Source organism: Apis mellifera, linkage group LG13 (genome assembly GCF_003254395.2).
Source record: "Apis mellifera strain DH4 linkage group LG13, Amel_HAv3.1, whole genome shotgun sequence".
NCBI classification, from domain to species: domain Eukaryota; kingdom Metazoa; phylum Arthropoda; class Insecta; order Hymenoptera; family Apidae; genus Apis; species Apis mellifera.
The window spans coordinates 3,137,951-3,210,039 of NC_037650.1; the positions used below are offsets into that span (position 1 = coordinate 3,137,951).

The window sequence follows — 72,089 nt, forward strand, 5'->3', positions numbered from 1 at the left end:
AACGTTTATATAACGACTCTTAAGTATCTAAAAAAGATTAATTTCTACGTCTAATGGGGAATAATTGAATTCATTGAATAATTAATGAAAATATTCTCATAGAATCTGTTCTCTTCTCGAGAGACGGATACGTTTCCTGCGGGTTTCCGAGGAAAAGCGGCGAACAGGTTCGTATTTTCCCGCGGTAAGGCATCTGAACCGGGTTCGGTTAGGTTAGGTTTCGGTTGGAAGCGGGCAGGCGAATCGTTCACGACATCCGAAGCATTGCAGCGCAACGTGTCATTCCGTAATGCGGCGCAAAGTATCAGCGTAACAATGCCGCGCATATAGACGTTTAATTATCATAGAGTAATGCGTCTAATGACATACATTAGGCCGCGAGTCGCCATATGGGGATCCTTTTGTTCGTCCGTTGTATACGGTATGTAATAATAGTCACGGAAAGAGTTGTGTGCACGCGCATGCGTGGCGAGGAGGAGGAGGAGGAGGAGGAGGTGGAGGCCAGCCTTCTCTTCCCTTCGCGGTTCTTTCGTCCTCCTTCGCTCTCTCTCTCTCTCTTTCTTCCATTCGTCCCCTCCTTTTCTCGCTTGGCCACTCGAGGGATCAAGTCTCTCGGTTTCTCGCTCGCAGCCATCGTCCTTATGCCACTGTGAATGTGAATCATTTCGCGTGCGACTGCGTGCCACTGATTACCGTAATCAGCCCGTTCCTGTTCCGGTATATCGGCCAACTAATTATAATCATCGATTCGAACGACGTCACTTCCTCGTTTTCGAGCTGATTCGAGAGGATGCCTCGCTTCTTCCACGCGGATCTACGGGTAAACGGATTCGAACGGAAAACCTGTCATTTCCATCGCCCGTTGCGAACCCAACTTTGCGAATCGTGGGGACACTTCGTCGACAGGCCGATCGTGGCATGCGAAACGATACCCGCGACGGAACAAGGACGGAATCGTATCGGGGCCGACGTTTTCTGTTACGTGAGACACGGAGAGTGACTCGTGGAGAGAAAAATCGAATGGTACGGCTGGAATAGATTAATAACGGAAGGGAATCCTTATGTTAAACACGCTTACTATTCATTAACAAGTAACTTACTTACTAATGCTTCACGAATATCGTAAAATTTCGATGAAAATTTGAGCTCAATCGAGCAATTATTTCAATAATCACGATTCTAAAATTCTTTTTAGACTATTTTTTTTAATCTTCGTTCTTTTTTTTCAAACTCTTATTATACTTGCATACGTGTTTTCCTAAACACGGAACACCGTGACGTACGATTTCACGGGGACGACAAATTACAAAGGATTGTCAAATGTTTCCCGAGGGGTGACGAATCGAGAGCAAACACATGTCCTCGACGAGATCCCGCCCCCCGTTCATAGGACGATCGTAGGAAAATCATTGGGATTTGGCAGGAGGGGCGATCGTTTTCGGGGGTGACGATTATTATTTTCCTATTGGCGCACACGTTACACCACGTTTCCATTGCGAAAGCGGAGGGAAAGAGAGAACCCTCGAAGAACGATTACGTGGGATAGAGGTAAACGGATATTGTACAACGCAAAAGTTATACCGTATCCCTTGTACCGCCTCTGCAACAAACAAACGAGCGATTCATTCGCTCGTTGAAATTGCGCGGGCAAGGGAAAATCGAAGCACATTTTCCACGAAAGCGGGCATTTGGAAAATTACAGTCTTGCAGGCTGTAACTGTTAGCCGTTCAATTTGCCGACTCTCGTTTTGCCTACGCGCAATAGGAATTTCATCAGCCTTCGTTTAAGCGTCGATCGAGTTTTGCACCGATTTATCTCTCTCTCTCTCTCTTTTAAATTTAAACTTTTTAAACTTTTTCCCAAGCAAGTTGATATATTAAAAAGAATCGAAAAGATAAAATTTAAGTATTATTCTGATACCTTTAAAATAGACAAAGTTGATTTTAATTTTAATGGAAAGACACAAAAATAAAAGAAGAAGGAAAGATGAAATGGCTGCGCTCCTTTACGTAATCGGCGGCGTTAGCGTATGCATAATCCGATATCCGACGTCCAATAGGAGATTGCGAGACCGTTTCTCCCTTTCACGATCCGGCTGTCGCGTCGAATACTTGGGAATCGGATCGAAACACCTCCTGACGTGGGCAACGGGCCGCGAAATGCGCGGTGGCGCGGCTCACAATCGGGACGGGGAAAAACAAACAAACAAAAGTGGCAGGTGGGGTGGCACAAAGGGGAAGAAAAAATGCCTTTTAATTGCCGAACAATGGATCCGCTGCGTGCCACACCTTCACACGCATTTACCGGATTACTCACGGCTTGACGATCTTGGCGAGTCAACGTCTTACCTCGGAAATAGCAAAAAGGTAAAGAGTTTCCACGATTTTTCGAAAGTTAACTCCTCTTTTTTCTCTTCCTTTTTCTCTTCCTTTTCGAAACATTTAAGAAGATATATATATATCTTCTCTTCTGTTCAAGATATCGGGCTCGCGGCGTTAAACGGGGCGATAAAGTACGATGCGAGCGCACGCACGCACGAGTGAGCGCATTGATTTCTAATTAACGGTTAAGATCGAGGAACAATCGCGGTATAATTTGTCGTGTCCGGCGGGATAAAAGCGCGGGTTATGGATCGACAATACAAATTCCCCCGGGGTCTCGGCGTGTGTCTCCCCGGAGAAGCATGACAGGGGGGCGTACACCGTTTCAGAAATTCGTCTTTGGGCCTCTCTCTCTCTCTCGCTCTTTCACGTGAAAAATGCCAGATGTTTCGCATGTGGCGGACGTAACGTGCAATGCCGTTGTTCCGCCTCTGTCACGGCAATGCCTTATTCATACGAGCGATCGTCGCCGAGCCGCCGCGAATTCGGATCGAACCGCGAGCCACGCACTCGCGATATAACTCGTTTTTTACGTCTCCCTTTTTTCGAAGCAAAGAAACAGGTATTCGAACGAAACATAATTTTGAAGATTAAAAGAACACGATAAAGAGATTTATTCGCGAACGAAGAATTATAAAAATTGAGGAATGGAAGAATAATATGAAATTAATTTTGCATTTCTTTTTTCTTTACAGATATCAACAGTGCAATATCGATTTGCCAACTATTTAAGAGATTAAACATACGCATATAATTTACTCGTCGAATATCACGTGTATTAGATGGAATAATGGATTTCTCGGAACAGGAGATATTTTCCAGCAATATCGATTGATTGCGAAGACCGCGATCGAATCGGCCGCCATCGCTGAAACGGCCGCCTCCGCGGCAGTCGTCGTCTCTTTTTACGCAGCAGTTTCCTCGAGGCTGCCGCTTCTCCTCCGTCTTCTTCTTCCTCTCTTGGACGACGGCGCGCTGAGAGACGGACGGTTCATTATAACGAGAGGAGGCCTCTCGTATCGGAATCGATCACCCGGCTCGGTGGGCGTACGCTCGACGAAGGAGGTCCTCTCTGCGGGTCGGTTGACGCGCAACGTTTCGACCGGCTCGACGATATAACGCCTTGGATTTTATTCAATAACGATGATCGTTAAGGTCGAGGCCCCGAGGGGGGCGGGTCGCGGCCCTTCCGACATTCGACGCCAGACACGTGCTCTCTCTCTCTCCGCTTTCAACGCCAAACTTCACCGCCAACTTCCTCCTCCAGCTTATTAACGATGGATCGTCTCCCGATATCCGCCTTTCCATTTCTCCTTTTTGTTTCTTCGTTCCTCGTTAGAACGCATCCTCCAACGCTCTTTTAATTGGCGGACATCTTGTAACTTGCTGTAATATTTGTTGAAACGTGTCGAAAGAAATTCGGGATGGAATCATATTCGATTAATAATTACGTCTTCTCTTGGCCAATCATCTTGTAATAATAATAATAATAATATAAGACTATTTCTCTCGTCGAGGAATCGTTTATTCCTTTTTCCTTTCTTTATTTTCATTCGCGATGCGAAACCATCCTCGTTTCGAACGCATCCGTTCGTAATTTCCTCCTTTCTTTTTTTTCACGTAACACAGGAGGGACAGCTCGGATAAAAATACGAAAGGGTATTAGTCACTTCGCCCAAGAGGATTTCGCCCCTCCTCTTCTTTTTCGCGTACGTGTGTTAACTCGTTAGATCGGCTAGGAGTGCGCTAAATCACGCGTGATACGAACAAACTCGGGGCCCTCGATACGCGAGACCAATTCGCGCGTTCCAACTACCGTATATATCTCTCTCTCTCTCTCTCTTTCCAACTCGTTTCTCTTGCTCGCCCGCCAGTTTGTGTGTAGTATATCCCGCGCAGCCGCTCCGGGGCGCAGACGTATCAATTAACTCCGGAACTCGACGGCCATCTCGACTAATTTCCATCCATTCTCGACATACCTACTCGATGTGCCATGAAATTATCGGCCGATACTCGAGCCGTGCCGTTTCTTTTTCGACGTCCCCTGTACTTTTTTGCCTCTCCAAAAACTCTCTTGATTGACGAATCGAAAATATCGAACGAGTGAACAAGAGAGGTGACAGTTTTGAAGGAGTAAGATCTTATAATCGATCAGGAAATTTACGATAGAAAGATTGGAAAGATATTCGTTTCCAATTTTCTTGCATCGTAACTCAAGAAAATTTCTCAACGGTATACAAGTTGAAATATATTCTCGATAGTCAATGAGCGGAGGGTGTGACGAAATCTTTGTGAAAGAAAAAAAAAGAAAGAGAGAAAAAGAGACAAGCCTCTCTGTCACGGTTTATCGCGGCGGCGGCAGAAGCGGATCCGTTTCGGGCAAAGACAAATGGCTGGGAATGGATCGAAATCGGTCGCGAGCGGAGGGCGACACGGTCGCGTACGAGGTGTTAATCGACTCGGCTCGAAACGATCGTTTGTCAGATTGGTGAGCGGCCGCGTCCGAGCCTGCTCGTTTCGTTTCCTCGGAACGATTTATGAGCGGCGAGTCGACCATGCGAGTCAACCGGAAGTCGCGGTGCCCTTTGTTCCCCCGCCTTCTTTCTTACGAAAGAGAAGAAGAAGAAGAAGAAGAAGAAGAAGAAAGGCACCGTTTATCGCGTTCTTTCCTCCTCGCCCACGACCCGCTTTATTGAATAGGACGGGGAAAAGGGAACGAATTGAATCCCCATTTCTGACAGTCATCGACGCCAACTTGCTCCTCTCGCAATTTACATTCTGTCTTTTGATTAAATCTCGTCTTTGAAAAATCGATCTTAAGAATATCTTTGTATTCGCTTCTATTACGAATATTAGAAGAGGAGAGGAATTATCTTGGTCGACTTTTTTTAATCTTAGAAATTCTACACTTTTTCCAAATTTCCAACCAGAATTGGACGAATAATTAACGAGTTATTCGATCGGGATTTTCGTATACAAAATTATCGAAGTAGCTGTTTAATTAAATTTCGATATCTTGGCACATGGATCCGAGAGGATTCGAAGCGATTCAAGCTCCATCAACGCGTGGCGCGTCGGAACACGTTTGATGTGAAATTTCTGACAGACGGAACGATGCCAGCTAAAGAAACGTCCACCCAGAGACAGTGTTACAGAAATATGATGTAGCGATTCGAACGAAGTGTCACGCTGCATAAGACCGTGTTATTCGGTTGTTCTAAACATAGTGTTTCGACCGAGAGAAAAACCTTTTCCTCCATCTAATCTACGTTGGATAAAAATGGAAGAACTATTCAATAATCCCTCTAGAAATTTTCAAATTTTTCAAAAATTAAATTTGGGAAGATCGTGTAACGAGATTCTTTCTCTATGGAGAGATTTTTTTGGAAGACGAGATCGACGAAATATCGTAATCGAAACGATGTTGACGAATATAATTCTGGTGGAATGCGATCGGTGAAAGACGAACGCGGCTATTGGCGATAATTCGACCGTGAATCGGCGGACTGGCGACTCGCCGTAATTAGTTTAGGCGGCCAGTTCCAATTAGCGTAAATTTCCATTAACCAAGTTATTATGTCGGACGATGTCGGATTCGATGGCCGGCCAGGAAGAGGAGCCCGTTGCAGCGTAAATGGCTCCCTAAGCGAGTGTCGTATGGACCAACCAGATACTTTAATGACCCTTAACGATCAACAATTAGCCCGAATCGGACCGGTAACGCTATCAGTTTTGCGTTACAGCTTCGGCCAAATGTGTTTTTCGTGGTTCGTTAGAACGGATCGATCGATCGTCCCTCCTCTCCTCTCCTGAATTTTCTTTTCCTTGAAATATAAGAGGATTGAAAGATAATATTTTGGAAACGGAAATTAGAGTTTAGTTTAAGGATGGAAATAATTTTCGATTGTTTAAGGATCGTTTCGTTTATTTTAATCGAGCAATGATAAGCTGTTCCATATTTTTGATGAAATTTGAAAAATTTTCTTTTAAAATATAAGAGGATTGAAAGATAATATTTTGGAAACGGAAATTAGATGTTTAAGGATGGAAATAATTTTCGATTGTTTAAGGATCGTTTCGTTTATTTTAATCGAGCAACGATAAGCTGTTCCATATTTTTGATGAAATTTGAATAACTTTCTTTTAAAATATAAGAGGATTGAAAGATATTTTGGAAATTAGATGCTTAAAGAAATAATTTTCGTGTCGTAATTTTCGATTGTTTAAAGATCGTTTTGTTTATTTTATCTGAGCAATGATAAGCTGTTCCATATTTTTGATTAAATTTGAAAAACTTTCTTTTAAAATAAGAGGATTGAAAGATAATATTTTGAAAATTAGTTTAAGGATGATAAACGACGCTGTTCCATATTTTTGATTAAAAGGAATCATTGTTCCAATAAGTGTAAACTATTTTTTCTAATGGAACATGTATCGAAAATAATTTTCACTCTCAAATATATATTTGCATCTTAAAGATGATCATAGAATTGTGAATCATCGATGATGATTTAAGACTTAGTAAAAAAGATTTTTTCGAAAACTTGTCCCCAATCCGTAATAAATTGACTTTTGGAGAGATTCGGTGTGGCCGTCGTGGAGATTTTTCCACTCGAAAAATCGAAGCTGGAACCGCGCGTGATAATCTGCTCGCTCGTCATGGTCGTCGGAAAGTTGAAAAGATACCGATGCCTTTCGAAGGTCTGCGCGCGCCTCTTTGGTAACAAGACTCGTGCCGCACTTTCGTGTAGCATAGAACAAGGCGCGCGCCTTGTATCTCGAGTTCGTGTCGAGTGTATATATATATATATATCTCTCTCTCTCCGTCGAAAACGCGTGTACAGTTTGACGGCTCACGCATGTGTCTCGTTCGGTGGCCTGGATATAGCGGATCGTCGTTAACCACATGCCCCCAGGTCTCGTTAGCCTCGTTTATTAGGTCGAGCCTCGTATCGGGATCCTACGATAGGCCTAATCTGTTCGCTCGTTTACTACGCGCCATCGAGATTAGAATTTCCGTTTCCCTACGTAGACAGATTCGCAGATATTAATGCCGCCGTTCCATCGATCGAATTTGGGACGAAAATTATTCGACCGAAGAGAAGAGGCTTCCTTTTTTTCGTATAATTTCGGCCGTTTGGCATTGTAATTATTCGCGATTATTATTGTTTCGAACGATATTATTGAAATAATTTTTGGAAGCAATTTTATTAAGCAAGTGTAATTATTACATTTCGTCATTGTCCAGCAAATGGAAAAACCGAGTGGAATATCACGAGTGGTAATCGATGAATAAGAAGATGAATGAGAGATCGATAGCAGTTAGATGATCGAGAATATATATTTTTATCGGTACGAGGAGTTTTATAATATTTAGAATTCGGGATTTGGAAAATAATTCAGGACTTTTCTCAAGAGGAGGGAGAAGAAGGGTCGGAGTAATAGGAGAAAATGTAGCTTAATTAATTTTGGTTTGTCGCAATAGAACACGTTGCATCCCTGTTTTATCCGCAAAAGAAACGAAAAAAAAAAAAAAAAAAAAGAAGGAAAAAGGGGGGAAAGAAAGGCGGGCCGGCTTTTGTAAATATGAAACCATGGTATTCTCGAGAACCAGGTCGAGTCGTTAGTTTCATAAGGTTTGTTAGTGGATCTCGTAGGGTGGCCAAAGATACTTGTTGCCGAGACTTTTCGGCCTCTCTGACTCGATTCTGTTCTTCTGGCTTTAGCCGATATTAGAAACCGTGTAAAATTTCAAAGCGTATTGTAAATTTATATTGTAAAATATATAATTTGTACGCGAATTTGTATTTGTAATTATATAGTATGCATAATTTATATATTGTACGTGTGCATTTATTAAATTGTATGTATGTGTGCATTTATTGTATTGTATGTATATGAATATATATTGTATTGTATGTATGCGTGCATTTATTATACTGTATGTATGCGTGCATTTATTGTATTGTATATATGCGTGCATTTATTGTATTGTATGTATGCGTGCATTTATGATATTATATGTATGCGTGTATTTATTATACTGTATGTATGCGTGCATTTATTGTATTATATATATGCGTGCATTTATTGTATTGTATGTATGCGAGCATTTATGATATTATATGTATGCGTGCATTTATTATACTGTATATATGCGTGCATTTATTAAATTGTATGTATGCGTGCATTTATTGTATTGTATGTATGCGTGCATTTATTGTATTGTATGTATGCGTGCATTTACTGTATTGTATGTATGCGTTCATTTACTGTATTGTATGTATGCGTGCATTTATTGTATTGTATGTATGCGTGCATTTATTATATTGTATGTATGCGTGCATTTATGATATTATATGTATGCGTGCATTTATTATACTGTATGTATGCGTGCATTTATTGTATTGTATATATGTATGCATTTATTGTATTCTATGTATAAATATATATTAAGTATATGTGTAACTTGTATTGTAACAAAATTATATTTATAATAGGAAATTTTTGTATTTCTTATTAATTACACGATATTTTTATTATATTATATATATTACTATATAATTTATGTTATATTGCATATATTATATAAAAATAATAAGATTATTGTAATTCATTGTATTACATTGCAATCAATAAAAATATTTGCAATAAATAATTAAGCTTTTTCATTTTAAAAAACCTCAAATCCCAAACATAAAAAAAAAACCACATATCCTTATCTCCTATAGATTTAAGAAAAATGTTAAAAAATGCTAAAAAGAAATCAATAGATTTAAAAGATAAATAAGGAGAAAGGTAAGTAAAAAAAAAGTAAGTATTCAAATAAATTAATTACAAAAAATCAATGTTGAAGAAAATACAGTAAAAATATTGAATACGTATTAGGAGAACATAACTTGATAGGAGATCTTTGGCGGAATTTTTGAAATCCTGAACTCGAGAAAAATTTTTGGCCAAAAATTCGACTTTGTATTAAGAGAACATGATATGACAGGAGGTCGACCTCCTACAAATTTTTAATTTTTGCTATATCTTTTAAACTATTGGTTTTTCGCTATAAGTGGGTTAATACTTTTTTATGGGAAATTTTATGCTCTATCGATTGGCGCAATAAAAAATACATGTTATCAGTAAAAAAAACAAAGTTGGTAAAAAAGCTCCTTATTGGTCAACGTACTAAAAAACTAAGAGCGTCATGATATAGCCCTTTCGAAACCAATCAACTTTTATTTGAAACATTTTTTAATATTCTGAATAATAAGCGAGATATTAAAAAAAAGGTAGAAAGGAAATTTCGGCGACCGAAGAAAAATTTTTGGCCAAAAATTCGATTTTGTATTAGGAGAACATGATATGACAGGAGGTCGACCTCCTACAAATTTTTAATTTTTGCTATATCTTTTAAACTATTGGTTTTTCGCTATAAGTGGGTTAATACTTTTTTATGGGAAATTTTATGCTCTATCGATTGGCGCAATAAAAAATACATGTTATCAGTAAAAAAAACAAAGTTGTGGTAAAAAAGCTCCTTATTGGTCAACGCACTAAAAAACTAAGAGCGTCATGATATAGTCCTTTCGAAACCAATCAACTTTTATTTGAAACATTTTTTAATATTCTGAATAATAAGCGAGATATTAAAAAAAAGGTAGAAAGGAAATTTCGGCGACCGAAGAAAAATTTTTGGCCAAAAATTCGACTTTGTATTAGGAGAACATGATATGACAGGAGGTCGACCTCCTACAAATTTTTAATTTTTGCTATATCTTTTAAACTATTGGTTTTTCGCTATAAGTGGGTTAATACTTTTTTATGGGAAATTTTATGCTCTATCGATTGGCGCAATAAAAATACATGTTATCAGTAAAAAAAACAAAGTTGTGGTAAAAAAGCTCCTTATTGGTCAACGTACTAAAAAACTAAGAGCGTCATGATATAGCCCTTTCGAAACCAATCAACTTTTATTTGAAACATTTTTTAATATTCTGAATAATAAGCGAGATATTAAAAAAAAGGTAGAAAGGAAATTTCGGCGACCGAAGAAAAATTTTTGGCCAAAAATTCGACTTTGTATTAGGAGAACATGATATGACAGGAGGTCGACCTCCTACAAATTTTTAATTTTTGCTATATCTTTTAAACTATTGGTTTTTCGCTATAAGTGGGTTAATACTTTTTTATGGGAAATTTTATGCTCTATCGATTGGCGCAATAAAAAATACATGTTATCAGTAAAAAAAACAAAGTTGTGGTAAAAAAGCTCCTTATTGGTCAACGTACTAAAAAACTAAGAGCGTCATGATATAGCCCTTTCGAAACCAATCAACTTTTATTTGAAACATTTTTTAATATTCTGAATAATAAGCGAGATATTAAAAAAAAGGTAGAAAGGAAATTTCGGCGACCGAAGAAAAATTTTTGGCCAAAAATTCGACTTTGTATTAGGAGAACATGATATGACAGGAGGTCGACCTCCTACAAATTTTTAATTTTTGCTATATCTTTTAAACTATTGGTTTTTCGCTATAAGTGGGTTAATACTTTTTTATGGGAAATTTTATGCTCTATCGATTGGCGCAATAAAAAATACATGTTATCAGTAAAAAAAACAAAGTTGTGGTAAAAAAGCTCCTTATTGGTCAACGTACTAAAAAACTAAGAGCGTCATAATATAGCCCTTTCGAAACCAATCAACTTTTATTTGAAACATTTTTTAATATTCCACGTTGTATTAGGAGAATATAAGTTTAAATGTGGTATTTGATGGAATTTTTGATGTCCTGAATTCGTTCAAAATTTTTAGCCGAAAGTACCACTTTGTATTAGGAGAATATAACTTGGTAGGAGGTATTTGCGGAATTTTTGAAATCCTGGACTCAAGCAAAATTTTTGGCCGAAATTGCCACTTTGTATTAGGAGAATATAACTTGGTAGGAGGTCTTTGGCGCAACTTTTGAAATCTTGAACTCGTGCAAAATTTTTGGCCAAAAATGTCCCTTTATATTAGGAGAATATAATTTGGTAGGAGGTATTTGGCACTATTTTTCCTGGTATTTTGGTAATTCTTGGATTTTCTTTAAATTTTTATATTTTTTAAATTTTTTGAACTAGATTGAAATTTTTTGTGACAAATTTATCTATAATTATTTAATTTACTTACCTTTTGATACTTATCCTTATGTTTTTCTTTTTTTCTGGGCTTTCTGCTATCAGAAGTGTATTTTTTAACAGTTTACTTCAGTTTAATTCTAAGAGACTGTATCAATATATATAAAATGGATGAGGATAAGGAGGTAAGAGATACAGGATTTAAAAAAGTAGATGATTAGTAATGCTGAAGCTGAGAAATAAGAATGTAGGAGTAAATGGACTAGATGGAAAGTGTATCGAATAGGGGAAATATGGGATATAAGGAATGTGGAAGAAGAAGGTTTAAATAACAAACACATTTAATTATTAGAAAATAGTTTTTATTGAACTATATATGATACAATTGTTTTTACAAATTTGTACATTTTTTTTCTACATTTTTTCGAAGTGATTGGACAAGGGAAAGGAATATTGGAAAGGGATGTAAGGGAAAAAATAAGGGATGTGGTAGGAGGAGGTTTAAATAACGAACGCATTTATTAATGAAAAAATAGTTTTTATTGAAGTATATATGATACAATTTTTTTTACAAATTTGTACATTCTTTCTACATTTTTTTGAAGTAATTGGACTTAGGAAAAGGAATATTGCGGAAGGATATTAATAAAATCAATTTGTTTTTAATGCTACATTTTTTCAAATAACATAAAATTTACTCCGTAAATGATTTCACGTGATAAAATAATATAATGATATAAATGTTCGTTTCGTTTCTAAGATCTTATCTTTCACTAATTCGCGATAAATATATTGCCAATATTTACCTTTCCAATTCGATCGAAATTTCCTCGAATTCTTCTTATCCGAGATGTATTCCTTATTAGAGTTTCTTCTTTATTTTTTCCCTGGATGCGATCCAAACACGAATAAATCTCGCACACACACACACATATATATATTCTTAACGACGCAATCCGGGAGCGGCGAGAGACGAAGGAAGCGCGGAGTGAATGGGTGCGCGCGTACAGATGACGGTGGAATGGCGTTCCGCTGTTATCCGAAGGGTGGGACGGCGCGGCGGAGTTGGCGTAGTAAAGACGCGATGATCCGTCCTCCGCGGCGGAGGAGAAGGAGGAGGAGAACAGGAGGGTGGCTGGTACCGTGGGGGGTCGCAAATTGAATAACAAACGTTCACCCTCGTTGGTTAAATCACCGAAAAAGCCATCCCCCGTCCTCGTGTAGACAGCTCCACGTTAACCGCACCCCCCGTGGAATGTGGCGTCTCGAGCACCCCCTCCTCCTCCTCGTCCTTCATCCGTCCAACGCTTTGCATAACGATCTTGTTCCGTAATCTCTGCCATATTGATTCGATTTAGAGCGTGCACCGTGGTAAAAAAAGGACGGGGATCGTTTCTCCTCGCTTTTTCTCCTCGAATCCCCCACCTTGTCCTCCTCTCTGAAAAGGAAGAGAACGAGAAGTACGTACCCGTGTGCCACGCGGTTCTTTTTCCTTTTTCATCCGTCCAACGCTCTCCCCATCGAAAAAAACGGGGAAAAAAAAAAAAAAAAAATTAGAAAAAGAAATCGGATTCGTGTACCTTCTTTTCAACGGGCCGCGCGATTAAAAGGGAATTACCTTACGCACGTTGCACGCATGGAGGCCGAGGGTAATTAAATTTATCGAAGCCTATATGCCGCCGCACGTCGCGTACACGCGTCATTATTTAGGCATTAGGCGGAGGAAAGGGTCCGGCCGGGAGTCTCGTTGCCGCCGAGTCATCCTCGGTAATAACGAAGCCGAGCGCTCGGCCGATACCGCGGCCTTTGGACTGCTTTCGAAAGAAAATAGGCCAACAGGAGCGCGTTATATGTGGTATAGTCGTCGGGGAGGTGGATGGATAAAAAGCCTTTTCGGGTTAATCACGTCGAGGAGAGGCGCGGCAACGCCGATCTCGTTCGCGAACCGACAAAGGAGGCGGTTAATAAATAATTTTGATGCAAAGTGCACGCGTACGCTTGACGATTGATTTCTCCCGTCTCGTCCCGTATGTCTCTCGACCGAGCACGCGAGCGAATCGAGATGAACTAACTTCGTCCCGTTATTATTATCGAGTGGATCCGATCCAATGTTATGTCCCGTCACCGAGGAAGCGAAAGAATTCAAGCGGGATTCAATAGAGGGATGGGCCGAAAGAAGTTGAAAGAAATCGAGGGATGACAGACGGTTTAGTATTGAGAGCACGAAAGAACGGTTAGAGAGAGAAAGAGAGAGAGAGAGAGAATCACACGATTACTCACAAAAGCATCGTTTATTTTCCTTTTTATCTCTCTTAAAATGAATTTATAATTTTTTATAATAATACATCAATAATAATTATTAATAATAATTAATGATAATAATTGATTAATTATCCAATTAATTAATTAATTAATTAATCCATAATAATTAATCCATAATATAGCGATATCCAAGATCCAGAAAAAAGGGGAGCAGATCGACGGCGTGCGATGAATCTGGTTTTCGTCAACGAGAAACAATTTTTCATTCGTTTCAAAGTATGCGACGGAAAGCGAATAATATTTGAATCCAAGTTTCTCGAATCGTATCCGAAATCCAGATTTTCCACGTTTTCGAACCTGCTGCGGAGGGAAATCCGGATGCTGTATATATATGTATATATATACACGCGATTTCTGCGTCTACACGCGGCCGCGTTCGGCCGAGTCGGGGGAGGGGGATTTCCTCGTCGCACGCATTTCTCTCCGAAATATCGGGAGAGGGAGTGGGAGAGAGTGAGAGAGAAAGAGAGAGAGAGAGAGAAAGAGAAAAAGAGACGAAACGCGAGAGAACGACACGACAACCCGACGACGACGACCGCGTCCCGTTCGTTTTTCATCGATCTTCTCTTCTCTTCTCTTCTCTTTTCTTTTCTTCTCGCGCGCGTATGTATATGTGTGTGTATGTATGTATGTATGTATAGGTGTATGTGTGTGTAACAACTACTTAGGTGTCATCGGTGTATGGTACAGCGCGACAGTGCGTTTGTATATCTAACTTCTTTTTTTTTCTTCTTCTTCTTCCTCTTCTTCTTTACACCGCTTAACAAATTAAACCGCATAATTAATGCAATAATAATAATAATAATAATAATAATTATAATAATAATTATAATAATTATAATAATAATAATTAAAATAATAATAATAATAATAATAATAATAATTATATCTTTTTCTCACGCGCTATGTATAAGTATTTACAAGTATCGACGGTAAGTGGATTCGAGTGCGTGGGACGGGCTCGAATCTTTCCGAGAGAGGAGGGAAAGGGAGAGGGAGGGAAAGAGGGCAGGACGAGAGAAAGAGAAAGAGAGAAAGAGATCGACTGTACAGCGCGTTACACTGTACTACGCTCGACGAGGAGAGAGAGAATCGGCATCGATCGAAAGTCGAAATACATTTGCGTGCAAGATTCGCACCCGATTCGATTCGATTCGATTCGATTCGATTCGATTCGATTCGACGGGAGAGGTGGGTGGGCGGAAGAGGAATCGCTGCCGCGAAAGAAAACAAGAGAGAAAGAAAGAGAGAGAGAGATGGTGGACGAGACGCGACGCGTCAACCTAGAGACTATGTACAGGCGCGGGGGACGAGGGTGAGGGAGTCTGCGCGGTCCCCGGCGTGCCAGGATTCTGTTGCACGGAATAGGAATTGGTCTGACGCGAGTGGTGCTGGTGTTGATGGTGTTGCTGGTGTTGGTGTTGGTGGTGGTGATGGTGGTGATGGTGGTGCTGGTGGTGGTGGTGGTGTTGTTGCTGTTGGTGGTGCTGGTGGTGGGAGGCGGAGGGGGGTGCGGAGGTGGCGTTGAGGTGAGCCTGGCTGATGGCCTGGTGATGGTGATTCTGGACGAGGTTCAGGTTGAGGGGGTAGGATAGGGGGGAGCCCAGGGCCGTTGCGGCGGCAGAGGAAGCGCAGCCGGCTCCGGGCCCCACCGGGCTCAGTGCATGCTCATCCCCGCGTGCGGGTGGTGGGCCGCCGCCGGGACGGAGGTTGCGTGATGATGCGGATGGTGCATTAGCGGGGGGAGATGCGGGTGGTGGGGATGGTGTGGGGTCAGAGGTGGCGGGGTCATCTGTATTGGGGTCATGGGGGTTGTCGGTTGATGGCCGAGGGGGGTGGTGGTGGTGGTGGTCTGGGACGTGGTGTTGTTGGTGGTGTCCTGGCCCGCCGCCACCGCCGCTGCCGCTGCCGCCGCCGCCGCCGCCGCCGCCGCTGCCACCAGAGCCTGCTGCTGTTGCTGCTGCTGCTGCTGCTGCTGGGCCTGTTGCTGAGCCGGTTGTTGGCCCTGTTGTTGTTGCTGCCCCGTTGGCTGCTGTTGCTGCTGCTGCTGCTGCTGCGGCTGCGGCGGCGGCGGCGGCTGCGGCTGCGGCGGAACCGAGCTGGAAGTGGGACTCTGCTGACTCCCGTTGTCCTCGCTGTCGGAGCAGGACTCGGCCGACGAGCTCCCCGCTCCCCCCTTGCCCTTGCTGCCGCTGCTGCTGCTGCTGCTGCTGTGGGTCTTGACGTGCTTCGCGAGATGGTCGCTGCGCATGAACCGCTTGTTGCAGACCGGGCAGGCGAATCTCTTTTCGCCGGTGTGGGTTCGAAGGTGCCGCTGCAACTCATCCGAACGTGTGAACCGCTTGCCACAGAAAAGCCAGTTGCAAACAAACGGTCGCTCACCAGTGTGCCACCGTAAGTGGGCCTTCAGATGCGACGTTTTCCCGTAGACCTTACCGCAGCCGGGTATGTGGCAGCTGTGGATGTTCTTCTTCCTCAGATGCACGCCGGCCGGGCCGAGCCTCTCGGCCTCTTGACAATTGGGACAGTCGCAGGTCGCGCGCCCTGTGTACCGTCTTTGGGAGCGGGGCGAGGGCGCCTGGCTGACGCCGCCCGCCCCCACGCCCACGCCACCGCCGCTCCCCTGGGGGCTACCGGCACCGGCGCTCGCGCTCGCCGTCGCGGCCGCGTGATGGTGGAGGCCGAATCCGGGCGGCCCCCCCGGCAACATCGATTTGTACGTGTCTTGGAGGAGATTGTGGCCGGCGGTGGTCGCGGTGGTCAGCAAATGATTGCCGGCCAGGGCAAGGCTGGTCGAGTAGTCGGCCGAGTAGTTGGCCATTTGGGCGGCGTGGACACCGACGCCGACTGTTCCGCCGACGTCGAGCCACCCGCCGGCTGTCGCGGCCCCGTGCACGTCCCACCAACCGTCGCTCGCTTTAATCCCGCCGTGAGTCGCGCCGGGCATCGCGTTGAACGGCCACGACTCGTACGGGTGCCGGCCGTAAACCGAGCCCAACGTAGCTCCCTCCACCTTACCGAGCAGGCTGCTCTGATGATGGTGAGGATCGCCGGCCGGTTGGGCGCTCGCCGTCCCCGGGAAGTACAGGTCGCCGCCGTATTGGGGCGCGGTCGACGCGCACGACGTGACCGGCGCTCTCGCGTAGCCACCGCTCGTGCTTCCGGCGCTGCTCGTAGCCGCCGGTCTCTGACTCACTCCCGTCGTCGTGCATCCTCCTCCTCCTCCTCCTCCTCCACCACCCCCTCCTCCTCCTCCGCCTCCTCCCCCTCCTCCTCCTCCGCTCCCGGCGGAGTGTTGGGGCGAGCTGCCGCTGCTCTGCGGGCTCTTCTTCCACGGGTGGAACCCTTTGCCCACCGCCGCGTCCGCGAGCGGTGGCGGGCTCTTGCTGCTCAATTTGTTGCACTGGGCTGCGAGCATCGCCAACGGTGTACCCCGCAGACCCGGATGATCCTGCAACGAGAAAGAACGAGGCGGTTGCATTACGATGGGTCGAGGAGAGAAAGAGAGAGAGATAGATAGAAGGGAGAGGGATTTTTCGATCGATCGTTCGATCGATTTTATTACACGCCATAGACGGACGCGTTGTAGTAACCCCAGAGCAGGTGTTTACTACAGAAAAGGGAGAAGAATCGAGGGCCGTTCTTCCTCGATACGATTACGCAAGCCCGATAATAACGAGGTAATTCGTCGGGGTTCGCGAATTAGGCGAGTGTATATATATATATATATATATATATATATATATATATATATATATATATATATATATATCGGCCCCTCTCGAAATCGCTCGGCCGATTGAGACGCCTTTCTCAAGGTAACTCGGCCTCGTAATATCGAAATCCTCTGTCCATAATCGCGGCTCAAAATCGGCTCTCCCTCCCTTCCCCCAAAAAAAGAAGAGAAAAGAAACCGCTTGCGCTTCGCCCAAGGGTGTATAATGACACTAAATTGCCGCTCCTATCCTAGGAGAGACGAAAGGAAGGGAACGAGAGAGATTGTTGCCGAAAGTTATTCAATCCACGCATGGACGCAACACGTATACGATCCTGACGACGAGCGTAAAAAATCGTTTCGAGGCGATTTTCCCGGCAGGAATGCAAATGACCTTGGACATTGGTCGATAGGAAGGAAGAAAGACGGGCGGTCGGCGGCTACCGAAAGGAGGTGGAGGCTGGGGAAGAAGGGTCCGGAGCGGATTCGGACGTGGAAAGGTAAAGGCGAAAGGGTCCGCGGAAGCGGCAGGAAATTAAAGTCTGGCGGGCCGCGTAGCCATTAGCAGCCGGCGCCATCGAGGCGACACGCCCCCACGCGGTTCAAGCTTGCACCAACCGAAGACAACGCGCACCCTTCGAGCGTGGAGACAAAAGAGCGACGGAGAGAGAGAGGGAGAGAGAGATAGATAGATACCCTACCAATCCCCGTGGTCACCCCGTGCTTGTAACTTCGGGCAAGGTTGCCAGGGTAATAACCACGCTTGCGGTCAACGTCGCAGCGCTCCTTTCCGCTCTTTTTAAAAAAAGAAAGAAAATCCCTCTCTCTCTCTCTCTCTCTGGAGGTCGTCGACTGGATATCCGGACTCTATCCTCGTTAGAGCGTCGTTTCGAAAAGAAAAAGAAAATTTCCATCCACTCATCTCGAAACGTAACGCATTCCAGGAACGAACGCGTCGCTTCTCCCTCGTTTCCCTCCACCCCAAAGGGGTGGATCGTACGACTGGGGCGAGAAAACGGGCGAACAAAGGGGAGGGAAGAGAGAGAGAGGGAGGGAGAGGGAGAGGTAGAGTGGTATCTCTCGGCCGGTGGTGTACGAGCCACGCCCTCTTCGAGGTTCGTGAGTGCAGGTTGTAGGTAGGCTACGTATTGATCCGGCGGAACGATATGACAGTGGCCTGGTGGAGACAACGACGTCTCTCAATTAGCCCGCTCTCTCTCTCTCTCTCTCTCTCGTCTCTTCACTCTATATCCTCGCTCGAGGGCACGACGAACTCCGCGAGAAAAAGTTCGTTCCACTTAGGGATCTTTGTATAGGTCGGATATAGGTTTCGGATAGGATCCTCGAAAACGAGATTATTATTACCCGATTTTGCTTCGATTTTATCCCGAGTGGAAAACGGGATATTCGCAGGTTATTAATCGAGGGCGGTATTAGCAGCAGCGAACAACAAGGGGCCGCTCTGTAATTACGAGTAGAAAACGTGGAACGTTGCGGCGCCTTCGAGTTGTCGTCGTCGTCGTCGTCGTCGTAGTTGTCTACTTAGCTGCTCGTCGTCTTTCGATCGAGGCCTCCTCTCTCTCTCTCTCCCTCGTCCACGACGACCAGCCGTTTTATGTTTTATGCATGCTCGTCGACGCGCGAGGACGACGACAGAGGGCCTGGCTCCGTCGATCGAGCGAGGAGGAAAGCGCGAATACGGGAGGGCCTCGGCCTTAATGCTGTCGGCACGGTTGAAAGAGAGGCGTCGTAGGCTTGGCACAAAGGCCTAGGATCCTTTGTTTTAGCCGCGTGACGTCACGCCCATCCTAGCCAGCTACGACTAATAACGCCTTCGGTTGTTGCCGCGCATAAATTAAAACCGAGCCAGCATCTCCCTCCCTCCCTCCCTCCCTGGCCCATCTTCCGAGAACAACGTAACACCGACCGACACCGCAACACCTTCCCCCGTCGTCGTAAAGTTCCGGCAAACGAGCGAAACTGTTTCTCGTCCCGATCTCGATTCTCTCTCCCTCGTTCGAGCAAACTTCGAATCTTACGATCGAGCGGATCGAGCACGCGTGTCGAATTCGGGTCTCTGGTGTGACGAATCGCGTCCATTACATCCACTCGAGAGGATTCCACAGAGTCGAGATCGAGTCGAGTAAATAACGAAATATTTCAGCCCCGATCATCCCTACTTGACCGACTCGATCGAGAGGGTCGACGAATATACGTGAGAGAGAGAGAGAATCGGTGGGTGTCGGAGCAGAAGCCACAGCCGCGACAGCTGAGGCGACACGGTTCGCGCAACGGTCCGTTGAACGAGGGTGCGAACCGTAGGTAAACCGTAGGGGAGGGTGTCGATCCAACTGGGCGTGTGGCGAACCGCATCCGACGTCTCCACGTTTTACCTTCACCGCAAATAGAGACCTCTCTCGTTAATAAACGCGCGGACAAATTTTCGAGGGAGGCGACGAAATTAAAGTAGAAAATTTCTCCCTTTCTGTTCACCACCTGCCTTCGAGAATCGATGGAATTTCTTCTTTATCCGAAGAGAATATGAAACGAGCTCGTAAACAGACGATATCGATTTCGAGATAGGTGAAAAAAAGAAAAAAAGGGAGAGAAAAGGATGAAATAAGATACGAAGATAAAAAGAGGGGGAGGGAGGCGCAATAAAAAACTGCGAGCGGCGGAGATATTAAATTAAATCGGCCATCGTCGTGCAGATTTTCTCGTATTTTCTCGTTTAATTGCCGGCGCACAAGAGCGATCGCGTATGCGGGCCGCGGAATGGGCCGGTTGATCGCGGTAAAAGCGGAGTCGTTACCGCGCTCCGCTTCGATGCGCCGTCCCTTTGGGATGACGTGACGGGCGGAGATCGGCCGCGATACCGTGCCTCGTTTCTAATGCTAATTATTTGTTTATCGGCCTTTGCATGCAACCGCATGCAACACGCACGCTCGCCTCCCGATAAAACCGCTTTCGAGACCCTCAACACCGGTGCCACCGGTTTTATTATTTCTTCTACCTCTCTCCGTGTTCCTCTCACGGAAACGGCGAAACGCCGTTTTTTTCCTTCCTTCAATCTTTCAATCATCGTCGCCGAGCGTTTCACGAATGTGAACAAACGAGAGGAGATCGAAACAGCCCTCCTTTTATTTATTATCGCGCTCGAGTCACGCTTTTCTATCCTCGAGACAAGATTTTGAAATTGGAGAGAATGTTAATCGATGAATTTCGAACGGATATTCGATATTCGGGGGAAAGAAGAAAGAAGAAGATAAGATGCGTTAGAAAGTTTTCTCCGGGGATTAATAATTTTATTCATGAGGGAGGGGAGGAAGGGAAGAGCGAGCCGTGGTTCCCACCGAGCAAGCGGCACGGCTACCTGTTATCCTCCCTCCTTCTAAATTATGTTTTTTAATTAAATCCATCCGTGAGAGAGCGCGCCTCGCCCCTCGCCTCCTCTTTTCCGCGTCCTTCGTCCCCGCGCTTACGAAAGGGCCGATCGTCCGAGAAACCTCTACCTCGTGGCCCCGGGGCCAAAACAGGGAGCTACCCAAATTTATTCGGCTATCGAGCGGAGGCTGCCTCGTCCAACTTCTTCCTTTCTCCTCCTCCTCCTCCTCCTCCTCCTCGACACCATTTGCTTTTCTCACAGGCCTTCCCTCGACAAATTTCAAATCTCCGGGACCTTGGGACACCTAATGATTTCCGGGTACGAAGAAGAAGAAGAGTAAGAAGAAGAATAAGAAGAAGAGGTGGAGTGGAACGAAGGGCAAGAAGCAAGAAGGGGCAACGATCGATCTCGATCCTCGTCGCTGTGAAACGATCGAGAGAGGAGGGGGGAAGAGGGTAACCGGCTACCGAATCATTAGCACTCGTAAATCTGTCATCCTCAGCCGTGGGGAATATTAAGCGGGTAATATCGCGTTACAAGTTTGTTAATAATTCGTCGAGTTAGCGTCGTTCGTTCTCTAGGGTTGGCCGCGTTTCACCTAACCTAAAACGAAACGCGCCCAACAGGGCCCCCCCATTCCTTTCGCGCCTCCAGCGATTCGGATCCTGGTAGCGGCTCCCGAGAGAGATCTCTCTCGGGAGCCGTTAACTCGACGACGAAATTAGGGAAAAAGGCTAATTTGAATCTCGTCTCGGGAATTTTGTTCAAACTCTAGCTATTCACTCAAAAGTTCAATCGAACAAAACTTTGATATCGAATTATCGTTTTCTTGAGTAAATTAAAATCACAAAGTTCAGAAATAACTTGCGACGATGTCTCTCTCTAAATCCCTTCAAGAAACTATGAATGTAAGAAGAATGATCATTTAAAAATCGGAGAAGAGCAAGAGAAAATCTTTTACTTTCTCTCTTTTTTTTCCCTTCCCTCCTCCTCCAATCGTAAAAAAAAGATGAAGGAGTGAAACTCGATTTCCACGAAGTGACGCGCACTTCCCCCTACCCCTCTCTTTCTCTCTCGAATGAAGCAATTATCGCTTTTCGGCAAAGATGGTAGCTCGTTTTTCACCCGTTACGTCTTCATTAGGGTAATGAGCCGGCGTAAATCTGTTACGGGTAGGAGCGGCCAAGCGGCCGTTCTGTCGCGCGTGCTTCAGCTTCGAATTATTAGCCGGGAAGGAGGGAGGGGGACGGAAGTCGGCGCATTTGCATCGAGTAATTTAGTGGTATATACATAAAATTCTGCAGCCAATTAGCGGCCAAGTGTCCTGGATCTATCATCCGATCTATCTAGCCCCTTAGATCGCCTCTAATTTTAAGAAAAGCTGACCTCCTCTCCTCCTCTTTCGCTCTTATCTTATCAGCTTACTTGTCTCGAAGTGTCGATCGATCGATCGATCGATTTCGATTTCTTTAAAACGGATTGGCGTTCGTTCGAAACGAAAAGAGAATGAGCGAATAGAAAAGTAAACGGAGTCGAGCACGCGATTGAATTTGACTCTATTCCGTTTCTTATTTATCAGGAAATTTGTACAACAGGGATTTGGAAAAATTCCACGAGAGAGGAACAATATCAATCTCGATCAAGTTATGGGGCCATCTTTTCAAAGCGTAAAGAAGTAATAACAATTATTGTATATTGTATTTTCAAAAGAAAATAAATCTTTCTTCATTTCTCTTATTTATCAATTAATTCTTCGTCAAGAAACTATCTCAAAAAAGTTCAAGTTTTTAAATTATAAAACCTTAAGTAAAATTACAAAAATTCTTCTTTCGAAGCGCGAAGAAAAATCGTTCTTTCTACTATAAACGTTTTAACAAGAAAACTCACGGATCGGTGTTTAATTCTCATCCTTCTTACGCCTCGATCCGGCTATATATTACATATATATATATATTTCAAAGATGGGCCGCGGCCATAATGATAATATTTTCCACGCCATTCGTTCAAACGTCTTTCGCGTCCACGTTCTTACCGCGACGAGGGGGAGGGAAGGCGGGGGATCGTAAGTTTGTCGTTATTGTTTGGCCAGGTAGGCCAGCCATGGTTCCACCATATATCGTTCGATATATTATTCGTCTCCTAGATCAGCCTACCGAAAGCTACACTCCTCCTTCTCCCTCCCCTTCTCGTCCCTGTATATTTCAAGTTTTATCGTGGTCGCCGGCACGGTGGTCCCGGTCGGCGGCTTTCTTTCAATTACCCACAGTTATAAGTAAATAGCGTCACAGCGAGGACAGCCGAGGAACGAAATCGATACGGACGATAAATTAAACCGAATATTAGCATTTAAATGATCCTGGGCGACGATCATGGAGGAAGGCTCGATGAAGGGGATTCGAGGGAGGAGAACGAAAAATTCCGCGTAAACTTCGGGGGGAGGGAGGGAGGGACACGAGACGTCGATGAGGCGCAACATCTGGCTCCATCGACGTCGATATGATGGATGAACCTTTTCAACTCTCGCCTCTCGTATGGGCATTCGCCGAAAAATTGCCATTCGAAAAGATGGAAACGATTTCCATTCTTCGAAATCCGACTTTCGCCTTGCGAATTTTTTCCTCAAATTTCCTTTTCGATCTTCCAAATCGATCGAATCTAATATCTTTGCCATTCTAATAGAAATCTAATCTTAGTTTCCAAAAGTTAAATTCGACTCGAAGTGAAATTGCAACTATCTCTATCCTTCTATTCCTCGAAATCGATCAAATCGATGTCCAACAACTATAATCCTAATCTTAGTTTCTAAAAATTAAATTCGAAGTGAAATTATAAATCTTTGCAATTATCTCTATTCTTTGGATTCTCGATCGAATCTAACAACGCTGCCATCCTAGTCGAAATCTAGTCTTAGTTTCCAAAAATTAAATTCGATTTGAAGTAAAATTAATCTTTGCAACTATTCTCTATTCTTCGATCCTCAAAATCGATCAAATCGATGTCCAACAACGCTATAATCTTAGTTTCTAAAAATTAAATTCGAAGTGAAATTATAAATCTTTGCAATTATCTCTATTCTTTAGATCCTCGAAATCGATCGAATCTAACAATGCTGTCATCCTAATCGAAACCTAGTCTTAGTTTCCAAAAATATCGAAGTGAAATTAATCTTTACAACTATTCTCTATTCTTCGACCTCGAAAACGATCGATTCTAAAAAAATTCTAAACGACGTCTTCGAACTTCATTCATGAAATTAATCTCTATTCTTCGAATTCTCGAAAGCGATGGAATTAAACGAATTTAAAATTCGCCACGATGGCCACACACCGGGCCCACCCGCCCTCCATATTCTTCATTTTATTTACGAAACGATAGGAAGAGAGAAATCGGCTGGTGGTGTAATTTAGTCGCGGCAGGATTTTACGAGTTGCGCGGAGACCGGCTAAACGAACGGTACTTGGCGAAATTCGCCAACGATAAATTTACACCGAGCGGCATACTTCTAACAGCCTAAGTGCTCCTTTTACGGCGGAAGGTTGAACATTGAAACCGAGATATACCCGATATATATATATATATACATATATATATATATACACATACGAGCTCGTAATTGAGGCTGGAAATCTGTGCGAACGGGAGAAGGAGCGGTTCCAAGGGAATGCACCTGCGAATATTTACGTTCAATTAAAAACTCGTAAACACCTAACACACTGGCTAAATCTAAATGGATCCGGCGAGGCTAAACTGGCGATACGGCTTCCTTACGTCCTTCCATTCGTACCGGTCTTCTTCTCTCCTCTCGGCCAACCTTCTTCCACGGCATGTCTTGCTCCATCCATTACGAATCCATCCTCCTGCACACCTGTCTCCCCCTCGAATGAGAAATTCTCAATTCTTTCGAAAAAATTGACCCGCATCCTTCCCATTGGATTAAATTCTTAATAAATGAAGTCGTTTCAAAATTTTTAATAATCCCAATCGAAGCAGCGTATATATATATCCTTTCGTATCATTCGATAGACACACACGGTGGAGAACGATGGCGCGAGGTGGAGTGAAGCGAGTCGAGGGGTAATTTAACCGCGCGGAGAAACCTCTGCCGGATCGTGTGTACACACGCGCGCCGGCGTACGTGTAATACACGAATCTCCCGCTAACTTTCCAAAGCGTTACTGACGCCGCTACGCCAACAAACCGCCGCTAAATCACCCTTCCCCTGTGAAACCCGTGAACCCGTTCATCTCGTCGATCGCAGGTGTGCACCAGCGGATCCGCGGTGGGGATCCAATCTCGGCATCCAAGCAGGCAAAGAAAAAAGAAAGAGGTAAACGATTCTTACGGATCGCGAAAGCTCGCTCTACGAAACAAGCTTATTCGAATAATTCTAACTTTCGTCGCTGCGAGTCGAAATCCCGTGGAAAAGGTTCTTCGAGGAAAAAGGGAGACAGACAGATGGAGAGAGAGAGGGAAAGATGGCGGTGGTCACGCCGCGCTTTCTCCGCGCTATGAGTTATACACGCGTAACGACCATAGGTATTACGCGCGCGAAACGTGGCCAGTTAGAAACCGCTAAAGACCCGTTTAATTTCCTCGGGCCTTCTCCGCGCGCCGGCCACGCTCCACTCCACACCGTTCGCATAACTCATCGTGCTGATTTTCTGCCCAGCCTTTTTTTTTTTTCTTTCTTTTTTAATCTTTAGTTAAACGCGTTATTTATTCCTCTCGGATCAGGCGGAACTATTAATTGGAACGATGGAAATCCAGAAAAATTGTAATAATAATCCCGATATGTGATTGAAAATAGTTTCCATTCATATAAATTTTATTCCAACTGCTTTCTGTTGCCGAAATTTCCTCAGATACACGATAATCGTTTCTATTATCACGTTGCTGAGCTCCTTGAAATTTTTGCCCTGATTCGGTCCAATATCGAAAAGAGGAATAAAAGAATTCTTATAATTTTCTATCCTGATCGATTTCAAAAGCTTTGGACGGAATGTAATCCTTAATAAATTATTCCATAATAAATCTTGGCGAGAAATAGATTATGTTCTTCCTTGATCGAGTTTCCTCATTTGCATTTACTTTTATTTAACAATTCTTTCCAAACACCTATCCAAGATCTTTTCCAAGCAAAATTAGCATTAATGAAAGCTTCGTCGAATAATGACATGGGGTGACGTAGAAGATTGAAGAAAAGGGAATTGATCCGCACTCCGATCTCCGCCTCGAAATTGGTCTCGCGTGTCTTCCTCGCGAGGAACCGCGCGAATTTATGGCTTCATCGTATCGTGCCTCCGTATCGTAAATTCATCGTGTACGCAAGCGCGTGCACGGGCGCGCTTTTCGCGCCGCGGCTTTTTCGGCTCCCGTTGCCGGGATTATGCAAATCGCCACCCGTTAAGATTATAAAATAACTTTTCACCTGTCATGTTTCGTTTGTAATGATCACGATTTTCCAACCGATAGCTCCGCGGCACGAATCCTTCCTTAAACAGTTGGTCGGGTTCCACGCTCTTGTCGCCCGGACACGCATTGTGTTATTATTTAAAAAAAGCAAGAGGGATGAAAGGGGACAAAGCTGCCAATCTCTCCAATTCACTTCAATTTCCCCAATACTTCTTCGATCCAAATTATCCTTTCTCTCTCTCTATAAATATATATGTAATTCGCAAAGGGTGTCGATTACCCTGGGCGAATTGAAAAAACGACGATCCGTTTAATTCGATCGTGGAAGAATCGCGTGCGCCAGCGTGGATACCGTGGATAAGTTTATCAGATATAGCCGGTATTGAATCAGTCCATTAGAAGCGTATCCAACCCCTCGTGAACCCTCAGAAATCGCGGATCCACCCTCGCCCCCTCGACGATGGCCCGTAACGGAGAGATCGCTGCAACAGACTGTGACATATTAGGCCACCCCCCGAGGGCATCATCCCCGTATAAGAGGCCCATAAAGAGGGTGACTCCGCGCCCAGATTTATTGTTTCACGATTTAGTGGGCGACCGTGGGAGCTGATGCTGCGGTCGCTCTATATTCAGCCCCTCCCCCGAACTCGTAAATAAATTATCGTACACACAGAGAGAGAGAGAGAGAGAGAAAGAGAGAAGAGTATATATTTGGATATATCCTATTTTATCAGAAGATCGGCGGGCTACAAGATAAGTAAGGCAGAAGTCGCGGCGACGATCCAGTTCTTTCTTAAAGAGAAAGGCGTTGCTGCCTCGCTCCGCGAGATTTATTACCATCCACCGTTCCCATGAAAACTTGGAAACCGTTTTCCCCTCCATAAAAAATTCATGGTCGTTGTAACAGTCTCCTCTCGTCGCGGGAATCACCGAGAGTTTGACGAATCGCGTGTTCTTTTCTTCCTCAAATATATACGTATATATTAAACGAATATATCGTTTCATTCCTATTCGATTTTGTGTGCAATTTCGGGGGAGGGGGGGGGCGACAAACGTGGGCCGTTTACGCAACGGTTTGAAGGAGGGAGGAGAGATAAGAGCGTGGGCGTCGAAATGCAAATTATCCAAGGAGAGTGAAACGAAGAAAATTGATCTCGTTCGAGGCTGTTCCGGTTTCTCCTTCGAGTTGTTGTTCGACTACCGCTTACGCAACGAAGCATACGCGGTTTGGAAATCTATTCGACCGATCTAAAAGAATCGAGTAATCGGTATTTTCGTTTTTCCAACCAACGCGTAAGATTGACTCTATTTTCGTTTAAGTTAAAATCCAAAGATCCATTTACAATAAAATTGACAAGAAGCGTAATTGATTGATTCAAAGAAAAGATTGAAGATTCGACATAATACACGAATAAAATTATTCGACTTTTGTTTCTTTTTATTCTTTGAATCATTTTCTCGAAACTCGGTCACGATTGAATCTATATTTTATCGTCGCTCAAAATGTAACTCTCTCAACAAGTTCAACCAACTCTCCGTACGATATTATTTCGTACGAATAATCTTCCGTCCCTTGAGACAGGATTCGATATCGATTCCGACGTCGTGGCATTCCTACGTAAACTCCAACCAATTATCCCTGCCGCTTGCTGAAAAACCCGGTCTTTTGCCCTGCGAGAGCACGCGATCGAGGCATTCACGGGTCCCGGCGAGGAGAGGCGCGAACAAGTTCCAAGTCGGCCGTATTCATTTGCTAAAGGGAAAATCGCGGCCTGGCCGTTGGATCTCGTGCACGCTCGTACCGGAAGCTTTTTACCGAGCCTTGGAAAGGTTCGTTGCTCCCCCCCTCTCTCTCCCCTCTCGTATCCACTCGTCGTGAGAGGAGCAAGTCTCTCTCTCCTCTCGATCGACGACACTCCTCACGTCATCGATTAATTTCACGGAAACGAGGGAATTATCATCGACACTCGATACCTTAAACTTCTCTCTCTGTCGCTGCTCTGCACGCGTGTTAAAAAAGGAGAGAAATTCGCGCAGGGTCGATGGGACGTATAATAGGCAGTCGATAAATCATCGGGGCCCTCGATGGACGAATATAAGCCAACGTTTGGTATTTTGGTTCCGGCTCGGCGGGGGTTTGGCACCCCTGCGGGGGATCCCTGCTGTTGCCACGCTTCTCCCCCCTCCCCCTTCGTGAATCGACGAGAGAGAGAGAGAGAGGATCGCGGATCGAGGTGTTCGAAAATAGAATAGACGCGCTGTTTCGTCCAAGATAATCGAAGAATCGAAGGGGAGAGGAAGCAGCCTCGTCCAACAGGATGTTGTATCGTTTAAACGCGGCAACCGCGGCGTGCAATTTCACGCTGTGGGTGGAAAAAACGTTGCATTGTGTTTAACGGTGGAAAGTAGTCGGGTTAATAGAATCGAGTCGAGTTGTGATAATCGAGTCCCCTCCACTTTGCGCGTTAAGGCCCCGAGGTGTTCGAGTATTGTTCATCTTTTCCCATCATCCGGCCCGGGATGAATGACGCGATGATACGTCACGATAATGGCCGGTAATTCGACGTGTACCGTCTCGTCTCGTGGAGGCTCGTGCGCGCTCTACGATATTGTTTACAACGATGCAACATCTAGACAGACAGAGAGAGAGAGAAGTCTTGGGTTTTCAATTATCGAAGCTTGGAGCTACGGACGATGATCCACACGCACCATCTCTACCAAATTGCATCCTCGACTAGGTGCCTCCCCTCCCTATCTATCCATCTATCTATCGTCACGCCATACGACAGACACAGTCGATCACGAATCCGTCCTCGCCGATATATTCCACTCCCGAGACTGCTACAAGGGCATTTCCTCCCCCCCCTCCGTTCTTAATCACCACCATCTCCTCCCCCATTGGAACATTGGAAAAGTTCAAACGTTGGAGAAGGAATTCCACGTTTCTTCCATTCGATGAATAATTCCATCGAGGACCTGGGTATCTAGGGAAGGGGAGGGAGAGGGAGGGAATAATGACCGATAATTCGAGGTACTGACTACTCTCCTCGCGCTGCCTATAGGAAACGCGCGCTCGGATCGACACGGGAGGGGGGAGGAGGTGGTTACGGTTTTCAATTATCGAACCTTCCACGATAACGATGCCGATGCCAACTTGCGTACGTGCATTTTACCCGCGAGTATAATACACCCCCTACTAAACCGAGCCTATGAAATTGCATCTTTGACCGTTTAATGAAAGCCGGCCGGGCACCGTAATGAATATCTTACGCTTCGCTCGCTTTCAGCGACTGCTGCTCGCTGCCTAGTTGCCGCCGCAATCTCCTCTTCCCTCCTTCCCTCCTCCTTTCCCCCGAGAGTGGAAAATCCATCCACTCTCTAATTCGTCTCTAACTCGCTGTAAAGAGCTCGGCCAACGTCGTTAAACAACCTATGGAAACAACCTATTGCACACGAGCGGCGACACACGACAATGTATTATATACTTGGTAGCGAGAGCAAGGTAGAAGAGAATTGTCCAGTTTGCAAAACTGAACGTAGCTAAACTAAACGCGCGTAGCTAAAGAGAGGAAAAAACGTAGACAAAAAGGACGAGGAGCCAGGATAGGGAGGCGGTAAAATTGATCGATCGTACGACAGGAGAGAGAGAGAAAAAAAGAAGAGAAACGGTTTTCCAAGACGAGCGGCCGCCATGTTTGTCACCCCGAATCGACGAACATCTGCCGCGTCCTGCGAACTGGTTGCGTTTCCAACGAGTTTCGCTCGAAAGAGTGTTTATAACGTCGGGCTAGGAAAATGATTAAAAGCTCGGTAGGCGTGACGACGAAATCGGGAGGGATTTTTTTCTCTTCAACCCCCTTCGATCGGAAGGGGTTGTAAAGATAAAATACTCGCAAAGCAATGGCTTTGTTCCCGAGCGGCGAAAGACAAAACTGGACGGAGGGAGGGGAGAGGAGGGAGAAAAATTTTCCGGGAAATTCGTTCCCGGAAATGACAAATTGGAGTGACACATCCTCGCTGCGCCATCCAGGTAAATCCTCTTAAGGGCCCGCGTAAAAAGGCCCCTCCGCCGGCCGTATTTTTGCGACAAACGTGTTGCACTCGGCAGCGCCCGTTCGCAGTCCATTGTCATCCATGAAAACGTCGACGGGGCGTCGCTTAAAAAGGACACTTTTACCCTGGAGAATCGGATTATCGGATTACCAGCGTTGCAAGTGAAGTGGAGCGAAGTCGTTCGAGAGCTAATCGCCCATCTTTTCTCTCCCCCCCCCCCCCCCCCCTCTTCCTTTCCTCGATAATTCTCGCGAATCGAAATAAGGATCGCTCGAAACGCGAAACGAGAAAGAAAAACTGTACGTAACGAACAGGTATTCGTGCGCGACGGGTCGCGCGGCTATAATATCTCCGTGTATCGTCGCGTACATGAATAAATAACGAAGAAAATTCATCGCGATACTCTGTGTCGCGATCGATGCGCTTGTGTATATCGCGTTGTGCATATCGTGATCGAAATAAAGTCGAGATCGATCCTCGAGGTAAAACGGGCGACTTAGTCGGATTGCTTTGCTTACTTATATAGCTCTAGGATAAAAAAGAAAGAAAGAAGGAAAAGAAAAAATTCCGTCGTCGCCCGATTAATTAATCATCGCGGAGGAATTTCCATAGAAAATATCTATCTATCCGTTGCTCCCCTTTTTTTACGAGTTCCACGAATGAATCGCGTTCCACTCTTGTTGTGTCACTCTTACGAAATAATATATACAATGGATTTGATGGATTTTGAGGGGAAAAAGGGATTCGTGAAGGGAAAGATGCTCTATTTGCGCGAGCGAAGTTTGTTGCGTTCGTGTGCTCGTCCTTTGCAAGGATCGAGAGGAAGTAGGTATCGTGTTACCGTCCCACGCATCCTGTCAAGTGGATCCTCTTGGTGCACAAAGAGGAGCAGACAAATAATTGGCTCCTTGGGCGCGCAGGTAAAATGCCAGTCCCTTTGATCCCTTGAGAACCTTGCGTAAGAACTATTATATCAAGGATACTCGATACATTGGGATCGGGTGATTCAATGATGCGCGAGCGGACGAGAAGCGATGAAAGAAAAGTAAATCGTTCGTTACATTCTCGACGCGACGCGGATTAAATATCTCCAGATTCCGATTCTCTTCGAGATGAGGAAAAAGGAAAGGGAAAGAAAAAGAAAAATCGAGCTCTCTCTCTCTCCGTTTCAAAACGGAGGACGTTTCAACAGGAAGAGATTTAGCATTCCGAGATTAATTTTCGCCGCGACACACGCGGCGACCGAAACAGGACCGAGCTCTTCTCTCCTCTCTGCCGACTTAATTAACATTCGTGCGAGTCTCTTTTTCGATGCCAAGGATTTAATTACTTTTTTTTCCCCTTCTCTTCTCTTTTCTTTTTTTCACATCGACTCGTAAATCATCGGAGCCGAGGCCACGGTAACAGCGGCGTCCTTCTTGCCGAGTCATAAAATAAAAAGTTCGGGGCGACCACGAGAGGGAACACGTGTTGCGGCAGAAAGAGAGAGAAAGAGAGAGAGGGAGAAGGAGCACAAAAGACGGCGGCCGGACGTTTCGTCGTCCAACGAAACGGTGTTCGTGGCCACGGAGACTGGTCGCTTCTGTCAAAACAGAATGGATCATCCCGGATGATCTGTCGGATTACAGAACGGCGCAACACGATAATGCGAGGAGTAGCCTCAGGTAGCCTCTCCTAGGATCCCTGTCCGCCCGGACAATGTCAACGAGTCGTATAAAAGCGACAATGCGGATATATACGGAAGCCTTGGCCGGCATCTGCGCCAATATATTCTACTTTAACACGCTATGCGACGTACGAAAGATACGAGAAAGTAACGAAACGTATATCGCGCACCTGGTCCACAAGATAGGAGGAGGTAAGAATATCTTGAAGAGATCCTATCTCTATCTCGAGGGAGGGTCAAGTCCTCTCCGGAATTGTATCCGAAACGAGCTTAATTTGCGGGCTCGAGTGGTGGCGAGACACCGTTCGATTTTATCGAACCGGTGGGAAAAAAGGGCTTTGACAGGAAGGTGACAAGTCCAACAGTAGCACCTGAGATCCTAAGCTACGAGATCCTACACACCGTTCGCTCCTACCTGGCCGTGGACGGATTAAGATCCCTATCTGGGAGGAGGCCGAGTAATTGACCTTGCCTTGGGGAGAGATCAGAGGTTGACAGCTTACCCTTGCCTCAGACCTTTAAACGTAGTGCCGTAGTGGAATCGGCAATCTCAAACCGATCGGTCAAAATCCTCAAAAGCCCGTACTTATTACATACGAACGATCTTTCACGATCGTATCGTGCTTATAGATTACATCAGATTATATACAGATCGCAGCACGATTCAATTATACCGATTTTCGCGCATATGAAAGCTTATGATAAGCTCGAGAGAGGGACTCACCACATGTCCGTGCACCGGCGACTTGGCGATCGATTGTAACTGCGGATATAGTTGACCAGCCGCAGCCGGTGTCATGTCGGTCAACATCTCAAGTTGACGACGCGTCTCTCAACGACTAGATTCGACGATTCGCGGAATCCTGCCGGCTCCTCTTCTACGACGGTGTGTTGGACGAGTTTCTCTCCTCCTCCTCCTCCTCCTCCTCCTCCAAGGGGAGGTAGTTATTTCTCTCTTTCTCTCTCTCTCTCTCTCTCTCCGTGCACACTGTTCGTTTTCTCTTTTTCCTTTTTATCACTTGCGAGATTCACCGAGCGAGGTCTTTTCGAGAAACTTGGCGTCGAATCGGAAGGAAGGAAGAAAGGAAGGAAAGAAGGAAGAAAGGAAAGAAGGAAGAGAGTTGGTCGAGGGGCCCCGTGTAACTCGTGTCCCCACGGCCGTCGGGTGAATAAAAAAGCGTAGCGGGTCGGATTGAAACGTTTGCGGATTGCGTGAACGTCGGGGAAACCGGTTAACGTGGTTCCCGTTCTTCGCCCCGTGACAGACTGCCGGCTATCCGATCGGCTTTGCCCCGACCAGACAGGGGAATGGTAGTAGTAGGGAAGCGAGCACCACTTCGGCCCCCGGGCAAAAAGGGGGCAGAGCCTGTTGGGCGGAACCAAGGGGAGAACCCAGTTGCCGCCCCTGACCGCCCTTGTGCCGTCCCCGCTTCCTCCACGCTTTATTTATCCCCTCCGACTCCCCTCCACCACTCCCGCGCTCGCTCGTTCCCTCCACTCCACTCTGTCTATCCTTCGCCCTCCCGATCTCTCGCCCAATCTCTTCTCTCGCTTGCATCGTTGCAGCCACGATCCTAGCCTTCCCCCCCCCCCCACTTCACGATAATTTAACCGTGAAATGCGCGCGCACAACGCCGCCACGGAGTGGAGGCACGCGTACGACGACTTTGGTGGTGCCCTCTCTCGCCGTTTCCCTCGTCCATGCACTTTCCACGTTCGCCCTTTCCCTCCTTCTTTCTTCCGTCCTTTCTTCGTCCTTTCCTTCCTTCCTTCCTTCCTTCCTTCTTTCTTTCTTTCTTTCTCCCGTTCCAACCGAGGGCTTACGTGACCCCAACTTGTCGTATTAACTTGCGGGCCTCGATGTTTTGACGTAACGGTATGCGCGTATTTAAATACCGACATGCCACTATCTGATACCGGGCGAAACGGGCAAAGTTCATCGACCGGGTAATTGATATACAAATCGAATCGAGCCGTTCCGCGTGGAAACAAAGTTTTCTTTTTTTTTTTTTTTCTTCTTCTTTTCTCGCCGTATACGCATTTGACGGTATTCTTTTCTTTCTTTTTTTTTTTCTTATTCGTTAGATCTGTACGTATAATATACGAGTGATGTATATACGAGTTATTTTGCTTCTAATTGTGACACGGATCGAGGAGGGGACGGAGACGAGTGTCGCGAATACAAAGGGAATACGGACACGCGTCTGGCCGGACACGTCCCGTTCTACTTATCGCGACCGCGGTAACTGCGAGGAGAAAAAGCGCGCACGGATCTCGATCGACTTTTTGCCACGCGAAATAAATTATCGCTTAATCTACAACGACATTTGCGACCGTTCGAACGAGCAAATGGTTGGATTCGAAGCATTATGACCTTGTTGAGGAGATTCATGCAAAGGGAACGCAAAAAGATCACGGCATACCGTCTTACGAGCGTCTAATGTGATTTTAATCGAGGAGTTTGAATTTCAAATGTTATCGACCGGGCCGGTATCAACCGGTCTCCGGTATATATGATGGATGAAATTTCAAGAAACGAGGAACGCCGCTCTATTACGACCGTTCCTCCCATTGGCGTATCGATCGCCTTTTTTAACAGCCGGTCACCTCGTTACCGCGTTAACGTAGATTGATACGATTACGGATCGGCGTCCACGGTTAACCGTCTACGCCAATGGATGGCGTAGCAGAAACGGACGCGTTCGGCTTCGGTATTAGGTCCTAATTTTCCATAATGGAAGAGAATCGAGGCGCCACAGTGGCGAGGCGACCGTCTAATCGCGGCCCATTCATAACCGCTCCTCGTCTCTTCGTTTGCTGGGACGAGGAAGAAGCCATCTCTCCGAGACTTCCGCGGCCAATTTGCGCGTAATGCCTCGTCAACCATCGCCTTTAACGTTCCATAATTTTCTAAAAACGTCCGTTACTCGCAATGGCGTATATATCTAAATTTTATATTCCGCTTCCAAATCATAATGATATTCGCCTCGAATACACGAATAAGATTTCTTTCCATCGTATCGACGAAATATCTTTCTCTCGTGGATGAGACTTTCTCGCGACTTTCTTTATATCATTAGAACGAGAATCCTACGAGAGTTCAATATTTGACGTGGCGTAATTTTTTTGGCTCTCGAAGCGGTTAAACTTTGCCATCACATGGGGATCGATACGAGTTCTAATCGAGGAACAAATATTTCGCGGAACAGCGAGACATTATCGGCGGCAATCCCTTTCCCTCCCCCCGGGAGGAGGCGATGATGCGTAGATCGCGTGCGATCGGGCCACAAAAGTGGCGCGATCCACCTCCCCGCACGTTCCCCGTTGTTACAGGGAAGCGAGAAAAGGGATGTTTTACAATGAACGAATCAACGGGATCAACGATCGGCTACGTTTACGTCCCTTTCAAACGTCGGATCGGATCGTGCGAAACGAGGGTGCGAGAATCATCTCTTTTATCTTCCTACTTCGCAACTACTCGAACTCGATCTTCCCTCGATCGTTTCCTTTCCCTTTTTATTTTTTCACTCCATTTTAGATTTTCGGGCTACAGAAACGAGGCTCGTTATTTATTAGGTTGCGCGCATCTCTCATCAATCCGATCACGCACTCACGCCCCTCCCCCTCGGAGGAGATAGGAAAGGCGGAAAAGAGACGGAAAGCGAGAGGGACCGACGATCGATTTACCGAGAAAATCAATCGATCGATCGATACCGTGGCTACGAAATGACGTATCGTTGATTGGCGTTGAGAGACGAGGTGAACGGGGTTGAAAGGGAAATAGGAGGGGGGGAGGAGGGCGCCATAGGCCTGACGGGGGCGGATAATGACAGGGCGGCCTCGCGAGGCCTAAGATGGGACCACGCTCTGATCAGAGAGAGAGAGGGAGAGAGAGAGCTCGGCCTCTTTTGCCTCTTATACGACCATGTGGCCATCGGGAGATGCTGATGGACTAATAATTACCAAGGAACCAGCTTCGCATATAGCGGGCCGGGGATCGTCGAAAATGAAGATTCACCTCGGGACCAGGCCAGAGCCCCGGCCTGTAAGATCGAATATGCGGTTTAGAGAAGCGTTACACCACTTGGCCCGCCTCGTGTTTAATAACCGCCGTATCTGTTTATCGAACCGGGTCCGCCATTACGTTAATAAAACACTCTCTATCGCCGATTCATTCGTATTGATTCGTAATCGGTCTCCAATTTCGTGAAACGCTCTTGCGTGGAACCGAAACCAGTTGCAAATCGTTCCTCTACGACGATCGTCAACGCTTATCACGAATCCGAGATTATTCTCGGCGGTCCAAGTACGTTCTAATTGTCGAAAAGAATTATAGGGTGTACAGGGATCGGCCACGGTCAAATAAATAGTAGCGAGGCGTAGCTCGTTTTCGACCGAACGAGGAGGGCGCGAAGAAGAAAAGGGGAGGGAGGGAGCGCAGTTCTCTTTGAGGCTTTTAAGGCCGGGCAGCAGCACGTTTTCGCCGTGAAACAAGGCGAGGAGAAACTTGTCTAGGGCGCTGATTTACGGACTCGTTGGCCTGGAATCGTACGACTCGCGCGTCCGCATCTCGTGCTTTCGGAATAGAGAGACGCTCTCCGCTCTCAGATTTATGGTGTGTTCCGCGTGGAGAGTTAGAGAGGCCGATCCTCCGTAACTCACGCGCGATACTCGGTGAGTTTTCTCTGTCGGCGGGTAATCCGCGAGCAACGAACGAAAATGAAAGGAGGAAGAGAGGGACAAGTCGAATGAATAATCGTAAACTGTCGAGATAGCGTTAATTGTTGCCTAAGATTGCGTCTAATTCCAGAAGACATAATCGACCAGAGTATTTGGAATAATTAAACCAGACTGTCTAATAATTACAGATTGTGCGTACAACGTTATCCTGGTTATATTGTAATCGAACTGTCGATTTTAGGAACCGATATCTACGAATCTAAATTTGGACGATTTTTCGAAAACCGGCACAAAGGAGGGAAATCAATCGCTGTGGCATTTGCGCTACTCGAGGAGGAACGAGCGAGAGCGTGAAGAATTGGCGCAAAAAGGGGGAATGGGTGGGGGAGGGAAACAATTAGCCGGCTGATGGAGGATCAGGCCGACAAATTCGCGCGCATGTTCGCTGCAAGTTGAGATTGCAAAATGACGTGCAAACTGAGGGACGCCCTCGTCCGCCCCCTGGCAATACGGTAATCACTATAATTAGGTATCGAGCCCTTATATTAATATCCCCCAGCTACGTCTCTCTCTCTCTCTTTCCCCTCCTCGCGCCTCCTCCTCCCCCTCCCTCTCTCCATACGCGACCATTCGTACGTACGTACGTAAGTACTTAGCCTTAGCGAAGCGAAAGTCTTTACATTTTTCTCTCCCCTCCCCCGCAACCTTTCACGCGAGCCGATCAACACCGATTCATTATTATCGCCGTGTCGTGTTACGCTCGTTAAAGAGGCTTGCTCTTGCGCGATCCTAAATGCTATGCGTTTTCCACGGCAGGGAGGGGGGAGAAAGCGTCGAGAATCGAGACGGTAATCGACGACGTCTCTCCTCTCCCCTCCCCCTCCTAGTCGGGAGCGTTTAGCCACGTTCTTTCCACGATTATCGGCGTCAAATCGAATTGCGAGATCCGATTGGCAATCGCGCAAATTGAATTTCGAAAGGGAGACGGTGAATTGGCGACGCGTTAAGGAGAATCTGAGGGGGAGAAGGGAGGGAGAGGAGGGTGCGTGAGGGCTCGTTTCGCATCGGGCCTCTTTCGCCCGGGAGATGAACAATTAACTAAGGGGGAGGGTGTTTCCCCTCCTGCAACGCCCAGGATGTCGTCTATCTAGCAGAAGGGATGCTGATAGATTCCATCCTCCGCATATCGAATATCGTTGGCGATCGGTTGGAAGAGGAGAAATATATACATTTATCGATCATCTCCCTCCCTCCCTTCGAATTCGACCTCCCTCTCCTCCCACGCAATTATCTATAAGTTGTTCGAACAACTTTACCTCAAGATACTCGGCTGTATTCGTGGAGTGTTGCGATTGCTGGACGGCCGTCGGTGGCATGGCGATAACGTTTTGCGTTGGGTGGGCGGGATGCGTGTATTGATACGCGCAATTCATCCTTCGATATCTTCACATCAATCCCCGAGTTTATCGAGAGTTTTTTATTCCGGAGTACGCGCACCAGTTCTGTTGCACAACTATCCAACTTAATCCAACTTTTAATGCACGTTCCAAGTGGCGTTACATTTAAATAGTCGAAGACGAGAACGACGAAGGGAGGGAACTAGGTTATCCACGAGGCATACTCCGATTACGGAAATGGGATACAGCGATTCCTCTGCGCGCGAGGAAGGAGGAGGCGACGAACGCGACTTCCGGAAGGGGATTGCAATTAGAGTTTGTTAGGAGCGGAGGTGCAGCTCGCGGCGTGCAACAATTATAACTGAGAGCTTTTTCGTCCCCTACGTGGAAGAAAACCGCGTCCACGGAGGCGGATCTCCTCCTCTCTCTCTCTCTCTCTCTACCACCACGTTACTTTTCGCGGGGGTATACGCGCGCGAACACGCGGCGAGTCGGAGACGTGTGCGAGTTGGAACGTGGCCACGAGTGGTCGGCCACGTCCCGCAGGAATTCCCACAAGTGTGTATCCATCCTGGAAGGTGTTGCTGGTGGGGCAGAAGCAGCGCCCGCCCTCGCAACGGTCCTCCTCGCACGACCTCGCGATTGTCTAATCCTCGTGGCAACCCTAACGAACCCTCCCCCCCTTCCTCGTCTGCCTCCTCCTCCTCCCTCCACCGCACACTCCCGACCAATTAAAACGCGCTGCGATCACGTGGTTCGCTCCCGCGACCACCGCTTCTTCCTCTTCTTCTTCCTCTTCTTCTTCCTCTTCCTCCTCTTCTTCGTCTTTTCCGTTGTGACTCCGTTGCTTTTACATCACCAGCCCTTTCGGCTAACCCTCCCTTTCTTCTTTTCTTCTTCTTCTTCTTGTTTCACTCGTGTCGATACGGCGATCCGTTCGAGGGGGTCACGCGCGTAGGAGGCGGATAAGTATTAGCGTGTCGTTGGAGGGAGGGAGGACAGGTTTTTCGATTTCGAGCGAGTGAAAAGTGGAAGCAGAAGTAGCGTTTTCTTTACACGGGGAATGCAATTTGTCGGGCAAATTAAAATTCAATCTCGAGTTACTCCCCTTTCCTCTTTGCCGGCGGTTAATTCAATTTTTTTGCGCGTTTAGAAGATGGCCGGTTATCGGTTATCGGTTGTCGCGAGTTAAACAAACACGGTCCAATATATTGATCACGATATTCGTTGAGTTATCGCCTCGATTATTAAGCAGGCGAGGATGGAAAAAAGAGACTCACTACCGAGATCAACAGCGAATGAACAACGCGTAATAGCAGGTATACGCTTCTATCCGCAATAATGCTCGTAACTTACGTTGGCGCGCCGATATAACGATCCGGCCCATTATCGAGAAATTTATCGACACTCGAAACTCTACCCCAATTCCAACCTCCCTCTCTTATCTTTATCTCGCGTAATTCCACGACACACACGTCTAACTCCCCCCTATTTTCCTCCTCCACGCTTTCTTTCGCAACTTGCGTTATATCGCGTGTATAATAATGTAATCGCGACATTTAACCCACTCTCAACTCTCGACTTTCTACTCCTCGATCGATTCTTCGATCGGCCGACCGATCGAGAATCTGTTCGATTGAAAGGAAAGTTTCAAGTATCCCCCCTCTTCCAAGGAGCGAGGAAAAACGTTTCAGCGTGAATTAGCTCGTGAATTAGGGACTTTAACGAAAGGGATTGAATGAAAACGAACGAAGGAAAGGAGAGGGGAACGCTTGGGTGAACGGATGATTGCCGGTGAATGGATCCGTATTCTCCCTCACGACGCATAATGCCAAAGTGCTTCTTTCTGCCTCTTTCTTCCTCCCCCTCCCCCCCCCCGTCTCCCTTGGCGTAACACGATACAGTGGGAACCGCGTGTGATCCTTGCTTGGTTCACCACCCGGCAGAAGAGGAGGAAAGGGAAGGAAAGGGACGAAAGGATTGCCGCGGCTGACACCAACGATACTTGCTCGCCGACAAAGTCTCCTCTCCCCGAGCGGGGCGGTTCAAGGGAAACTTTTATCTCGCGCAACATATTCCCTCCCTTTCTTCTTGCTCCCTTTCTCATTCACCCTTCCTTCCTTCCTACGTCACTTTATATTCCGCCGACGCACCTTCCGTTTCCCTCTGAACGGATTCCCAATTATTAACCCCAGTTATGAGTTATTAACCCGGCCGATTAAGGATGATGATGATGATGATTTCAAGAAGCGGTGGCGCCGAGCGGCTTTTCCAGAATCACGTGTAAACTGCGTTAAGGGATGATGAATGAGGAGAGAGGAAGGGAGGTAGGATCGTACGAGATGAAAAATTGTCGAGAGTCGCGCATATTCCCTCGGAATATGAAACTGCCAGACGGATGGACGGACGTTCTTTTCTCTTCTGAGCGCTCTGTTATTATATCTTTCTCTCCCTCGCTCGAGCCGCGGATCGAGAGAGAGAGAGAGAGAAAGAATAATAGCCTCTCCCTCTGGACGCGGCCTACAATTAAAACTCTCTCTCGCGCGTTCTCAAGGGGCGGGTATGGCGGTTTCTCGTTGGCCGGGTTAATCGATCCTCGAAACCCCGAATCTCTCGAATCTCTCTCTCCTCCTCTCGTCGAGCTTCCTTTCGTTCTCTCCCTATTTTATATTTATATTCGCGCCGTTCCGTTTCGTAAAGCAGGGGGGCAGAAATTTACGTCTCGTTCCCGGAATCCGTCCATCGTAACATCATCCCCCTCTTTCCCGGAAAGGAAAAAGGGAAAACATTCGTTTTCGCTTGGAACGCCGAAAAAAGCCCGGGGGCAGGAAAAAAGTGCTCGCGAAAAAAGGGACACGTCGATGGAGAGAGAAACAAGAAGACGAAGAGGAGGAAAGGAAAAAGGGATCAAATTTATTATTCCACCATGCGAATCGAGATAATCGAAACAGATATATATATATATATAAAATGCATCATACACGTGAGATAAAAAGATTCAAAAGAGAAGAACGAAAGAGTGGAAAAATATGAAGGATGTTTGGCAAGAATCGGGGGAGGAAAAGGAGAGGGGAGAGGAGGAGCGTTGCGAGGCACGGTGGCAGTTCGGCCGGGACGGTTTTGGCCCGCGTTACGGGTTACGCGGGCGGGGTAATCACGATGATTCCAAGTCCGGGGTCGGTCATCATCTCGTCACCGCGTCACCCGCGGCCAAAAAATCGTGGCACGCACGGCGTCCTTAACCCCGTTGCGCATCAACAGCTCCAGCCGGCTATCGACAAGCAACGGGACGGCGGATGGAAACGGGGGTGGGGCGGGATGGAGTTTATGGACTTATCAATCATTTGGTAGCCCCGTGCAGAGAGCTCCGAGTTTGCCCTATGTTTCTTGTGCCGATTTGTACCCTGTTATTAGGGAGGATTGAAAGATTCCGGGGTCACCGTGGGGGGAATCCGTGCCCCATTCACACGAATATACACCGGCCCGGGACACGTCCGCTTTAATCCTCCACCCCCTGCGCTTCCCTCCGTATCCGTCGAATCGAAATATCGAGAATCGTTTCGCCGAATTCGCGCTCGAGTTCGAAGAAGCTCACTTTTTTACGAGAAATGCACGAAGAAATGCACGATCGAAATAAACAGACGAATAAATATCCAACTTGTCGCGTGAGATCTCTCTCTCTCTCTCTCTTTATATATCTTCCTTTGTGGGTGGATATACGTTAGGCAGAAACGCATCTACGTGTGCTCGCGTATGAATGTACTCGCATTTTGACCGGGGCAAGTGTAGGGGGAGCGGGGGGACGGCGCGGTGCCCCGAACCCGGTAATTAAATAGCTGAACCCTGCAATTAGGGCCACTAAATCGTGGCGGACCATGGACCTGGCCGGCCAGGGGCCCGCCAGACACAAAAAACAACGTCGAAACGTTGGTTGAGCCGGCGCGAGCGAGCCCCGGCACACAGGGCACGGTGTACGAAACGAACGAACCAACGAACGAGGTCCGGGACGCGGACGTCGCGGGGGTGGCTCGGCTAATATGTGGGAACCTAATCGAGAGAGAAATGCCTAGAACCACGATCTACGAGCATCTTGATGCTGGTAGCGCGTCCACCACGCTTTCGTTCGCACGCTCGGCCACAAGCTTGTATACGAGGGGAGAAGGAAAGTGTTCGCCCGATCGCGCACGGTATTCGAATGAAAGGCGAAATGTTTATATCGGAGAGAATTGTTTCGATCGTAGGATTATCGATAATCCTATTAACTTTTACTAAAGAGGATTAGAGAAGTTTCATTATTGTGCGAATGTAAATACTCGATTATACACCGATAATCCTATTAACTTTTCGGCTCGAGTTTGCGTGTTTATTTTTTCGAAGTCTCGTTTTTACGTGGCGAATGTTATTTTCGCATCGATTCTCTTCATCTCTCGATGCACCGCTTGTCGTAATTTTTTAAACGGACCGAGATAAAAAACGATAAAAACGGGGAAAGATATACGTAAAGTATCTAAAAATCTTCGATCGAGTTTTTTCTAAAAAACTTCGTTTTACGATTTAAATTTCGTCGAGAAGATGAACGCGCGCATTCGTGAATCGTTTCACGCGCGACTTGACTCGACCATTCGTCAAACATTTCCCGCTTTTATCGAGGAGCGAAATTGGGGGCGGGCGGGTTGTATAGACAGGAACGAAGATAATAGTAACAAACTGTCTTCCTTCCTGGCCGCTGGGGGCCCCGGTTTTCCCTTCACGTGCACTCGGGATCCATCGTGATTTCCGCGTATGCAAAATCGAGCGTGCACACGCACTAACGGTTCTCGTGGCGTTCGAGATGGATGACCGAGCATCACGCTCTCCCCGTCGTATTAAAATATCACAGAGCCACCCCCGCCGCTGCATTAAATCAACCACCCGAGCCGCTTATCTTCCAAGCCTATCTGTGGACCGGCTAAGATATCGCGCTCGGGCCTCCCCCGCTTTCCACCGAGTCTCTTTGCATTCGGTGGTAAATCTAGATTTCTAGTAACTTTCCTCCGTCGGTATAGCAGCGAAAAGGAGAAAAAGGAGGTGAAAAAAACTTTTCGTTCCTTTTATTCCCTTTTTTTCTTTCTTTCTTTCTTATATATTTTTTGTCACATTATATCATTAACCGAGAGTTTGCTCTTATCAAAAAGAAGAACGTATTATTATTTTATGGATATTTATGACTTCGTACACGGACGAGATCGCATTCGTTTTTATATATAATTCAACCAAAAATACAACGAAATAAACGATCGATCGATCGATTATCATTATTGACACTCGAGAGACGAGATTTTTCCATATTAATAAAATTAAGCTTCTTTTTTTTCTTTTCGAAAGAACAAATCCCGAAATAAAATCCGGAACGAGGATGATAAATACAAGTATCTCGATGCAACGATCTATAATGGCTAATCTCGAGACTCGATCCACGTATTTACTCGAATCGACGACGAGAAACGACGTCTTTTTACCAAGTACAAACACGAAAAGAATCGTGAAACCCTTCGATTTGAAATTTCGAGGAGAGAAATTGAAAACGATTCGACGCCTAATCCTAAGCGTTCGACCGGATAGTGAACGGTTACGAAATCGAAGAACGAACCGTGACAAGCTAAGAGAGGGACGGGACGGGAAGTCTCGAGAGGAACGAGCGGCCACCCGCTGGGAAGGCGCACGCTGCGAAAAGATCGCCTCCCGATCGAACACACCTTCGCGGCATTGTTGCGTGGCCGCGGGTGGCTTCGATCTTTACAAATAGGCTGCTAATGCAACAGGATGTATACACACGATACAGGTGTAGGCGTGTTAAATCGGAAAGTGACAAGTAAACTCGACACGATAACCATCCCCCCCTTCCCTCTTCTTTTTCCAATCCTCTCTCTTCTCTCTCTCATCAAATCCCCGTTTATTAGAGGAGAAAAAAAGGAAGGAAGAGAGAAAGACGAGCGCGAATTATCGACAGATATTACAATAGCAGCCGTTCGAACCCGGAGGGGGATGGACGAGTCGTCGGTCGTTGCGACCGCAATCACGGCCTCTAAGTAGCGAAGGGAAAACAGGGTTCTTCTTCTCAACGGTAGTTGGCCGTACGTGTTGGCTCGCGTTGAAGTTGGAAGGGAGGGAGGGGGAGGGCCGGCCGGCTGGGCCTGGCAAGCGGTTAGGCCCGCGGTTACCGCGTGGTTATCAAGTTAACCTTTTACCTCGTAGCCGCGATGAGGTTTGCGGCCGGTCGAGAGGGAGGGAGGAAGGGTAGGAAGGAAAGAGGAAACGATCGAGGTGTGAAACCGCTCCAAAGCAAAGAGGCCAAGAAATTGCGCTCGATTATCCTCTCTCTCTCTCTCCCTCCCTCCCTCCCCTCGTTGTAAACGCTCGCCTCGGTCCAAGTGTCTCTTCCCTCTTCCCCTCTGCTGTATCTACGTTTCTCGTATCTTTCTGGCGGCCACGTGCATCGTATGATGGGAGCCAATAACTGGCAACAGGTATCCGCGCGAAACGGGCGCAAAAAACGTTGAACGAGGAAAAAAACAAATATATATATATGTGTGTGTGTATATATATATTCATTATCTGGTTTGTAATTCATAACGCGCCATTAGTCATATTATTATAGTATTTACTCGCGACCCAATAGCGGGTGTCCCGGGCGTAGCTCGTTATTACACCGTGGCGCGCGCGGTAATTACCGAGTTCCACGTGGAAAGGGAAAGTTGGAGCTATAGGTAGGTGTGTGCGCGCCTATTAACATCATCGCTCGTGCCAAGAAGAGCGGGACAATTATTATTCCATCGTGTCCACTTCGCTATTTTCTCTCTTCGAGATTTCGAGGAAGAGGCGAAAAGGGTTTTCGCGAGGCGTTTGCAAACATTTTTTCGCAAACGGGGAAAAATAAGAGATAAAAGGAATGGCGAGGCGGCCAATAAATAGGAAAGAGCGTGGCGCGCACACGTTGCACGTTGCGGAGACGAGGAGAGTTATGGCCGCATTCGTCTCCATTATCCGGTGAATCATTGAGGGAACGACCTAACCTCGACGTTCGAGCTTTAACAGCGCCAATTCTTGTACGTCGATATCCTTTGCGAACCCGGCTCGAGCGTGTATACCTACGCTCCGTGCAGCCGCATTATTGTTTGCATAAACGCGATCCGTAAATCTACCCCCGATTTGCAATTCCCTTCCTCTTACGTAAATGGAAGCGCACGACAACATGTGCATATATATATATATATTTTACACCACCTGACACCGTCGTGGGTTTACATACACGCGTTTCTGTTGGACGGGAGATTCAATCTTTCGAAACGATTAACGATTCATTCGAACGTTAGAGTGTTTCCACTCTCTCGTAATTCTTCTCCGAGAACACGCTTTATCGATTCAACATCTCGCCAACGTTCGATGAATTATCGAATCTTTTTTTGTTTGTCATCTCGATAATAAGCAGGGGAGGCTTAAGTAACGTGATCCAAGATCGTACTACCTTCGACGAATAGGCGAAAATAAGCGAGCCGGCATATAAGTTTCAAGTCCGTTTTTCGAGGATCGAGGAGAGGATTTTTCAATCTCGTCCCGGAGTTTACGTTACATTATGCGACGATGGAACGTTTTTTTTCTTTTTTTTCTCGATACGATGGGGGAGAAAGAGGACGGGAGGACCGATTGGCCGCGTCATTTTGTATCATTTTCTCGCCGCACACGATAAATCATCCACTTGGGCTGGCGGGGTGGTTCATGTTTTGTCCGAGGGAGACGCGCGCGTTCGTGGCCGATCGCCGTTCCAGGCCTGCCAATAGATATGCCCCTGATAATTCGAGGATAAATTTCCCTCGTTGTAGCCGCGTTTGTATTATTATTTCGCGTGGCCAATTTCAACGTAGATGCGCGCGTGTGCGTGCCATTTTATCGCGGTTATTAAAATCCTTGAATTTTAGTTCAAATTTCACTCGATCGCTCATAATTCGCCACCAATTTCGTTTCGAAAAACTTGTTCCTAATCACTGTCACGAGTGCAAGCAATAAAATCGAAAGAAATTTATCGAAAACACTTATTTTTTAATATCGACTCTAATAAAACTGAGAACATTACAAATGATAAAGCAGCGACGAATTGAATTACAATTTACGATAGAAAGAAATTTGATCTTTTTGATCCAACTGTGATGGAATTTATGCAATTTCACTCTCTCGCAGAGAGATTTTTTTCCGCCCGATTTCCTTCCTTTCCGCGATCGAGAAACCATTTCGACGAGGAAGGAGAAAGCAAGCACGGACGCCTGTTAATCTCAATAATGCCCGCTGCAAAGCGGATGCGCAAGCTCGTAAATCGGTATCCCCCGTTGCAACATCCCCTTTTCCTCTCCACAGAGAATTCATTCTCCCCCTTGGCTCTCGTCGAACGTCTGCCCGGCCGTTCGCAGCCACGAGAATACCACCGGCGACGAGGAGAACACCAGACACGGTATTTTCTCGACACGAGCCGGCAAAGGTCCAAGCCGCATACATAATTTATACAATTAGCCGAGGTGTCTGCCGTGTCCGACAGAATATGAAACCTGCGTCGGATGCGGCCCTCCGTTAACTACGCGAATAAATCGCATCCTGGATACGGTATAAATTCTTTTCCAACTTTTAGCGTCCAATACAGTATCGATACTCATATTCCGTGTTTTAAGATTCATGCACGGTCCTGCTTCTCAGTGTATTCTAAAATATTCCAATATATCCGATTTTTATGTTATAAGTATCCATTGGAATCCCTTCAAGAGGTATCAATTTAAAATATTCCAATGTATCCGATTTTTATGTTATAATTATCCATTGGAATCCCTTTAAGAGGTATCAATTTAAAATATTCCAAAGTATTTTGATATTAAAAATATCCATTGGAATGCGTATCGTTCTAAAATATTCCAAAATATCGGATTTTTATGTTATAATTATCCATTGGAATCCCTTTAAAAGGTATCATCTCTAAAATATTCCAAAGTATCCGATTTTTATGTTATATCAATTTAAAATATTCCAAATTATCCGATTTTTATGTTACAATTATCCATTGGAATCCCTTTAAAAGGTATCAATTTAAAATATTCCAAAGTATCCAATTTTGATATTAAATATCCATTGGACTCCCTTTAAAAGGTGTCGATAATCGTTCTAAAATATTGCAAAGTATTCCGATATTATAATTATCCATTGGAATCCCTTTAAGAGGTGTCGATAATGCAAAATGGTAAAGAGGGTATCATTAATAAAATATCGATAATCGCTCGAAGCGAAAGATTCCTAGATTCCGTGGCGCGGATGGTCGACTTCGCTACTAACAGGACGGAATGGATCTCGAATGGGAAAAAAATTTGCTCGTCGAATCGAGGCGAGATGCAAAAATCGGGATGCAAATGTATCTCTCTCTCTCTCCCTGCATTGTGGGGACAATGGAGAAAGGAGACACGGAGAAAGACGCGCATCTTTAGATAGATTCTGGCCGTAGATTCATCCGCGTCAGAAAGGAGAGAGAGAAGGAAGGGAGTATACGTGTGTACAACGGATGTCCGGGACGCGATCACGTGATCGGGATTTTATGGTCGGTGAGTAACAGCCGTAATTATGTACAATGGAATAAAGTGGAGAAGTTGGTTATCGACGTATCTTGATCGTGTTCGTTACAACATTGTGGGAAATTGAACCACGTCTACCACGTTTATAAATATTGATGCGTATACCTCATTACAAAATTTATTATACCGCATATACATACACCCTGCTAATTATTCTGTCGATACCTATGCAACCAGCCAAACGATAATCATCGCGTTAGATCGCGTCGAGTTTAGAAGCGCGCTTTCCACATTTTCGACTAATAATCTCGCTCATCGCGCTCGTCCATATACGAGAAAAAAAAAAGTAGGGAAAAAAATAAATAAATCGGACGAGGAGGAAATTAATACTCTCGAAAGTAGTCGATTCGCTCGTTCAAAGAAAAAAAAAGAAAGAAAGAAAGAAAAAAAAGGAAGGAGGGAAATAGGGGGATCGTCGAAGAAGGAACTCGAGCCGAGTTTTATACGACTTGCAAATTTATGGCGGAGGGAAAGCGGGACGTGCGCTCTAGGGGAAATCGGCGGCGAGATATATCGATGCATAAACATCGATATCGGCGCGCAAATGACGGTATACGTGGGCGCTCTCGCGCCGCGTTTCGGTTCGACACGTAGGTGGATTCGGATTCTATCTGGCATCCGGATGCATCGCGGTGTCGTCGTCGACGACGACGACGACGACGACGAGTGGCTGCGTCGCGACTCTCCTCCTCCTCCTCCTCCTCCTCCTCCTCCTCCTCCTCCTCCTCCTCCTCCTCTTTCTCCTCTTCGTCCGTGCGACCGAGCGCAGCTGCCCTGTAATCGCGATTCGCGCACTGCAATAATTATTGCCCTCGCTCTGTCATCAGCGGCGACATCTATATACAACGCACGGCTCGGCCGATGCTGGCCGCCATCCACGGATGGATGGAAGGAAAAGGGGGCCAACAGAAATAACTCGCCCGCGGGGTGAACGAGGGTGTCGGTGGAATCGTCGGCTGCACGCCACGGGAAAATCCGCTCAATCAAGGATCATATTGTGCCATGGTTTTATAATCAGCGTTCTGACCTCGTTACGAGGCTTCGTCTCGAGCCAGTCAACCTCGAACGTATCTTCTTTTCGAGTGGTTCTTTTCGTGTCAAAAGAGGGGAGGAGAATAGGGGAGAAAAGAGAAATTCGCAAGATCGGGCCAATTAAATCGAGGAGGGGATCTCTTGGGCGTTTAGAACTTGAGCCTGGGAGGGGATGTTCGATGTTAATCGCGTGAAATCGTGTGGATTTGCTTTAAACTCGATGGAATATTTTTCGAGTTGTTGAAATATTCGACGAATTATTCCTTGTCATTCTTGTTTGCGAACGGAAATGTACTCGGACGAGATATTTATTAATCTTACAGATATGGGACAACGCATACAGATATATATATTTAGACCGCTGTATAATTAACACTTTGCACAAGTGTTATTATATAAGAAAAACGTTATATTATATTTCCTACTTTTTTATACAAAAACATCGTCATATAGATGTCAATAATCTATATGCTCTAAATTATATTCTTTAAATTCTAATGCGTATAACAAAGTAACTAGAAGTTGGTAATATTTCGTTTTGTCCCTTCAACATTTCTCATGCAACGCGTAACCTAAAATATATCCAAAAGTAACTAGAAGTAGCTAGTTACTCTGACCGATCCGTTCAGGGACAAACGCACGGTTGAAATATTCCTACTTTTTTTTCTTTTTATACAAAAATATCAATATTTATACGCATTAAAATAAAGTATCTAGTAAAAAATTATTAATATTTCGTCCTTTCAACATTTCTTACGCAGTGATATAACCTTAAAACATCCAAAAAGTTTACTCACTAGAAGTAACTAGTTTCTCCGATTCGTTTAGTGACAAACGCATCGTCGAAATATTCTATTCAAAATCGCGAAAAGATTTAAAACATTTAAAACGGCTGGGGGAGTGGGAGGAGAAGAATTTAATTCAGTCGAGGTTAAAGTGGCTCTCTCTCTCTCTCTCTCTCTCGGAAGTGAGAAACTTGGCCGGGTATCGTATTATGCTCGGTGATTTAGTCGACGCGTTAGCAGCTGGTAATATCTCCGCGGCGAGACTCCGTGTATCTTACCGTCATCTTTACATCTCGCGTTATTTCCATACAAGAGTGCGGCATTTGAATACCCCTCTCTCCCCCCCCTCGCGCGCCCCTACCCCTCCCGCTCGAAACCAGACGGGCCTGCACGCCCGAGCGAATTACACAGCCGACATCGGACCGTGGCGATCTGATATATCTCTCGTACGCTGTAACGCTGCTGCGTGAGGCGCAATGACTGGCGAAAATATAACGATTTTGACAGCGTGTCTAATTAACATACCGTACCATCGTTTCCATTTCCCCTTTCCCTCCCTCCCTCCCTCCGTCTCTCGTTCGCTTCCTTGATCAATTTATTTGTAAGAATTTCTTATTCCCCTCGCCTCGCTATCTTACATCTTAGGGATTTTTAAACAAGTAACGGGTTGGAACGATCGGTGGAGGAGTTGGTCCTCGATGACAATTCGTTTCCGATCCAACGAGCACTTTTTCTTTCTTTCTTTCTTTCTTTTTTTTCTGTGGGAAAAGGATCCGTGTTTCAGACGTCGGGGATCGTGGATCAATTGGATCATAGTCCATTGTGGCGAAAGGCCCCCCCTTCTTTCGAATTATCGCGCATCGATTCGATCGCGTTATTTCCAGTTAGACACACGAATGCGTGATCGAGAAAAAATTCTTCCCTCGAATTTTCGTACATTTCGTCGAGCGTACACAATCCCCGTTCACCGTTAATTGCTTCGAGAAGAAAAGATTGTTCTTCGGAGGGGGAAAAAGAGGAAAAAATGAAACCTCGATTTCCCAATCGCCGATCGGACATCATCATCTTTCGCCAGAACGAGGTTTAATTTCCTACTAATTTTCTTCTTTTTTCCCCTTTTATCTCGCTCGATCCTCCTCGGCTAATTACCGGTCATGGAAATAGAAGAAACGGCGATTCCTCTCGAAATCCTTTCGTTTCCTCCAACTTCCTTTCTTCTTACCCTTCCCCTTCCTCCAATATATCTCTTTCGTAAAACTGGATTCAATTTAAACGTCGGTTTCCTCTCTCTCGAAAAATCGATCGACCACGATTTTTAATTCGAGGGGGTTTACACGTAATCGTTATTAATTACCAACAAACGAACGATTTGGTGGAAACGCCGCGTATTTCCATCCACGATCGTTCCATGATGGATTTCAGCAACCGAACTGTGCCGCGCTCCGGCTCGTTTCTCTTCGTCCTCCTCCTCCTCCTCTTCTCCATCTCCCGGCCGGAGATGGACCGGTCGAGATAACGCCGCGAGGCCGGTAACCGAGGTAATTGTCGGTGATTAGAGGAGTCATAATTACCGGTCCACGTATAACGTTACCAAGTCCATTCATTCTCCGCTCCTCCGATCCCCCCCGCATGTCTTTTCTTTCTCGTCTCCCTTTCGCCCAAACCAGTCGAGATTCCGCGAGATACAATGTTACGAACGCGCCCTCGAAATACGTACGCGCTCGATTTGCGTGAGCCGATTTCCAGACGTCCCCCCTTTTTCTTTCCCTTTTCCTTTTTTCATTTGTTTATTTCTCTCCTCCCTTTCTCCCTAGTATAAATATCTAATTGGAGTTTGGCTCGTTTCATCAGAAGACGCAACGCAGAGAGAAGGAAAGACGTTTCTGGGGTTCTATCTCTGGGGGGCAGAATGTTCCCACGTGGAGAACGAAGAGGGAACAATTAAAAGATACTTTAATAACACCTCGTCCAAGTTGCCTATTATGGTGCACGCGAGAGACGATCGGCCCCCAAGGGCCGAAAAACTCTTCCACGTGGAGTCTAGCGAGCGAGATCCTTTTTTTCCTTTTTTTTTTTTTTTTTTTTTTTTACGTGACGAGGGTGCTCGGTCATATATCTCCCTCGTGGCGCTACGAGTACGAGGTTTCGACGTTTCGAAACGGCCCACGAAATTGCTACGTCCGTGGCATGGACTTTTCAACTCGCGCATAGACGAGAAACCGCGGGAATTCGTTCGAAAGGACGAACTTGAAGCGTGGAAAGAAATCTAATTTTCAACCTTCGATTAAATTTGGATACGATACATTTTTTTTCTTCAAAATTGCCAATCTTCAGAAATTAAAACGTGCACTCTTATATCTATGATTCGCGTATTTTTCCCGAGAAAGTTGTGTCGAATAATCCAATTACAAGTGGAAAATTTCTCTTTTCTTCTTCACGATTTTGGACCAGCGCGGTGGATCGAGTTGGCGTGTATCGTGGCGCGTGTCGGGCGACTGCGAGATACGCGTCGAGATACGTCGAAAGGCAGTCGTGTACGCCTTAATACCCCATGTGCACACGATTAACCCGGGGTAACAAGTTACTTTTCTTTCAACACGAGTCAACACCCACCCGTGGAAAACCGCAATTAACCGGTCATAACACGCGCTACGATACACGCGTACGTCGGGACATCCGGAGCGGAGTGTCAACGATACGAATACGCTCAATTTCCACCGATAATTGGAACCGATACCGATGGGCGCGAAAGTGCATCATCTCCCCGCGAGACTCGGGACCCAATTAGCCTGCATATCGATCCTCCCGACAGATACGCGCGCCCCATTAACTCGTACATTACGAGTTCTCTGCAACAACCGCACGTAGATGCGGGTTCGATAAAGTGGCCTGCGTCCCCTTCGTTCACTCTACTTTCCCCATCTCAATTATCCATCTCACCGATCACGCCTTATCATACGCCTGTATATACCGCGAAGACAACCGTTTCCAACCGTTTCCACCGCTACAATAATCCAACTTTCAATTGCTCTCGAGCACGGAATCGGATCGAAATCGGACGAGAACCAGGCTATATACATATACACTAGCCCCTATATACATATATAGGGACAGAGACGTAAGAAAAAGAGACGGTAAAAATAAAAGGTTCGAGATAGGAAGGAACGAGTATCGAGTGTACAATTTTTTGTCGGTAATTAGGCGCGACAGGGAGAGGGGAAGGTCGGTCGTTGGTCGAGCAGCGTGCGTGCGAGCAGTCGTAATATCGCGGCAAAAAAAGTAGAAGAAGAAGAAGAAGAAGAAGAAAGAAAGGAAGGAAGGTGGTCGAGAATCGTCTAGCCGTGTTGAATTGGCAACGATGCTGTTGGGCGACTGTTGGACAGGGTGGCTGGTTATCGCCGATGGTTGACCGATAAGAAGGCGGAATAACACTCGCGGTGATGGGATGCAGCTGTTTCGACCGATCGCGCGACCCGGTTCGCCCTTAAACGCTATCCGCCGCGTTACAGCTGCCTGTTTTTAACCAGTTCCCGATTCCCGCTCCTTTTACACGCTCGCTCGAATTATCCTTGCTCGCGCAAACGATTTCTTTCCTTCCTTTCCAAAGGAATCCCTCTCTCTTTCCCTGAACGAGAGAATCGTCTCTCGACGATTCGACGTATCGCGATAAGAGTCTATTCGACTAATAGCGCCGTTTAAGCGGATCTGCCCGGAGGTCGGATGGGCGAGAGGAGAGAGAGAGAGAGAGAGAGGAATAATGGCGGGAGGGAGCAACGTTTCGTGTGACGTCACGCCGGTACGTGCAAGCGTCGGTCGGGTTTACGAGCTTACCGAGGGGAGGACAGACGAGGCGGAAGACGGACGGGGAGGAGGAAAAGAAAAAAAAAGAGAAGAAAAGAAAGGAAGGAAGAAAGAAAAAACGAAGGGGAAGAAACGAAGGCGAGCTGCGCAAGGGTGGAGAGGTAAAAAGTGAGAAGGGGAAACATTATCCTCCCACGCAGCTTGGGACGGACCTCGAAATTCCGCAGATAAAATCGGCGCTTCGACTCGGGCCGGCCGATGTATCCATAATGGCCGTCCCCCTCTCCCTCTCCCTCTCTCTTTCTCTCGTCTCTATTTCGATCTCATACGCGCCTTTCGCCTCGTCCTCGATAACGATATTTCGAAATTAAGGGGACTGGTCTCAGAGAGAAGAAGGTAACGAAACTTTCAACTTGCATCCAACTCCCGTTCCTCGACTGTAGGTAATAGCGGGGCGTTAATGAACGGGGGGGAAATGGGCGATAATTAGAGATTCGAAGAGGGAGCGTTTCCGCGCGGAAGACGCGCGGAGAAGCGCCTCGGAACGGGGACCTTTCGCAGCCGAAAGGAAAATCAGGGATCAGATAGCGGCCGGGCCGTTTAGTATGCAGCGATGCATTCATATCAATCGGGGCATGCATATGCAACATCCCGTCCACGCTTTGCCGGCTTGGCGGACTTGACGCGTGTGCGCGGCGGGGAGGGCAAGGAGAGAGAAGGAAAATATGTATGCATAAATTTCGCGCGTGCAGGCATGCGTGACCGGTCCCATTGTTGATCGCCGTCATTCGATTATCGAAATATCGCGAGATAATCCGTTTCCTTCCTTCGAGGATGATCGGACAATATTATTTCACGGAACGCGTCGTGTGAAAAAGATAAAAAGAAATCTCTCTCTGTCATTATTTTCTTTCATTATTAAGGAATCGTAAATTTTCTCCTAGATTTTTTCCACGAATTCGAGTGAAATTTTGCTCCAAAAATCTAAAATGAAAAGAAGCATCGATCATTTTACGAATAAAACTTCGCTTCGCCGCGAACCAAGATGGGCGAGGAGTCGAAGGTAGGCACGCAATCGTAAACTGCGACATCCTGCGTCGCTCGCGGAGCCAATTACCTCGAGCTAAATATTTCCGCGAAATGTTGCGTGCGAGACAATTTTCCAACGCTCGTCTCGACGCTGAGAACAGAAAGAGAGAGATTGCGTAAGATATTGAATATTTTATCCGAATCCGTTTCTGTCTCTCTCCCTCGAAGCGCTTCTTTTCGATTCTTTCCTTTATTATTCTTTCATTTATTTCCGCGATAACGCAATTTCGAGCGAGGTGGCTCGAACCGACCGCGCTATATCATTCGTGGAGGCATGAATATTCACACGGAGTGGCGCCCAGTGAGTACGTATAAATACGTATTTGCATACTCGAATCCCAGATACTAACCGCTTTCGTAACTCGTTTCGATCGGAACCAAATTGACTAATTGAAAGAACAGAGGACTTGGAGAAAAATTCTGGACACTCACGTGTGATCAGGATCGTGCACGAGATCTTACTCACCGGCTGAAACAAAAAAAAGAAGAATACGAATTAAAATTACAAAGTTAAAAATTCCAACATTTATACGCCATCTTCCTCTTTGATCTCTCGATCAAAAAAAAAAAAAAAAAAAAGAAAAATTCCTCGATTTCGAATTCGTTGAAAGGTTTCGAATAATCCCTTCCCCCTTTAGCCTGGTTGGCTAAAACGGTAGTTTTCGCCAAGATCGCGATATATCTCTCGGATACGATTGCCAGGGTGAAGTGTGTAGCAAGCGAAAGCACCAGGCTCCTCGAGGGAGGGAACGGATGGTGAGGGCGGAATGTGTCGGGGGGGTGGATGGAATGAAGAGAGAGAGAGAGAGAGAGGGATGAAGAGGGACGGCGCGGCGTGTACGTGGGTGAGCGGCGTAAAGCGTGCTGCACACAGGCGCGGTACGACGCCGCGGCTGGTAAGAGGAAGACGTGATCGATGCCCGTGGGATGCGAGGGCGTTCCTGGTGCGGGAGGCGCACGAGACAAATGGACGTCGCGCGTCTCCCGACCACGCCTTCCCGCGGGAGAAGAAACTCCGTTGCGTGTACCCTTGGCTCGCCTTTCGCCTTTCGCGTCCATCCACCTCGCCTTCGTCTCTCTCGTCCTCGTCGTCTCCTCGTTCACCTATCCACGAAGGCAGAAGGGAGGGAGGGTGGAAGGGAGAGCTACACGTCGGGGGTAATAAGTCAATTTTTGCCTTATATGCCGCCTCCAATGCGGATAAATTTCTTCCTCGCGGAGAAAAGGAGCGGAAACCGCGCTCCCCTTTTGTTTCTTCTTCGCACGAAATTGCGCGAGGCTCGAGAGGCGCGTCAACGCTCGACCTCTTTCCCTTAAAATTTGGATCGTTAAAAGGGGTCGAGAAAGAGAGTGCTCTCGCAAGAGAGCCTTCAAGAGCTCTTTCGAGAGGAAATGGAAGTGGCTTTCACGGCATAAATGATTTTCAGGGGGGAGTAAGCGTAGAGATAAAGCTTTAAAGCTTGATCGATCGAATTTTTACTCGGTTTAATTTCTTTTTTTTCAATGATTCGATGACGATATACGATAAATAAACTCGATCTTCTTATAGGATATGGTTGATGAGGATGAAAGAATCGAGGGCAAATAGAAACGTAGATGGCGGGTACAAGATTTCTAAACATAGCTGGACTTGTCACCTCGTTATTCCGCCACCGTGTTTTCGCGATTTTTCTTTTATCCGTTTCTTGGCGCACGCACGCATGCACGCACTCGCGCCCGTGCCTATAAATAATGCGAGCTGGGCGAGTACCGGGCCGAGGAAAAATGGAGGACGCGAAAGCTGCGAATATTTAAATTCGAGCGGCCGGCTACAAACAAGAAGAGGAACGTCGATAAATATTCAACGGGAGAGGAAGAGTTCCAACGACTGCCAACAACGAATCTTCTTGCACCTGCGATTTTCGCACGCGCCGAGAAATTCTTCGTGAACCTCGATAAATCTATCTCTTTCGTATCGACTTTCGAACTCTTGATTTGGAAGGGAAAAAAAAAGAAACGCTCAATTAGCGTACCTTTTATCGGGACGAAAACGCGACATCGGCATTGATCGATAAGATTTGCGGACCTCTTTCGATCATTTGCAACTTCATACGTCAATCTTATCTCCCTTGATAAATATAAAATTTTTAAAAATTACTCACGAGAAACCCGCGCTCGTAATTATCGATCGACGTTTCGATCCGTAGAAATATCGCAACTGGACGAATCTCACGCTAAACGCACACACGGGATTCATGAAGCATCACTTATTTCTTGCCCACGATTTAAAAGTATAATATTATTGGCCGCATCTAACAAATTGTTTCCAGAGCGACGATAAGCCGGCCGCGGCATAATTAACACGGACAGGAGGGATGTCAGATCAATAAGATGGAGGTGTGCGTGCCGTCGTCATGGGGGACGAGGAGGAGGAGGAGGAGGAGGAGGACAAGGGTTGAGCCGGAATTCAGAATTCGTCGCTGATATCGATCGTCAATCCCGCGACGAGGGGGGAGGACGGTGCTCGAAGAAGGAACACCGTTAATTACTTCCGTCTTCGCGAGAACGTGTCCCCATTAAATATTCTTTTCCCTCTTTCTATCCCTCTCCCTCTCTGCAAACTTTTTAAGAATCCCTAAGAACACGCCTCGCCTCGACAAGAAGAACCACCTCCAACCTCCTCTTCCCTTCCAACTTTGCCTCTACGTAACGAAGAATTATCCCAATTAAATTTTCCAATTCGACGGGACGGAAGTGCTCTCGAGAGAGAATATGGAGAGAGAGAGAGGCGATGTTCGGATGTTGCAGGATGAGTGGGCAACGGAGAAGGAGGGGAAGGAGTGGTATCACAATAGGGTGGACGCGTCAAAGTTTTTCGAGACCACCCAAAGCGACGGGGGCGCCCCGACTGATCGCGCGGCGGACGGGCAACGATAGCGAAAAACCTGTCCTAACAGCGGGATCCGCGAGATAAGGTGGCGGTTTAAAGGGCAGGTGTTTAACGCTTGGCCAGTCATCCCATTGTCATTACTTACTCACTGACGCGCACACGGTGAACAACATTGGGAGTGGTAACGTCGCTCGTCTCGGCGGGTGTCGAACAACCATCCTTTCGAGGCTGATCATCATCCTCTCCGAACCGAACGAAAAGATCCGTAGATTTTTCCATCTGGTCATTCTTTAACCCTGAATGGATGATGGATCGTGCCAAGTGTACGCTATTTGAGAGTTGTGGAAATTGAAGCGCAATTAATTTGGGATAATTCGAAATTCTTGGAAAATCGAAAGGAAATTTCGTGAAAAAAGAAGTGTTTGGCTGATTTATCGGAGAAGGATAGTGATATATCCCTTTGATCCGGCGTGATTTACGTGATTTATACGATGCTATTTCTCTTTTCTCTCTCTCTCTTTTTTTCATGCTTGACGAGCATCTCCAGTCCAGCGTGGGACGATAATTTTCCATAATTATTCCGCCGCTAGTGGGGCATGCACGTTAGGGAGCTGGCTAACGAGCTTACGTCACGAAACCAACGAATCGACACCACCTCTCCTGTACCGTTACCGCGCAAATTGCTTTTCGTGTCAGTGGGACAATTACTGGGAACGGAATTCAAACACGGCCAAGAAAACGCGCCCTTTTCTTCTCCCGATCCCCAACTTTGTCCGCCTTCGAGACTTCGAATCGCCTTTTTGCCGTAACCGAGCGAATTTATCAATCCACCTTCGATTCTGCCTTTAAATTAAATATCTTAGCCTTCCTCCCCTTCCTCCTCCTCTCTACGAGTCACGACTCCTTGTCTCCTGCGGGACAAACGTCTGTCTCAGAACGTGAAAGAACAATGGGGAGAGAGAGAGAGAGGAAAAGGGACGCGAGTATCGTCCCTTTTGCGCGCGTGTATAAAACGTGTGTCATGCTCTCGCGCTCTCGTGCGCGCGCGTGAACAGCGCGCGCTCGATGCGTCACGGTTCCCTGACTGCGGCTCCACCACGCCCACCGCGACCGCGATCGCTCGTCCATGACGCGGAGAGCAAAGACGCCGAGCCCGGTTTCCCTCGAAAACACGTCCAAAGGGTGGATGCACCCCGCTGCCAAAAATACGCGCGAGGAGAGGAAAGGAGACATCGGCGGAATGTCGCGCGCGCATTTTCGAACCGTCCTCCCATTACATATGTATATATATATATGTATATATATATATATATATATATACACTTTTCTTTCTTGATTTTATATTTTTCACAGAGAGAGAGATTCTTCCTCGCTTCAAATACCGTCTGCGGTTTCTTAAGAGAGGAGCGCGTTAACTTGATTCATTCATCGCCGATTAGAAGCGTCAGACCGTGACCATCCGGAGGAGAGAAACTGTCGACGAGCACGCACGTACGATTTTTATTTTCCTTTTTCATTATATCCCTCTTTCCTTCATTTCTTTGGAGAAAATTATTCGATTTGGAATATATGTATATATGTGATCGAGTACGGGAGATCAAATACCGGGAGCTGGTTTATCCGGTGGACGCGTGCAGGAAACTCGGAATCGAAGATCTCCGTCGGATGGCGAATGGGGAATAATTGCGCGTTTGCGCTCGTTGCGGGAGGAGGATTCCATGGCCGCCTCCACGACTCCCGGTAGTAATTATCGAATCTCTCCTCCCCTTCCTCCTCCCCCCTTCTTACTTCCAACCCAAGATACACCTTCCCTCGCCCTTTTATTTCTCTTCGACTCGATGTATTATTATTCGGTGTGTGCACCTACCGGCTAGGTGAGCGTCCAGTCCAGCATCTCTCTCTCTCTCTTTCTCAAGGGCCATCGGCCTGGATCAGAAGCCAGCCTGACACGAAGATTACTGGAATTAAGCCTTTAATTCAGAGGTAACGCGACTCGACCCAACAACCAATCGCTTCGAATTTTTTCCTCCTCCTCCTCCTCCATCCCTCGATACGTAGTTCGAGATCAGATTATATACATATGTATGCACGTACGTATTCTTCAGTACTGTGATTCCATTTCGATTTACACGTCTCCTCTTTCTCTCCATACTTAGTTCTATATTTTGATTTTTGTACCAATCCTTGTAATAATTGTTAAAGAACTCTCTTTCTCTTGAGACCATATATATACATTTTCGAACACATTGTACCAATTTTTGTAATAATTGATAAGAAACTCTCCTCCTTCTCTCGATATATAATTCGAGACTATATATATGTATTTTCGAAAATTCCATTTTGATTTTTGTATTAATTCTTCTTGTAATAATTATTAAAGAACTTTCATTTTCTCGAGACCATATATATACATTTTCGAAAGTTGCATTTCGATTTACACGTACCAATCCTTGTAATAATTGTTAAGAAACTCTCCTCCTCTCGATATTTAATTCGAGACTATATATACATATGCATTTTCGAAAATTCCATTTCGATTTATACATTGTACCAATTTTTGTAATAATTATTAAAAAACTCTCCTCCTCCTCCTCTTGTGATCATATATATATACATTTTCGAAAGTTGCATTTCGATTTACACATTATATATTAATCCTTGCAATAATTATTAAGAAACTCTCCTCCTCTTCTCGAAACCATATATATATTTTCGATTTACACATAATATTGAATCTTTGTAATAATTATTAAAAAACTCTCCTCCTCCTCGAGACCATATATATATAGATTTTCGAAAGTTGCATTTTGATTAACACATTATATTGAATCTTGTAATAATTATTAAGGAAGAAAACGCAATGAGAAATGTTATTTTTACTCCCTCCTCCTCTTCTCGATATTTAGTTCAAGACTATATATGTATATATTTTTGAAGTAGTATTGATTCCACTTCGTTTTACACATTGTACGAATCTTTGTAATAATTATTAAGAAAGGAAAAATGTTACTTTTACTTTCTCCTCCTCCCCTCCATATATATTCTCAGTAATAGTTCCATTTACACGAATCCTTGTAATAATTATTAAAGAACTCTCCTTCTCTCATATATACCATATATATGTATATACATTTTCGAAAATTGCATTTCGATTCATAGATTACATTGAATCCTTGCAATAATTATTAAGGAAGGAAATTATTAAGGTGAGAAATGTAACTATTCTAGATTTCGAATCGTCATCCACGGTTGTGCATAATATATCCTCGGATTATTCGCCATTGATCCGATTGCGCAACGCGGAATCGCGTATCGCTCGCGTACCGACAAGTCCGATATATGACAATTTAATTGCGTAATTGGCGAGTTGGCGGCAAGCCCCACCCGACACCGTGGCGGGATCACCGTGAAAGACAAGGCTTCCCTTCCTTTTCCACCACCACGCCAAGATCGAAATCATCGACAACGTCTCAATCCGGGGGGGAAGGAGGGTACATATCGATAATATCGATAACACACGTACACTCTATTAAAATTTCTCTCTCCTCCCAAGATGGCAGCTAACATTTTCTTCATCCCCGCCACGTTGGATTAAAATGCAAATTGACGCTTATCTTTCAAAGAATTGTAACACAAACGGAAGGAATAATATATATATATATATATATGTATATATATTAAAAAGTAAATCTCATCGTTTTTTCCATTGTTTTTGCTTATAAAATAAAAGTTTCTATCTTTTGAGCATCTTGAAAAGCATCATTGGAAACCGAGACACCCTCGAGGTGTTCTCTATCCCCTCGCAGGTGTATCCTCTCTCCGAGGATCGGAGCGGCGCCTTTTTCGTATACCCATCGTCTGGAAACCTGTGGAGAGGAGGCCCACGCGCCAAAATTTTTATCTTTGGTCGGATCCCCGTACCGCCACCGCAACCTCTGGTAATTACCTCGACAGAGATACCGATCTACCGCCCACCCGAAGAAACTTGGAAAAATTTCTCGAGGTGGCCCGCCAACCGTCCACCTTGCTTCCAAAACTCGTAAAAATCCTCGAAACAATCTTTCCGTGCATAAAATATAAACGAGTTTGGAACAATTTGTTTTTTCCACAAGCGTGAAAAAAAGAGAAGTAAATATATATTGCATTCGACGGACACACCTGGCCAGCCGTTTTATCCCGCATGAACGCAAAACGTTTCCACAACCTGTCATGTATCGACAATCGATTTTCCGTTCTCTCGAAATCGAAACCACGACGCTAGAAACAGGTGTTCGCGTGGCAAAGCGTTATCGTGGTAGAGAAATGTCCAAATGTAATCGGGGGAAATGTATGTGCATCCCTCTTCCATCCCGTTTCGATTCAATCTCTTCCCTCAAGCCATTTATCGGAATAAATGTTTTCGTGTAGCTTCTCACCAAAGGTTTAAACCGACTCTCTTTCTCTCTCTCTTTATATATATATATTTTGAGCAGTAATTTTTTCAAAAGTTCGATATCTGTCCACGATAATTCAAGGTGTACCGAACTCTGGAAACCAAGAAGCATGTAAGTATACGATAAGTATACTACGAATAAAAAACTTTTCCAACAAATTTCAACCGCGAGAACTCGTCCTCCGTCATTTCCACGGGCAAAGTGTATCGCAACGTGTCATCATATCCGGCGATCCGAAGTGTCACACGTACCTTCCTTTTTTCTCTACGCCAAACTTTCTTTCCTCCCCCGTGTAAGCCACGTAATACTTAACTTAAAGTCCACTATCCACCATATCCCTAAATTAATTCCCTCCGTCAAACTTTCTCCTCGGCTAGTTTCGAAGCTTCGCCTTTTTCCTTCCGTCGTTCGACACCAGGCCTCGATTAACACATTTTCCCCCCCCGGTCACTTTTCTTTCGTCCCCCTCGCAAGAACAAGATTCGACGTTTAACGTCCCCCGCGAGGGGGTGGAGGAAGGACTCCTTCTCGTCCCTTAATCGTGGCCGGGAGTCAATATCCTCGCCCCCCTCCCCTCTCTATCCGAAATCCGCCTCCATTGGCGCAAATAGAGCGCCTATAAATAACGAGGCCACCCCCCGAGTTGTTGTGATTACATTACCCGCGCTGGCGAATCGAACGTGGAAGGCTGGAAGGGGGAGGGGGAGAGGGGAAGGCACGCACGAGGAACGAATGATGATGCCGCGAGGCTTTCCGCCGGGGTAAGAGGGAGAGAGGAAGGGGGGCTGGAGGGGGATGGTTTTCGGTGGATAGGGAAAACCAGGGGGAGTCTGCGGTAGATTAAATCTCCGCTGGTTAGCGTTTGATTAAACTTGGGAGTGAGAGGCGAGCGATGATAATGCCCCGCTCTCGTGCTTGATTGCGCGCCAGCCAACGAAATTGACAGCCCGAGACCGACACGCGTCGTAAAACGTCCCTTCCCTCCCTCTCTCCCTCTGCCATCTCGATTATTCACACGGATTTCAAATTTCTCGAGGAAAATTTTCGTTCTTATTTATCTATCTATCGTTCCTATTTATAATTTATTGTTATCTAACTTTTTAAAGACAATTATCCTCATCTCCTTCCCGAATGCTATTTCTTTATACGTGGATGGATATGGAAAATCCTTCAACGAAATTGCTTCTCATCTATTTCTTTCTGAAATGGAACGGATTTCCTTTCTAAAAATCTCCTACCTCGATTCAAAATTTTCCCAAAAATCTATAATTCGTCCAAGGAGCACGCGATGAAGATAAATATCTCGCGCGAATCTCCACGCATCCCCCTTCGATATCTCCACTCCTTTTCATTGCGCAAAGGGCGTGCGTCGGCTCATTCATAACGCCTTCGACAGATTTGTTTAATTACTTAATTGCCCGCTTCGGGCTTGCCGATACATTTTGCCAGAGTAACTCTCTCTCTCTCTCTCCTTTCTGCCGCCAGATGTCGAAACCCTTTGGGCGAAAGGAGGAACGAGTACTTATCCGGCTTCGTCCCCTTCGAAATAAATTTACGCGACGAGCGCGTTCGAAACGTTGCACGACACCGAGAAAAATATCTGCGTCTTATCTTCGTTTGCGCGATCGAGAAAGGCTCATGCCTTTTCCTCCCTCTTCTCAAATTGAAAAATCGAGAACCGATGTTAAACTCGAACTCCTTGCAAGGAATCGGGGAAAGAAAGAAGGAACGGAGAAAGAAGAAGAAGAAGAAGAAGAAGTGGAGGAGGAGGAGGAGGAAAAGGGGAGGGAGCGAAGGGCCTCACAATTAGCGCATACATCACTGGCGGGGGGGAGGGGATAGGGGAGCTGGCCCTGTACTGGCAACCTGTTATTATATACGCGGCCCGAAATACGCATGTATCACTCACGCGCGCACGCACACGCGTGCAGCGCGGGGAAACACGTACGCGCGGCCCGTCGGTGGATTAATTCGCACGCGGGCAGATCGCGAACGACGATGGGAGGCGCGCCACTTGTACACGACGAAACTCGATTTACGAGCGGTGGTGGATCTTCGTCTTTCCAGGCCTCCTTACCGCCCCCCCTCCGTCTCTGTCAATCGATACAACGCGAGTTTTCGAGAGAATATTTCGCCATATTTTTTCCTTTTTCTCCTTCCTCCCCTCCTCCTCCTTCTCTTGCGATCGAAGATCGTTTAATTAATATTTTTTCAGATAAACGCCAGCCCGTAAGGCTGATTTATCGAGGCGGCAACGGATGGAGCTGGAGGATCGATCGAGGTGTAAATCAAACGGAGTGCAAAAACGCGGATGGAAACGCGTGGGCCGTGGAAATCGCGTGAAAGAGATATCGGGGTAAGGAGCGTAGATGCATCGTCGATGCATCGAGTCGCCTCTAACGCGGCGGAACAGGAGAAAGAGGGCCGTGGGATGACTAACGGCCCGAGCAACTTTGCCTCGATTAATAGCAACGATTTTTTAAGGATCCATGTAATTGATAGCTTCGAATGATAATAAAACGTTGGGCGATAAAGCCGAGAGATAGGGAAGAAGAGGATTATTAATATATATATATATACGTCCCGTGAGACATTAACAAATCGAGATGATCCCAAAATCTGAGACAACGACAACAATTCTTCTCGATCGATTCGAGAGAGAAAGGAAGAAGAAAGATTCGTACACTTTTTTATCCGTTAATTACGAGAGATAAATATTTCGGCGAAATCATTCGGAGTAAGGAATAAGCAATAAGGATGGAAAGGATCGTATCATAAATAATTGATCGGCGGTTGCGGTATTAACAACAGCTACAGCGTCCAAAGTACCAAGGATCGTGTCAAGGACCACCCGTGGCGAGCGTTGCCCCGTCTCCTCTCTCTCTCCCCCCCGACAATGGCGGGGACAGACGACACGACACAATCAGGGGACTCCCTGTTCCGCTAGCAGCCTTGCTAATAAATTATTAAAGGGACACCCTCTGCAAGTGACGTCGGAATATTATGGTAAGAATGAGTGTCCCGTTTCCCGCCGCGTGCACACATTCCACGTGTGTGCATCTTCGGTGGAAAGAAAGGGAGAGAGAGAGAGAGAGAGAGAACAAAACAACAACAACAACAACGAAAAAAGCTCCATCTCGTCTCGAGATTACGCCATATTCGCGCGCTCTTCCTTTCCTTTCTTCTTCTTTTCTCTTTTTTTTTCTTCCCCTCCTCCCTTTCTCTCCCATCCGTGGAAAAATGTGTACCAACCCTGACATTACCTCGGGTCTCTTGTCAGTTGGACATACAACGCTACATAAAGCGATCATAATTTTCGCGTCTGACGCGGGCAAGATTAATTGCCGTATTAATTTTGCCCGTGTATATTTTTCATTCGAGCTACGTGCTTATGACAGGTAATTAAACAGCATTTAAACCCGGCCGCGTAAAAGTGAAAATTGGACGAAATCCTTGTGTCGATTCCAACGTTTCGAGATCGACGAATCCCCAATTTCTTAATCCTGAGAAATCGCGTTAAAAAGACAAAAATACATCGAGCGAATCGTCGATACCTATCTTTGATCCATATTCGTGGAATAGAAACGAATAGAAATCTGCTAGGTAATAAATTCTATTTTTTCATTTCTCGTGTTGCGAGAATGTAATCTTTTCCACCGAAATTGCCCATTTCAACGATCTAATATTAACGGTAACACATTCGGACAATTGTCTGGATCGATACGCGTTTCTTTCCCCTTTCCTCGTCTTATCGAAAACGACGATTCCGAATCGGATTTCCTCTCCCCTCGAAACGATCTCCCTCTCTCCTTCCCTCCTCCCTAAATCCGTGCCGTTCCATCGACCGTGATGGAAAGACGACGAAACGTTCGAAAATTCTTTATCTCGAATTTTTCTCCTTTCTTCCAACCGAAATCAATAAACGATAGATGGAAAAGGAATCTAACGACAACAATTCGAATATTCCTTCATATTTCAATGCACACGTATATACATATCGTAAAAAAATAATTATCGGCCAACCCCACGTGTTGCTAATTTTCGTGATAGCGGCCACGTGTCGTTATCTAAGCCTGCTCGAAAGTGTGCACAATTTATGTGCCGCTAATTCGGCGAGGCTTCATTAGCTCGACCTCGAGGCCCGTACTTAGACGACGCGGGGGGTATAATCATAGTTTAAATTTGGCTCCCATCCATTGAAAATCAGTGGCTCTGACCCGCTTCGCAATCAGGATACCGGTTGGGGTGGATGGATGGTGGGTAGTTGGGCGGTGGAGGGCTATCATGGGGCATTTGATCCGCGGCGGGTCATCAATATTGCATGAGAGGGGGTGGAGGGACGCGCGTACGATCATGCCAAATGCTGGGAATCAAAATAGTGGAGGAGTTTATAGTTGGAGAGAGCGCGAACTCCATCCCCCTCGCGTTGCATCGCGAATATCTTGCGAGAAAGAAGGAGAAAAAAGAATTCGTCGAAAAATGAAGCTCTTAACGAAACTCCTTCCCTTTCTTTCTCATAAGCTTAACCTTCGAGCTGATTCTTCGAGATAGAGTGTATTTTACAAAGAGAGAGAGAGAGAAAGGGGGAGGAAAGAGAGAAAATATACGAGAAGGGACTGGATTCGAGAACACGTTCGACTCGTACTTCGTATTACGATACGTCTGTGTGGTGGCCGGCCACCAAGGTGGATGAGACGCACAAGAAGAAGAAGAGGAAGAGGAAGAAAAAGAAGTACGTTCGATACGAGAAGGAGAGGAAAATGTTGAGGAGAGCTAACTTTTGCGGTAGTATCACCGCATATAACGGAAATTTCCAGAGACAATATCCTCCATTCCCCGAGTCGACGCCCACTCTCTCGAGATCGAGAATCGAGCCTGCTTACCCTCCACCCTCCCCTCGTCCTTCTTTCCCTCCCTCCCCTCGCAAGTGAACAACGCAATGGCGCGGCCTGCCCTGCGTGCAGTATATACGTATACACACGTTCCTTCTTAATAGCAAATAAAACAGGTGGAGCGAAGCGGAGAACCGCTCGTGATTGCCGGATTAATTGGCTGTGCGAGGATGTACACGGATTATTATCCTTCCTTAGAGTTAACCTAAACGTTCCTTCCTTCCTTCCTTCCTTCCTTTCTTTCCTCATCGTGAATGATGACGCGCGTATTTCTTTTTTCCTTACAACTTTGTTCCTTCTGTATCGCGATAACATCCAACGGAACTCGAGCATTTTTCTGATCGAATTATACCGCAGCCAGGGAGGAGATAGAGGAACGAGGTGTTGAGATAATTAAAGAGCGTGTACACGAGCGGGCGGAAGAAGCTTTAACTTCTTTCAACGGCATTTTTTATTACGTTCCAAGAAATAATCCCGAAGAAAATATCTAAGAAAAAAAACCTGCTCGAGTATATAGTCTCGGCGAACGATCCTGTGTCATCCTCTCCCTCCTCATCCTCATCCTCTCGGTATATCGAGAGTGGAGAGGAACGAGGAGGGATCGAGGGATGGAACGACGTTCGAGTGCTGACGCGGTAACCATCTTTGGTTTTCCCTGAGTGGTATTGCCACGGTAAATGCCACGGGATTCGAGGGTGAACGCGAGAGAGGAGGTGGTGGAGCTCGATTCCGAGGGAAGGAGAGGGAAAGTAAGAGAGAGAATTGTGAGCGACGTGACCGCAAGAATCGATGAACGCGGACATTCCGTAAGATCGTGTGTTCGACCCGGATGCTGACGCGGTTGTTTCACCAATTTCGCGCCATATAAACGTTTTTATATTATCCTTTATTTTATCCTATTCCATTCCACGAGAAATCGTTGCACACGAGAAGAAGAGAGAATATCGTAATTAGAAGAAAAGTGTGCTAATAAATACAGTGTCCTTTTCTCTCTCCCTCCTTCGAACGAGTGCAAGGGGAGCGGCGAAAGAAAAAGAAATGAAATTGCACTTGAATCCTCGAGCACGTATAGATGTATAATAGATAGAGCTCTGCCCGCTTTATCCTCATGAATTTCATTAACATTTATCACCCTCGTAGCTCATCCCACCAATAATTTACTTTACTTTATTTCAGATAAAATTTTGACGCGATTCCTTTTTGGAGATGGAAAAGAAAGAGAAGAGGGAGTAAGGAAGGAAATTTCCCGTTGGAAAAGTGAATTTTTCTTCTATCGGTTAATTGGTTAATTTAACTTTGCCAACAATTTACACGAGGGCGTTAACGCCTCGTAGTAATCGTTATCGTAACAACGTGGCAATAAATAATAATAACATTTCTATTATTATAATAGAGAACGGGGGAAGATAAAGATTTCGAAAGATATAATTATTCACCGTTCACGTTTTGTAATTGTAATTGAGACTAATTATACGAAATTAAACAACGGGTCTCGATATATAATTGCCGAGCTCAAATATTAACTCGTATATACGGGAAATAATCGGAGCTTTACGATGCGATCGATATTCAAATCGATATTCAAATCTATGTATCCCGATATTATACAATGGTTGATGAATGATTCTTAAAAAAAAGTCATTCAAATTCCATCCATATATATATATGTACACGTTATTACGCATTCGAAAGTTCACGAGTTCGAGGCGTAATCGGATGCAAGATTAATGATACGATGAATAACGCCATATTTCTTTTTTTCCTTTTTTTTTTCTTTTCATTTCGCGTCATATTTATTCTTCGGTACTTCGCAATTTATCTAAATCATTCGATCCTGTCAGAGACAAATTGACGGAAAATTAAATTACACGGCGTAAAAACAGTTTTTATAACGCTTCGTATATAATAATGATAAGGAGAGCCGGTGGTGGTCGGTAATTACGAATATTAAACATCCTATTTGCTTATTTGATCTCGTAAAAAAAAAAAAAAGGGACAGGGTTAAACGAACGAAGGCCCCCGCTTCGACGTTTCCATAATAATTCCAGAGAGAGAGAGAGAGAGAGAGAGAGACATCTTTAACCTCGCGTGTCGATCTTTTATGTAATCCATAATCGATAAAAAAAGAAAAAAAGCAAAGTTCTATTTTTCACTACGACGATAAATTGCGTAGAAAAAAATATAAAAGAAGAAAAGGAAATAACATCGGGGAAGAAACGAGGAATATATATTCGCAACTTTCTTAGGTAAGGTTCTTCATTAACGAGGGTTAGGCCTCGCTCGACGTGACTCAAGGTCGTGGCGCCACGGTGAAGAAATCCACGGTGGATCGCGTGCTGAATTTTCGCCGATCTACGCGGCCAAGAGTTTAAGACATATAATAATAACGTTATTTTCTGTCGGCTCCTCGGAAACGGTCACGATTCCCGCCGGTTGGTAACTATGTTACGCGGAAGCCTGCCAGCTAAACGTTCCAAAAAAAACGTTCCGAAAAAAGGATAATTCTTTCATTCTTGTTTAACCCGGTTCGAAAAAAAAAAAGGAGCCGAGAAAATCCAAAATCTTTCTCCGCGAAACGAATCAAATTTTATATGCATTATACGCGGATCGAATATGTATCGTGCGCATTAATCAAGAACGAGGTGATCCAGTGCGGATAGGTTCATACGATACGAAGAATGACCGATCGTCCGCATTCCTGTTTCCGCGACTGTTCGAAAAAAAAAAAAAAGGGAAAAAGGAAAAAAGGAGAAATGACAAACCAGTTTTCAACGGCGATAAATCTACGACTCGGCAAAGAAAACCACAATTAGCCATTGCTCGAGTTATCGAGGGACGTTCCCAATTAAATCCTCGAGGCAAGAGATCGAGTAGTAGAAATACTGCTACTCGATGCCATGCCAACGCTTCCTTAATTTCCTTATTCTCTTCCGATTCGTTTTCCGATCGTGAGGCTATGATGAAACGGGTTCTCGAGCAATTAATCGCGGAGGGCGATTACCCCCGGCCTCGATCAAATCGATTAAATCCGTGTCTTTTAAAAATATTTAATGGAACATTTCTATCCAACCCGTTTTATCATCGGAGAGGAATTTCCACCTCGAAGTTGAGCGCGCAACTTTTTTTAAAAAGTTAAAAAAATGTGTATATGGTGTGTATATATATATTCGTCGGGCAAACGGATTATCAAACAAATGCAAATTAGCCCATATCTCCTAGTTGAAAGGTATTTCAATCGTCAATGCCATTCACGGCGGCCAACGTATTACTGCGCCCGCGTATTTTGCTTATCTGTAATTCTGTTTACATAAAATGTTAAAAATTGACTCGGCAAATTATCAACAAAGTTGGAATTATTAAGTAACGGCGAGAAGACGACACGTTTTCACGTTCAAGGTAAAATGGCGTTTCGACCAGCTTTTCCGCGTCACGAGAAAATGGCAATTCTCGCTCTCCCTGTTCCAATCCAGTTTTCCCTGAAACGAGATGATTATCATTCTCACAGTTGACGCGTTCCATAACAATTATTGCGGCAATTCGACAGATTAAATATCCACGATTATTCTCAACCCGTTTCCATCCCTTTCCTCCTCCTCTTCAGTTCAACCCCTCGATTCAACCCGTCCCGATTTCGATCCCAGTTTCGAGATTGCACGGCAGATCCTATCTGACGATTACAATCATCGCGCGTACGTGTCGCGCCTTGCAGCTTTGATGATACGCGACCCGATCGATCTTCCGCGACGTGCGCAGCATCGCGCAAAATCAACCCTACCAATGATCGTGATCCCTTTCAACTCAATTTCCCTAATCGCTATCGATCCATCTGACACTTTTGCAAATAAACTGTAAATAAGGCTCCTCTCGTGGATCTCCCTTTTCCTTTTATCAAATTCGATTTAAAAAAGAAACCAATGTTATCTTTACAAAGAATCGAAATTCAATTAACGATTTCGTCCCCTTCTTCGAAGCTGTTTCACCCGCGATATCGCACAGGATCGAAGAGGAATGCGATTGAATGCAAAAGAAGGATTAAGCGGGTATGTCGCCTTCCTGCATAGGGAAATAAAGATTTAGGAAGGGAATCGGTGGCCGCTACGGCGTGAAATTGCAGCAGAGCAAGATCCGCGGCGGAAACGCATATCTCTGTGTACAACAAACGGTGTACAACAACCGCCGCGTACAATTACCTCGTTTTCTACACTCGCTGGGAGCGGCGAGGAGGAGGAGGAGGAGGAAAGGAGGAACGATTTCTAAACGGCGTTGCCACGAACGGAGGGGCTCTAATATCTCGTATACGACTAGCTATGCACGCGTATCTACGTATGTACAGCGCGTGTAACAGCGCGCTGGGTATTAAGTAGCGGTATTTACGAAGCCACAATTATCCCCGCGTTTTCATGCCGACCATCTCGGCTTAAAGGTTCGGAACATACGTGGGAACATCTCTCTCTCCCTTCGATCGTGCGAATCCAATCCTTTTCCTGTTTTGGGAGTAGAGTGGCAAAGTCTTTCAATTCAACTGTCGTTCTGACTGGGCCACGTGGTTATTATTATTATTATTCGGAGTGAAAAATTCGAAAGATCGGTAATGATTGAAATCTTGAGAATATTCCGCGAAGATAGAAATATGGGAGAAGAAGAGGAGTCTCGTTTCGTAATCGAGAAATTTGTCAAAAGAATTTTAAAAGGGATATGTATGTATAATTCGTGGGGATAATTTGGGAGAGTTTCGTGGAACAAGCGGGCGGGTTTATCGAACGAATTGAAAAAGTCGCACGAGGGATGATTTAGACCGTCTCCCCTCCCCCGGATGGACACGCGATCAGGTAAATTTTTCAGACAGAGCGATGAATTTCGTGCCGAGAAAAATGTTTAAACGGCGAGCACGCTTGCCGAGTTATCGTCGGTCGGTTAATATCTTCGAGCTGGACGTTGAAGAACGCCCTCCTCCCCTCCCTCTCCTTCCTTTCTTTCTCCTTTTTTTTTCCAAGAAAAAAAGAAACGAGGAGGAACGCCATCATCGAGGATCACGAACGACCCGATTTTCGAGTAACACGATAGGGACACTTGTTGCCGATGATCCAACCAAATCTATAGAATCGAAAAAAAAAAGAAAAGAATTCGTTCGAACGAATTCATTCAACGTTCTCTTTCCTCTTATTCAACTCGATCGAAAGCAGCTAATAAAGTTGGTAGCAAGTTTAAGATCGGAGCCTGCTATCAGCCATGTTATCGAATGCAGCGCTCGATCTTGTTTGCATTGAGATTAAGAGAGGGCTGGAAATCTTCGATGCTCTCTCTTTTTCTTTTACGAGCGGTCAACGCTCCCTCTCCCCACCCCTCCCTTGTCCAACACCCCGAGCATCCTGATGTCATTCCACATTCTTCGCGATGCCGACGAGGGTAATTAAAACGTAGTCA

At 45.7% G+C, this 72,089-nt stretch overlaps 3 protein-coding genes across 5 annotated transcripts in view; 1 reads left to right on the forward strand and 2 right to left on the reverse strand.

Moving 5' to 3' along the window:
* Nucleotides 1-1,193: 1,193 nt before the first annotated feature.
* LOC102654001 lies at nt 1,194-3,898 on the forward strand. The gene is made up of 2 exons (XM_006557870.3): nt 1,194-2,367; nt 3,078-3,898. Exons 1-2 carry the CDS (start codon nt 1,954-1,956, stop codon nt 3,120-3,122), a joined length of 459 nt encoding a protein of 152 aa, XP_006557933.2. The 5' UTR covers nt 1,194-1,953; the 3' UTR covers nt 3,123-3,898.
* A 10,057-nt stretch (nt 3,899-13,955) lies between these two features.
* Nucleotides 13,956-38,476, reverse strand: LOC552146 (transcription factor Sp8). Of its 3 annotated transcripts, none has more exons than XM_026444647.1 (3): nt 38,043-38,476; nt 16,198-17,266; nt 13,956-16,129 (listed from the first exon to the last, which is right to left on the reverse strand). In XM_026444647.1, exons 1-3 carry the CDS (start codon nt 38,157-38,159, stop codon nt 15,099-15,101), a joined length of 2,217 nt encoding a protein of 738 aa, XP_026300432.1. In that variant the 5' UTR covers nt 38,160-38,476; the 3' UTR covers nt 13,956-15,098. The 3 variants fall into 3 exon arrangements, with proteins under 3 accessions (XP_026300432.1, XP_026300433.1, XP_026300434.1); XM_026444648.1 differs by lacking the exon at nt 38,043-38,476 and adding an exon at nt 32,771-33,500; XM_026444649.1 differs by lacking the exon at nt 38,043-38,476 and adding an exon at nt 26,344-26,366.
* Nucleotides 38,477-67,486: 29,010 nt separating this feature from the next.
* LOC724156 (transcription factor Sp8-like) overlaps nt 67,487-72,089 on the reverse strand; it is an 18,978-nt gene continuing 14,375 nt past the window's right edge. Inside the window, exons 4-5 of the mRNA XM_001119912.5 lie at nt 68,619-68,621; nt 67,487-67,497 (exon numbers count right to left, since the gene is read on the reverse strand). The gene's annotated coding sequence lies outside the window, so the exon portion shown is untranslated. The remainder of the gene's footprint in view (nt 67,498-68,618; nt 68,622-72,089) is intronic.

What these genes read in the sequence shown, in the direction of transcription:
- LOC102654001 (XM_006557870.3), top strand. Translation starts at nt 1,954, where the DNA reads ATGGAAAGACACAAAAATAAAAGAAGAAGGAAAGATGAAATGGCTGCG. An exon ending in ACCTCGGAAATAGCAAAAAG is followed by an intron (nt 2,368 to 3,077) that starts GTAAAGAGTTTC and finishes TTTTCTTTACAG; the next exon opens with ATATCAACAGTGCAATATCG.
- LOC552146 (XM_026444647.1), bottom strand. Translation starts at nt 38,159, where the DNA reads ATGAATTGCGCGTATCAATACACGCATCCCGCCCACCCAACGCAAAAC. An exon ending in ATACAGCCGAGTATCTTGAG is followed by an intron (nt 17,267 to 38,042) that starts GTAAAGTTGTTC and finishes TTCTCGTTGCAG; the next exon opens with GATCATCCGGGTCTGCGGGG. An exon ending in CCACTTACGGTGGCACACTG is followed by an intron (nt 16,130 to 16,197) that starts GTGAGCGACCGT and finishes GATGAGTTGCAG; the next exon opens with CGGCACCTTCGAACCCACAC.